This window comes from Dunckerocampus dactyliophorus, chromosome 7 (genome assembly GCF_027744805.1).
Source record: "Dunckerocampus dactyliophorus isolate RoL2022-P2 chromosome 7, RoL_Ddac_1.1, whole genome shotgun sequence".
Taxonomy (NCBI): Eukaryota; Metazoa; Chordata; class Actinopteri; order Syngnathiformes; family Syngnathidae; genus Dunckerocampus; species Dunckerocampus dactyliophorus.
The window spans coordinates 27,171,411-27,243,499 of record NC_072825.1 but is presented as its reverse complement, the minus strand read 5'-3'; the positions used below and the strand labels follow the sequence as shown (position 1 = coordinate 27,243,499).

Here is a 72,089-nt window from a genome sequence, read left to right as displayed (position 1 = left end):
CACCTTTACACTCCTAATACCCAATATAGTAGACTTAATAAGACTAAATAAGCCATTTAAAACAATTTAGACTCGTGCTCGTGTTACTGTAAATGTGTTCCCTAGGGGGGCGGAGTTCAGAGTTGAGTATCAGTTTTACGTGAGTCACAGGTGCAACCGTAGCCCGTGTTTTTATTAGGGATTTTTGTAACTTTTGTGAGACAATAAACCTGCAGTAAAAGCCTGTTGTTCCGGCAATCAAATCTGATGCTTGTGTGCCTCACCCAGCATTACAGTATCATTACTGACACCTAGTGACCAGTGTAGACTGCATATCATTCACAGCGTCTTTGAATGCGCCTTCTGAATGCCTCATAACTGTATTTTACTTCATTTTGCCATTTTTATGCTTGCAAATGATTCATTTAGGCAAACAATACATAACAATTGATTAAACATGCATTCTTTTTTACTAATAGGCCTTATTCAACTACGAAAGAGCATGATATTAATAGGGGTGTCACAAGATCTCACAAGATTAAAACATGACAAGATTTCTCGTTGAGAAAAAAAATGTCTTGTAGGCACTAGACCTGGGATGATAATACTGTAAATAAACAAATGAATTAATAAATGAAAATGAACTGGATCATTTTGCCGGCCTCCATATATTGCCATGCGCATGCGCATCTGTTTGCCTCGTCTCTCGCCTCCTAACAGGCAGGAAGAGGGTTCACTCTGCGCATCGGTTTCAGCACCTTGGCACGTTTGTTCAACAGACCAACGGCATGAACGGAGTGAGCCCTTCTGTCTGTCTGACAAATGTCTCGGTGGGTGGAGGCGAGGCCGCTAGCAAACACGCAGAGTGCACAAGAGTGTAACATAGTAGAAATTATATTAGCAAATTGCAATAAATTGTCATATATTTTTTATGTTTTTTGATTGTGCTTGTCTTAAAAGTAATGTTAAAATCTAATCTCGTCTTGTTTTCGTAGACCCAATCTCGTGTAACGTCTTGCCTTGTGAACTGTGTGTCTCGTGACACTCCTATTTATTAATATATTTTTGAAAAACCGTGATAGAGTGAAGCTGCGAAATATGAAGCTCAAAGTGGTAAGGGACGACTGTACTTCAGCAGTAAACACATATAACAAATCTTATTTATATTTTGGGAAGTTTAACCCTTTAACGGCCAGTATGTTTACATAATTACACAGTTTATTTGTCTTAAAAATATGGTGAGAAATATTACTGCATGCTTTGAATGGGAAGAGGTAGCACCATCCGGTGGACATATAGCGTAACAGTAAAGCGCACCAATAAACATTTAAAATTAAAAGTCAGGAGTCCAAATTGAAATCTGACCATAAATGATTGCATTAGTTCATGTTGAAATAAATGCGGGATCAAAATGGCATTTTTAATAGTTTTCCATGGGATATTTTTTTGTATACTGTGGTGTAAAAAAGTGTTTGCCCACTTCCTGATTTATTATTTGTTTGCGTATTTGTCACATTTAAATGTTTCAGACCATGAAACAAATTTAAATCTTAGTCAATGACAACACAACTGAACACAAAATGCAGTTTTTAAATGAAACCTTTTAAGGGAGAAAAAAATCCAAAGCTACATGGCCCTGTGTGAAAAAGTAATTGCCCCCTAAACCTAATAACTGGTTGGGCCACTCTTAGCATCCAATCAATCGTTTGCGATAACGTGCAGTGGAGGAAGTGGAGGAATTTTGGCCCACTCATCTTTGCAGAATTGTTGTCATTCCGCCACATTGGAGGGTTTTCCAGCATGAAGCGCCTTTTTAAGGTCATGCCACAGCATGTCAATAGGATTCAGGTCAGGACTTTGACTAGGCCACTCCAAAGTCTTCATTTGGTTTTTCTTCAGCCATTCAGAGGTGGACTTGCTGGTGTGTTTTGGATCATTGTCCTGCTGCAGAACCCAAGTTGGTTTCAGCTTGAGGTCACCAACAGATGGACGGACATTCTCCTTCAGGATTTTTTGGTAGACAGCAGAATTCATGGTTCCATTTATCACAGCAAGTCTTCCAGGTCCTGAAGCAGGAGAACAGCCCCAGACCATCACACTACCACCACCATATTTTACTGTTGGTATGATGTCCTTTTTCTGAAATGCTGCGTTACTTTTACATCAGATGTAATGGGACACACACCTTACAAAAAGTTCAACTTTTGTCTCGTCAGACCACAGAGTATTTTCCCAAAGGTCTTGGGTATCATAAAAAATTTTTGTGGCAAAATTGAGACGAGCCTTAATGTTCTTTTTGTTCAGCGGTGGTTTTGGTCTTGGCACTCTGCCATGCGGGCCGTTTTTGGCCCAGTGTCTTTCTTATGGTGGAGTCATGAACACTGACCTTAACTGAGGCAAGTGAGGCCTGCAGTTCTTTAGATGTTTTTGTGGGGTCTTTTGTGACCTCTTAGGGCAACTACTTTTCACACAGGGCCATGTAGGATTGGATTTTTTCCCCATTTAATAATAAAAACTTTCATTCAAAATTGCATTTTGTGTTTGGCTGTGTTGTCATTGACTAATATTTACATTTGTTTGATGATCTGAAACATTTAAGTGTGACCAAACATGCAAAAAAATAAGAAATCAGGAAGGGGACAAACACTTTTTCACACCACTGTAGCTTTGCTAATTTAGGCTAATTTAAGGAAGAGAGACAATTCTAAAAAAAACAAAAAAAAAACACGTACTGGTATATATTCTGGAAAATCTGACCTATATTCATTCAACACCTCCAAAATGGCTTGAAAATGTTCTGATGCAGGTCATGTTTAATTTTATTTTTGGCTGTGGACACCACTCTCGTGTTTTAAAGTGTTGCAAACGTCCATCTTTACTTTGTGTTGCTCAAGGACGAGAAGAACCAGATCCTGACCACCAACGCCTGGCTTCAAATGGTGAGGAATCAATGAATAGTAAAGTCTTATTGTATATTTCTATTGGCCTCCTCCCACACGCTAGCAGCACCGCTGCGGCTCACATATGCTGGAATTTCCATATTTTATGCTTCCCATGCTGCGCTGAGCACAATCAATAAAATATATGTCCTGCATCTGTGCCACCCCCCAGCAGTGGTATGATCACTACCTCCAGTGGAATCAGTCAGAATATCCTGGCGTGAAAAACCTTCGCTTCACTGCGGATCAAGTCTGGACACCTGACATATTGCTGTATAATAGGTACAGTATACACACATTCACACACACGCACACACACACACTTGTGATGTCATCACATTGCTGTCACTCCACCACAGTGCTCACAATAAGTTTGACGCCACCTTCAAGACCAACGTGCTGGTTAACTCCAGTGGCTTCTGTGAGTATCTCCCTCCAGGTGAGTTACTTTTTGTGTTACTATTAATTCTGTTTTTGTGTTCGTGTGGGAATAATCGCATGCCTTCTTTTTTGTCCTCCGAGGAATATTCATCAGTACCTGTAACGTGGATGTGCGCTGGTTTCCCTTCGACATTCAACGATGTGAGTTAAAGTTTGGCTCCTGGACGTTTGATGGCTGGCTGCTGGACATCCAGATGAAGGAGGCAGACGTGTCGGGGTACATGCCCAACGGAGAGTGGGACCTACTGGGTGAGACTGGCTGTCCTGGAATAGGTGTTTGCATTGCATTCAATTGATGCTAGGAATCACATTTGGTAACGGGCCTTTTTCCTACAGCACTCATTGCAATATTCCTAATTCGCATGAGTACACAATTTGCAGGACTACACACACAAAGAAACAAAAACATTTCACATGAAACTTTGTAGAGTGGTGGTGCACTGGTCATGAAGGAACTATCCAATTTCAGTGATTATTTCGATACAAGTGCCGATAAAAGTCAAATGAATGGACCCATTCAATTCCCAAATATGCATTTTGCCAAAATTAAATTACAAAAATTAAAATAATGGACATAAAATAATGTATTATTATTAAAATGTGAAATAATAAAATAAATGCTATTAAATCACTGTAAAGGTCACCAATCAGCCATGAAATAACATACAGGGTATATGCCATGAAATAATTAACACATGGAATATAATTTTTTAAGATGAATAAATATGAATGTTTTATATTTTTAGGAAACGAACAATTTAGGAAATACTTTCACTATCCATTCCCCAAATGGGGATTTTTTTTTGTGGGGGTGCCTAAATTAAATAAATATATAAAACAAAAAAATAAAAATATGATAATATATCATACATGTATAGAATATTATTCATTATATTAACGTGATTAAGTCATTCAATCCCAGCCATTTTTCATTACCGGGTTTTAGACAATTGACTGATTTTTCAAGGCACAAAGAATATTGTGTTCTATTGCTATATAAACATGGATCCTACCAAAAGAAACATTAGACTCCCGTCTTTCATCAGAAAAAAAAGGTTGTTTCTACCTTTTTTCGTTATTTAGTAATCAGCAGTCGAACATAGGTAAGTTTCAGGAAAATATCAGTTTCCAACTATAAAAGGGAGAAAACCAGCTTTTAGAGAAAAGATACATTTCAAGCAGAACTTTCACTCTGTGACAGTTCAAATCTCTAAACAACTATACCAACATAAACAACACAAAAAAGGAGTTGTTTTACAAAAAAATAACACATTTATTTACAAATATAACACCTTGAACTATGTACTATGTATATTTCACATTGGAGCCATCCATTTCCAAAATAATGACTTTTTTGGTGCCAAAATAAAATGAAAAAAATATTGTATTATTACATATAATACACAAAAAAATATATTGAAAAAAATCATAATGAATTAATTCATTTAAATCATGTACTACATGAAATGCCATTAAATGACTGAAACATATAAATCATTTACAAATGTATCAAATAAATGAATAAATAATAAATAAAATAATTTCAATTGAATTCATTAATGGACATTTTAATCATTCTTTTCACATTGAAATAATTGAATTCCTATTTTTTTTTCTATTTATGTATTTGATTGGCTTTTTATTTATTGCATTTTGGCACAAAGAAAAGAACTCCATACTAAAAGAGTTTGGCCTTGGTGGAGGTCTGCTCTCTGCTTAATGACATTGTAGTTATTTTAATAATGTCATGGTAGCATTGCGATACAAAGAAAAGTCTAATCAGGATCCAGCAATGTTTTAGAAGCCCATGTGGACATCTGTACTGTTATAAATACAAATGGAACCTGATCCAAATAAAAGTAAGTGTGGTTTTCGCTGTATCCATATTATTGAAGGCTTGGCTGCTTACTTCTGCACCTTTGACCCCCTTTAGAGGTGCCTGGAGGTCGCCACGAGATTTTTTACGAGTGTTGCGCAGAGCCTTACCCCGACGTCACCTTTGTGGTGACCTTGCGTCGGCGGACTTTGTACTACGCCCTCAACCTCCTCATCCCCTGCGTGCTCCTCTCGTCCATGACGCTGCTGGTCTTCCTGCTCCCGGCCAACTCCGGGGAGAAGATCAGCTTGGGTGAGGAGACGGGAAGAGTAAGAGGAGAAAGTGAAACGCACGCCATCAGTCTGCATATTTAACACTCTTGTGGGTTTCATGGCGTCTCGCTCTTGTCATAAAGACTTGGGAACTTTGTGCAGACGCTGCAAGGATTGAGATGGAGACGAAGGAAAAGCAGGAGGGAAGATGAGAGGGAGAAAACGAAGGAGCATTGTCAGAAAAAGTCAGGAAACGAGGAGCAAGTACAGCGACTCATATTACACACAACTATTTTCTCTTGCAGGCATCACCGTTCTGCTTTCTTTGACGGTCTTCATGCTGATGGTTGCTGAGATTATGCCTGCGACCTCAGATTCGATACCACTGATAGGTCAGTTTCTTCAAGGTTCCATATTTATACCAATTTAAATCAGTCTCAGATTTCCCACAAATGTGTATTGGAAGTATGTTGATGCTGGAATTTAGGCAGCATCAGGGTTGCTCTAGACTTTACTTTAAGATGTGTGGCGAAGCCTGCTTTATTTTTTATTTTATTATTTTTATTTTTTTTACAAAGTGCTTCATATAGGGTGGGCTCATCTACAACCCCTGGCAAAAATGATGGAATCACCAGTCTCGGAGGATGTTCATTCAGTTGTTTGTAGAAAAAAAGCAGATCACAGACATGACACAAAACTAAAGTCATTTCAAATGGCAACTTTCTGGCTTTAAGAAAAAAATTGTGGTAGTTAGTAACAGTTACTTTTTTACACCAAGCAGAGGGAAGAAATGTTGGCCTCATTAAAAACTTCTTCTTCTTCTTCTCCTTTCGGCTTTTCCCTTTCAGAGGTCGCCACAGCGAATCAATTGCCTCCATCTAACCCTGTCTTCTGCATCCTCTTCTCTCACACCAACTACCTTCATGTCCTCTTTCACTACATCCATAAACCTCCTCTTTGGTCTTCCTCTAGGCCTCCTGCCTGGCAGTTCCAAACTCAGCATCCTTCTACGTGTACAGTATATTCCCTATCTCTCCTCTGGACATGTCCAAACCATCTCAGTCTGGCCTCTCTGACTTTATCTCCAAAACCTCTAACATGTGTTGTCCCTCTGATGTACTCATTCCTGATCCTATCCTTCCTGGTCACTCCCAGAGAGAACCTCAGCATCTTCATCTCTGCTACCTCCAGATCTGTCTTTTCCTCATTGACACTGTCTCTAGACCAAACAACATCGCTGGTCTCACCACAGTTTTGTACACCTTTCCTTTCATTTTAGCTGAAACTCTTCTATCACACATCACACCTGACACTGTTCTCCACCCGTAGCATCCTGCCTGTACACGCTTCTTCACCTCTTTCCCATACTCTCCATTGCTCTGGACTGTTGACCCTAAGTACTTCAAATCTGCCACCTTCTTGATCTCTTCTCCCTGTAAGCTCACTCTTCCACATGGGTCCCTCTCATTCACACACATGTACTCTGTCTTACTGCAGCTAACCTTCATTCCTCTCCTTTCCAGGGCAAACCTCCACCTCTCTAGCTTCTCCTCCACCTGTTCCCTGCTCTCACTGCAGATCACAATGTCATCTGCAAACATCATAGTCCATGGAGATTCCTGTCTAACCTCGTCTGTCAGTCTGTCCATCACCATAGCGAACAAGAAAGGGCTCAGAGCTGATCCCTGATGCAGTCCCACCTCCACCTTGAACTCCTCTGTCACACCTACAGCACACCTCACCACTGTCTTCCAGTCCTCATACATGTCCTGCACCGCTCTAACATACTTCTCTGCCACTCCAGACTTCCTCATACAATACCACAGTTCCTCTCTGGGCACCCTGTCATAAGCTTTCTCCACATCTACAAAAACACAATGCAGCTCCGTCTGGTCTCTCTGTACTTCTCTATCAACATCCTCAAAGCAAATACTGCCTCTGTAGTACTCTTTTTTTGGCATGAAACCATACTGCTGCTCACAAATGCTCACTTGTGCCCTTAGACTAGCTTCAACTACTCTTTCCCATAACTTCATTGTATGGCTCATCAGCTTTATTCCTCTGTAGTTGCCACAGCTCTGCACATCTCCCTTGTTCTTCAAAATGGGCACCAGCACACTTCTCCTCCATTCCTCAGGCATCTTTTCATGATCTAAGATCCTGTTGAACAACCCAGTCAGAAACTCTACTGCCACCTCTCCTAGACACTTCCAAACCTCTACAGGTATATCATCAGGACCGACGGCCTTTCCACTCTTCATCCTCTTCAATGCCCTCCTCACTTCATCCTGACTAATCTTTGCTACTTCCTGGTCCACAAAAGTCACCTCTTCTAGTCTTTGTTCTCTCTCATTTTACACGCTCTTCAAAGTATTCTTTCCATCTTCCCATCACACTACTGGCACTTGTCAATAGACCTCCATCCCTATCCTTCATCACCCTAACCTGCTGCACGTCCTTCCCATCTCTGTGTCTCTGTCTTGCCAACCTGTATAGATCAGTCTCTCCCTCCTTACCATCCAACCTAGCATACAAGTCATCATAAGCGCCTTGTTTGGCCTTTGCTACCTCTACTTTCACCTTACGCTGCATCTCCCTGTACTCCTGTCTACTCTCCTCAGTCCTCTCAGTGTCCCACTTCTTCTTCGCTAACCTCTTTCTCTGTATACACTCCTGTACCTCCTCATTCCACCACCAAGTCTCCTTGTCTACTTTCCTTCCAGATGCCACACCAAGTACTCTCCTACCTGTCTCCCTGATCACATTAGCTGTAGTTGTCCAGTCATCTGGAAGCACCTCCTGATCACTCAGAGCCTGTCTTAACTCCTTCCTAAAAGTCATGCAACACTCTTCCTTTTTCAGCTTCCACCATTTTGTCCTCTGCTCTGTCTTTGTCCTCTTCATCTTCCTCACCACCAGAGTCATCCTCCACACCACCATCCTATGCTGTTTGGCTACACTACGGCCTACCACTACTTTACAGTCACTGATCTCCTTCAGATGACACCGTCCACACAAGATGTAGTCTACCTGTGTGCTCCTGCCTCCACTCTTATAGGTCACCCTATGTTCCTGCCTCTTCTGGAAGAAAGTATTCACTATAGCCATTTCCATCCTTTTTGCAAAGTCAACCACCATCTGTCCTTCTTCATTCCTCTCCTGGATACCAAACCTGCCCATGGCCTCCTCATCACCTCTGTTTCCTGCACTAACATGTCCATTGAAGTCTGCACCAATGACAGCTCTCTCTCTTCTAGGTATGCCCTGCATCACTTCATCCAGGTCCAACCAGAATTTCTCCTTCTCCTCCAGCTCACATCCTATCTGTGGAGCATACCCACTAACAACATTGACCATCACAACTTCCATTTCTAGCTTCAGACTCATCACTCTATCTGACACTCTTTTTACTTCCAGGACATTCCCAACAAACTCCTCCTTCAAGATAACTCCTACTCCGTTTCTCTTCCTATCTACACCATGATAGAACAACTTGAACCCTGCTCCTAAACTTCTAGCCTTGCTACCTTTCCACCTGGTGTCCCGGACACACAGTATGTCTACCTTCCTTCTCTGCATCATGTCAACCAACTCTCTACCTTTTCCTGTCATAGTTCCAACATTCAACGTCCCTACTCTCAGTCCTATACTCTTGGCGCTCCTCTTCTCTCTCTTCCTACGGACACACTTTCCTCCTCTCCTTCTTTGACCAACAGTAGTCCAATTTCCACCGGCACCCTGTAGGTCAACAGCACCGATGGCGGTCGTTGTTAACCCAGGCCATGACCAATCCGGTATGGAAGTCATAGGTTTGATTCGCATGTCTGATTTGGCAAAAGTTTTACGTCGGATGCCCTTCCTGACACAACCCTCTGTATTTATCCGGGCTTGGGACCGGCACAATAAGACACTGGCTCCTCTTGCGGCTACATTGGAATCATGAAAAACAAACAAACAAAATAACACTTCAACACACTGAGACTTGAGAGTGACAAACAGTACTCTTCATCAATCTGGCTCCAACTTTCTCTGACCATGGACCATTTTCTTCAACTTCCAACAAAGGTTTTCAATTGGATTGCGATCCGGACTATTTGCAGGCCATGACATTGACCATATGTGTCTTTCTTCAAGGAATGTTTTCAAAGTGTTTGCTCTATGGCAGATGCATTGTTATTAGGGACGCTCCGATCAGGGTTTCATGCTGCCGATTCCGATACCGATCATCCAGGACTGAAATCCGACGATACCGATCACATGGATTAATTATACATTTTTCAATTTATTTATAATGAGTGCTATTGGCCAGGGGTGCCGTATAAAGGGGAAACGTCAGGACAATTCAAGGTCCCTTGACTGCCAGGGACTCCAAAAAATAGGTAATTACTAATAAAACTTATTCTATTCAAGTAATTCTTTTCTTGGGGGGGGGGGGGGGGGGGGGGGGGGGCAATGTGATTTTTTTCATTGGACCAGAATTCTGGCTGCACCCCTGCTACTACCAGGGGTGGATTGGCCATCAGGAGTACCGGGAGGTTTCCTGGTGGGCTGACCAAAAACGGGCCAATGAACAACCATTTATTTACTTATTTATTGGTGTGCTTTACTGTTACGCTATATTAATAGGAAATTGATACGTGAACAGTCGCTCAAGTTGAAGACCACCGACAAGCTCCTCGACTGGCTCTTTACGTATCTTGCTAACCTGTGATTGCCCATCCCCGCTGTCACTCCATGAGCGCTTGGACGTTCTACACTGAGTTTTTCTACTTGGCCAGGAGTTCGCGTTCATCTCACTCTCTGTAGGCTATTAACGTGTTGGCCGTTTGTTCTGCCTGGGTCACGTGAACTAAACAGATTTTAAGATCAGACGTTTTATTTACATTAATATTTGAATCTGTGTGCATCCGTGTGTTTGGTGGAGCTACCTCTGTGAATGGTTCAGAACGCTTGCTTATAACTGTCTATGAAGTTTACTTGACATAATACGTAGCAAACATGTTCGTGCTAAATGTAGTTATCTAAAGTACTGGAAAACAATTGTTACGTGTGGGTAGGCGCTGGACCTCAGATGCAGAGGCAGGTGGCAGGTGTGCAGGTAAGTAAGTCTTTAATACCGTCTTTAAATGGAAGGGGCGCTGGAGGAGACAGGCTTGAGGAGGAAGACGTGGAATGTGGGGTGTATCTTTAGAGAGTCTGGAAGCCGTAATCGGACGGATGAGGGATTGATGACTCGCTCAATGGGATATGGTCCAATGAACCGGGGTTCAAGCTTCTTTGAGGTGGTGTGGAGCGGGAGGTCACGGGACAACATCCACACCCTTTGTCCGATTTCATAGTTGGGGGCGACCGAGCGGTGGAGGTTGGCCAGTCGTTGGTTCCGCTCGGCCGTGTGGGAAAGAGCGGCTCGGGTATTGGGTCGGGTCCACCTCTGCGGGGTCCATTACTGGCTGGATTATTCTGTTACGTGTGGGTAGGCGCTGGACCCCAGATGCAGAGGCAGCAGGCAGGTGTGCAGGTAAGTAAGTCTTTAATAACATCTTTAAATGGAACAGACAGCGATGGTGCGTGAGAAAAAGGCAGAACACAAAAGCACCATGAAGACCAGACTTGGAGGAGGCCTGGAGTTTCCTTCTGGAGAGCCAGGAGCACTGGGAGCACGCTCTGGGAGACGGCGGGATTAGTTTAGTCCACAGGAGGGAAAAAATATTTCCACTAAACTGCAAAGAAGGTGTAAGGGATAAAAAGCCAGAACACAGCAGTCCATATATGCGGCACAAACCATAAGGAATAATCCAGCGTCTCCCAGGTGCAATCCCTCGTTTTGAATGAGGTCGATGATCATCAAGAGGCAGGTGTGCCCAGTAGTCCCGCCTCCTGCCGGAGAAAGGGCTCCTGCAACAAAGAACACACCCAGGCGAAGGCAGGGAAGTGCAGAGGGCACAGACAGGGAGCGAACTGTGACAACAATAAGCATACTATACTGATCCATTGATGACTTTGCTTTTATGAAGCTCAACATTGCACGTCTCCAAGCTTACGAGTCACATGCTGCAATCTGATGTGTTTTGAGCATGTACGTCTGCTATTTTTACACTTGGTAATCATTTCTACCTATTAGACACCCCCACAATCATGTCACCTGCAGAGTTCAAGTTTTTAAAGTGTCAACATGCTCCTATTTCAGTGCCCACAGTCAAATTTGCATCATGAAAGACATAGACGTAACAACTTAAACAATATCTATGCTTTACATATATTTTCAGTCAGTGTTTATGGTTGATAGTTACAATGACAAAAACACTACTGTTACAATAATACAATCAAATCAGATGGTTATATTCTTGTTTTCCATATTTTAGTTAACTCGTCAAAGTTCTGATTGCATGCAGACTTTTTTTTTGTGCATGTGATCTTGTTCAGAACTATTTCACATTATTCCTCTGCTTTCTATGCCCAGATTTGTGATCTCCTGTGGAAATGGTCTCACCAGAGACCCCAGCAGCCCAGTGAGCCCACCAATAAATGATTTCACTCTCATTTATGTATTCACAGCTCCAGTGTATACAGTAGAGGGATATTGTTTAGTATAGTGGTGTTATTAAGGACTTGTGTGTTCGTATGTACATCAGTGGGGCGAGCTGGCACAGTATATGCGTGCGGATTGTAGTGGGCCGGTCTGGACCAAAAAGTCCAGGGCCAAATTTTTTGTTCTGGTCCATCCCTGGCTACTAGCTATATGAAATGAACAAAGGAACCACATGTTGTCCACATGGCTGCGTTAGCTGCTGTTTGACGGATGATCACACTGTGAGCCTTGAAAAGTCGCCATACTCCGTCATGCGCTTGTTCTTCAGATGTGGCATTAAATTAAAGCTTTTTAATGTGGTACCCCTGCAAGATAGTTTTTGTGGCGTGTGTTGGTAGGAGGATGATGCCCAAGCGTGAGTTAGAGCAAGACACTACACTGCACGCTTGGATCGCTGCGGGCTGCAATAGTACTCGGCACAGGTGATCGGCGTTGAAAGGCATTTATCGGCGTCTGTCAATCACGTGACATTTCACGGAAATCGGCCGATACCGATCGGTGGCCGATCCATCGGAGCATCCCTAATTGTCATCTTGAAAAATGATTTCATCAACCTTGACACATCCTGTCAATTGATGAGATAAGAAAAGTGTCCAAAATGTCAAGGTAAACTTGTGCATTTATTGAAGATGTAACGACAGCCATCTCCCCCGTGCCTTTACCTGACATGCAGCACCATATCATCAATGGCTGTGGACATTTGCACGTTTTCTTCAGGCAGTTGTCTTCATAAATCTCATTGGAACGGCACCAAACTAAAGTTCCAATGCAGATTTGCGATTCATCACTGAATATGACTTTCATCCAGTCATCCACGGTCCACGATTGCTGTTCCTTAGGCCATTGTAACCTTGTTTTTTTCTGGTGGTTTTTTCTGGTTTAGGTGTTAATGATGGTTTCGTTTAGCTTTTCTGGATGTAATTCCCATTTCCTGCAGGCGCTTTCTTACAGTTCGGTCACAAACGTTGACTGCAGTTACCTCCCGTTTGTTCCTCATTTGTTTTGCTGCGCATTTACCAGTGCTTGCCTTGAAAAGCCTTCCCAGGTTTGTACATGGTCCACATTTTAGAGACAGCTGACTGTGAACAACCGACATCTTTTGCAACATTCCGTGATGATTCACCTTCTTTAACAACTTTGATAATCCTGTCGTGTTTGGAGCCATGATTCATATCAGTCCACTTGGTGCCACAGCTCTCCGAGGTGTGACTAACCAGCAGGTCTTATCTGATGCTGGTGTTAGTCTTTAGGGTGATTCCGTAATTTTTTCCTCAGAATTGAGTGATTCCATGATTTTTGCCAGGTATCAGAGGTGGGATGATGACCATGAGAAAGGAGTTTTTCCTTCAGAAATTCAAAAGTCTCTCAAAAGTGTAGCAAACAAGTTAGGGAGATGATGGTTTTCTCCCGTGTGGTGCTCATAAACAGGCTCGAGCGACACGTTTTACTGTTCGAACATCATTAAAAAGTCCCTTTTGCATAATCAGGGATATGAAATGTGTGTGTACGGTTTGATGACGACGTTCATAGCACACACATTGTCTGTCTCAGGTCAGTACTTCGCCAGCACCATGGTGATTGTAGGCATGTCCGTAGTGGCGACAGTTATTGTCCTTCAGTTCCATCACCACAACCCCAACAACGGACAAATACCACATTGGGTGAGTATTTGACGTTTCCCATTGCTTCCCACCAAAAACAACTGGACTTTTTCGTGTTTTGGTTAGTGCAAAGCGCAAAAATATCCACCTTTTCTGGTGGATATTACTCATGCAGCCCCTTGCCATGAGGCTACCCCTATCAAGACACAAACATCTTGCTACTTGCCAGCTATTAAGAACTTTTTACTGCTATACAAGTTGTTCTCACACTCCTCTAAAGTATATAACGGGTGTCACAAGATCTCGCAAGATTAAAACGTGACAACATTTCTCTTTTGAGGGCATCCGGCCTGGGGTGACAATGAATTAATTAATCACCTAATAAATAAATGAAAATGAACTTGATCATTTTGCCGGTCTCGATATATTGCCATGTGCATGCGTGTCTGTTTTCCTTGTCTATTGCCTCTGTGCATTGGTTTCAGCGCGTTTGTTCCATAGGCATGAACGGGGCGAGCCTTTTCGTCAGTCCTACAGTCTCTTTGTCTCGGTAGGTTGAGGTGAGGATGGTAGCATACACACACAGTGCAGAAGAGCGTAGCGTCGTGAGGAGCAATGCAAGGTAATGTAATGCCTTAGAAATTAAATGAGTAGTTTGCAATATATTGAAATATATTTTTTATTGTACTTTTTTAAAAAGTAATGTTAGAATCTCATCTCGTCTCGTGCACTGAGGGTCTGTGGACACCCCTAATATGCAAGTTTACTTTATATGGTTTTGATCTTTAAGATATACAGTCGTCCCTCACCACTTTGTGCTTCATATTTCGCAGCTTCACTCTAGCACGGTTTTTCAAAAATATATGACTTAATAAATCTTGTTGTTTCGTGGTTGATTCTGGCCTATTAATAGTAAAAAAAAATGCATATTTGATCAAATGTTCTGTTTTTGTTGCCTAAATTAAGCATTTGCCAGCATAAAAAAAAAACTAGAACACAAATACAGTATAAGGCATTCAGAAGACGCATTTAAAGACGTTGTGATATGTAGTATTCTACACTTGTCACTAGGTGTCAGTAATGTTACTGTAATGGTGGGTGAAACACAGAAGCACCGGACTTGATCACCAGAACCACAGGCTTTTATTGCAGGATTGAATGCTCTCACAACAGGCACAATAATCCCTAACACGGGATACTGTTATGACCATAATCCATGCCAGACCCTCTCCCCTAGTACCGGAACACATTTACAGCAACACATACGGGTACGAGTCTTTTTTATGTCTTAAATGTCTTATTACGTCTACTCTATTGGGTAATCGGAGTGTAAAGGTGACTACAGGGGTGTTATTTCATTTCAAGAGGGCTCTAATAATGTTAAAAAACTGTATTTAGAAGGTCGTAAACAGGTTTTCTGTGCTCTAACTACAAAAATATTCCATTCATAAACAAGGAATCCTACTTTGCGGAAATTCACTTATGGTGGTTGGGTGTGACACCAATTAACTGCGATAAACGAGGGGTTAGTGTACTGTGACAAATATTTGTTGCTGAGAGGTGTACAACTAGCACTTCTGCAGCAAATTCCTGTCATATTGTCATGTGCTCCTGTCATATATAGGATCTTTGACATGCATTGACAGTGACGTGCGTGTTTTATGCTGTGGGAGTCTTATATACTGTACATTATGAGATTTCTGAAAATGTGGCCCCCCAAAACAATTCAGTTGAATTGCCGCAGTTTAGTAGATACTGTAGTAGGTGCAAAGAAAGGGTTTGTGGTAGAGTAGCGGTTCACTGGTGTACAACTTACCTTGATGGTACATCACAACTGGAGGATGACTGGTGGAATACACTACGGTAGTCTCCAGCCATTCATTCTGTCCTTGTTTGACAGGTCAACCTGGTTCTGCTGCAGTGGGTCCCTTGGTTCCTGCGAATGAAACGTCCGGGTGAGGGAGTGGATCAGACCCTCCACCACAGCCAGGCAGACACTCAAAGCAAGACCCTGTCCTCACCTGCCACTACCGCCTCCGCCATCCCCACCCCGCTGAGCCTGGCCTCCCTAAGAGCCAGCCTGGCTCAGCTCAACCGTTCGCCGCCTCACGGGTGCATCCTTCTCCCGCATCCCAATCTGCATCCCCAATCCAACGGTCATCTGACCTACATGGGCTTCCAGGCCTTTCCCTGCGCTGCAGAACTGGATGCTCCGGGTAACAGTCAGAGGAGGGGGGCTGCAGGGGAGGAAGGAGAGGGAGATACACCAAGTCATCAGCACCTTTCACCTGAGAGTTCCTTGCAGAAAACAACTGCGACTTTAAACCCAGAATCGTCCACCTTGTCTTCAGGGCCGGGTGGAGGAGAAGCGGGGACAGGGGCAGGGGCGGGGGCGGCCCCCTCGCACGCTCATATTAGAGGCAAGGCTGTGGACAACCAGCTCCAGGCTCTTCTTTCGGAGGTGCAGTTTTTGGTGGAACGAGTTCGCGAGCAGGATCGGCAGCTCGGTCTCGCCGAGCAGTGGCAGTTTGCCGCGGCTGTCATCGACCGCCTGTGTCTGGTCGGATTCAGCGTCTTCAACATCATCTGCACCATCGCCATCCTCATGGCCGCACCCAACTTTGGGGAGGCTCTGGCCAAAGACTTCCTCTGAGAGACAAGTTTGTAGAAGGAACGCTTGGAAGCACAATAAGCTGGAGTGACACCTATTGATATATTTTTTGGAAACATGCAGAAGCCGCATGCAAAGTGAACTCTGAGAGCGGCGAATCCATCGCAGGCGGCGTTTCAATTCAGGTTCAAGACTACAGACATCCGTTCATGCTCATAGCTACACTAGAGTCGTCTATCTAGCCCGATGAAGTCAGATGGCGAGGCGAGGAGAAACATCTTCAAAGACAGGGGTGTCCAAAGTGTGGCCCCGGGGCCATTTGAGGCTCGTGGCTGCTTTTGTATTGGCCTGCGGCAAATTGTAAAAATACAGTTTAACAAGAAAACTAAAACAAACAACAACAAAAATGGAAAACTCAGCAGTAGTTTCACAAGAATAAACTAAAAATATGAATACAACATTTTTTTGTCGTAATATTATGATGAAAGGTATCGTCATTTTAGTATCATAAGCTTGAAATATCAAAGAAAAAAGATGTTGTTTTTTTAAGGCTGTAATATTATGCGTAACAAACAAAACAACGAATAAAGTTGCAATTTTTGGAACAATAGGTTGCAGAAAAAGTTATAATATTATGAGAATAAAGTCAAAATGTTATGAGAATAAAGTCATACCTACAAGAAGAAAATGACCAAGAAGAAATAGTTGGAAAATTAAAAAAAACAAAACAACAACTGTAATTTTATGAAAATAAAGTCAAAATATTCGGAGGAAAAAGTTGTATTCTAACGAGAAAAAAGTTGCAATTTTACGAGAATAAACCCGTAACATCCATTCATCTTCTATGTCGCTTATCCTCACTAGGGTCGCATGGGTATGCTGGAGCCTACCCCAGCTGACTGCGGGCGAGAGGCAGGGTACACCCCGGACTGGTCGCCAGCCAATGGCAGGACACATATAGACAAACAACCATTCACACTCACATTCATACCTATGGACAATTTAGAGTCTCCAATTAACCTAACATGCATGTTTTTGGAATGTGGGAGGAAACCGGAGTACCCGGAGAAAACCCACACACGCACGGGGAGAACATGCTGTTCTGTCAAATTTGGCTTATTTGAGAATATTGTTCAAATCAAGCGTCACATGACTGTACGTGTATTCATCAAAGAGTATGACAATTCTTAGGACAAAGGCACGTGTTTCCCTTGGCACAAGCTATGTGGCAATTTCTATACTTATGTGACAGAATAATGACACAACAATAACAGAACCATGACACTTTATTACACATTATTAATGCTTGGTGGTTGTGCAAAGTAAACAAAAACGAAGACTCTTCAAGTACCATTAGAGCATCTTTGTCACGACTATTGTAATGATTGTAGTAAGAGAAGACCGGAGAGACCACTGGCATGTGATAGCTATTAGTTCCTAAGTTACAAATGGCAGAGTAATGTGTAATAATCTGATACTATTCGTCTGATTCTAAGGTTATCAACCTAACCTGTGCCCCTGTAAATAGTTCATGTGTGAAATAAAAGTCAAGGAAATCTGCTGGAGTTGAGTTGATAAAGCGTCCTCTGCAATCTTCTCGCCCTTTTTCAAGTTCAGGCTGACGCAATTCCTAAACAACTTGATGCATTCAAGCTCCACACGGAGATGCCCAATGGAGATTCTAACCCAGATCTTCCCGATCTCCTGACGAAAATTTACAAGACAAAAGTTGAAATAGTTGGAAAATAAAAATAAAAACACAATAAAAAAAAAAGATGTAATTTTATGAGAAAAGTAAAACAAACGAAGAGGGAAAAGTTGTTTATCAGGTGAAAAAAGTTGCAATTTTATGAGGATAGACTCCAACTAATATTATGAGGAAAAATAGTCATTTTATTAGCATAGAGTTTAAATACAAAAAGTTATTTTTTTTTAAGTTTTGATATTATGAGAAAGAAACAAATCAAAAATAAAGTTGGTTATATATCACTTATAATATTATGGGAATAAAGTAAGAATATTATGGGAATAAAGTAAAAAAATTATGGGAATAAATTCATAATATTATTTTTTTTTTAATGGAGATTATTTAAGAATATTTGGAATTCACCTACTGTACATCACAAAGCTGCTATGCAGGTCTTTTCTTGAAATGTGTAACTTCTTTGCATATCTACAAGTACATATCAGAGTGTAAATAAAGTAAAGTAAATAAAGTAAATATCAGAGTGGCAAAGTTGCATCCTTTCATTTTTCAGTGTGTGGCCCTCGCTGGAAAAAGTTTGGACACCCTTCTTTTAAGACAACCTGAACAGTCCAGCTGCAATCGATTCAGTGCCCTGAAAGTACAATGACCCGAATGAATGAGAATACTCACAGCCATGCAAAGTTAAATGTACACACATGCACCGTACCTGTCCTATGTAGGTCATGTTGCAGATTGCATGCATGCTCATGACATCTGAGAACTTACATTTTAAAGGTCACCTATTATAGAAAAGTGACTTTTAATGATGTTTTAACAGTAATGTGTGTCCCTAACGCCTGTTTATGAGCACCAAATGTGAGAAAAATGGATCATCTCCCTCACTTGTTTACTTTGCTTTTGAGACAAGGGCTGTTCAAACGCTGTTGAAGTTGCGGGTTTTCCTGACATGAAGGAAAAATCTCCATGACGGCCAATACAGCAATGCCTCGTCACTTTGTGCTTCGAATATTGTGGCTTCACCCTATCATGTTTTTTTCAGAAACATTAATTATGCTGTTTCATGGTTGAATACCACCGAGGATTTATTGGCCTGCATTACAAGTTTTCAAGCATAAAAATTACAGAAGACCCATTCATTGTTGTGATGATGTGTAGTATTCTACACCGGTCACTAGGTGACGGTAGTGTTACTGTAATGTTGGGTGAGACACACAAGCACCAGACTTGGGGACTGTCCACACAGAAACGGAAGTATTTTATCGTTTCAGCCTCTCATCCACACAGAAACGGCGTTCTGGGTGCCCTGAAACGGTATTTTTTGAAAATGGCTTCCAGAGTGGGTAAATCTTAAAACGCCGACTTGTCGTCTCTCTCGATGAGCAAGCCGCTCCTTTTTAAAAATGATGACGTCAGCGACCCGTCGCCATCATGTGACCAGAAGTGAGCTTTGACAACAAGCCAACATAATATCCGAATATCTTGACAGACATGACTCACACATTCTCCTGGTATTTCTTGTCTTATACTCCGAAAATGACAACACAGTATCTCTGGTGTATAAGCTGCGCCCACTAAATTTAGAGAGAAAAAAAGATTTGTACATACAGTACATAAGCCGCACCAGACTATAAACCAACACAGAAAGACATTACACAGAAAGCTTTTTTAAACTTTTAGTAAAATAAATGCTTTCTTTCCCAAACAGTGCGTGCAACACGGATATTTAAACAGTGCAGCACAGTACACGGCTAGTTAAACAGTGCCGAATAGTGCATGTAACGTACATAACAGTAGCCTGCCAGAAAAGTCATTCATCGCCATCCTCTTAGGAACTAAAACCACAAATTTCTTCCTCGTCCGTGTCAGAATTGAACAGTGTCATAATTCCTTGGTCACACACGTTGTCGGTCTCCCTCTCTCTTTTACATGTCGCATCCCTTATCCTCCTCTTCATCTGGCAGTAGTCCAGTAGTCCAGCCTTTCATCGTGTTTGATCGTGTTTTTGTTTTTTTACACTGCTCCACGCTGTAAGACAGAGTTGTGCACAAGTTGTTCTTCGCATGTGGCCGTCTGCTCTGTGTATTTACCCCGCCTCCAAACACGTTTTCTAGTGCAGGCCATCTGCTTTTCTTGCCTTTGAAAGCTTTTGTTTTGTCTTTCCTTTGCATCAGTTTTTCTCCCAAATCTCACCATACGTTCATTGATGTTAAGCTTAAGCAAAGTGTTTCCTTGTCTTGACAGCCAAATCAATCGCCTTTAAGTTGAAAGCGGCTTCATATCCTGGCGTGTTTTCTATGATGGAAGATCGTGACCAACGGGTTGTCACTGCACATGTGCAGAACGCGTCTACATGTGGGCGACCCTCCGTGATGAAGAGCGCATGTGCACAACGTGTCTACATTCCAGTACAGTAATAATCCAAATCCAACAATGTTTTACATTTGATTTTAGTATAAAATGTGCTTGTTGTTGTTCATCGTAAACTGCAGTGTGGGCATGCATACAGCTTTGTTTTACTGGGGGGGTTAGGGTTACCGCTCACCCACACGACGCCGCACACGCTGTCTGCCATCTGCCCTGAACAGTGTAAACCGGGATTCATCCGTGAAGAGAACGCCTCTCCAACGTGCCAGACGGCATCGAATGCGAGCATGTGGCCACTCAAGTCGGTTACGACGACAAACTGGAGTCAGGTCGAGACCCTGATGAGGACAACGAGCATGCAGATGAGACGGTTTCTGACAGTTTGTGCAGAAATTCTTTGGTTATGCAAACCGATTGTTTCAGCAGCTGTCCGAGTGGCTGGTCTCAGACCATCTTGGAGGTGAACATGCTGGATGTGGAGTTCCTGGGCTGGTGTGGTTACACGTGGTCTACGGCTGTGAGGCTGGTTGGATGTACTGCCAAATTCTCTGAAACGCCTTTGGAGACGGCTTATGGTAGAGAAATGAACATTCAATACACGAGCAACAGCTCTGGTTGACATTCCTGCTGTCAGCATGCCAATTGCACACTCCCTCAAATCTTGTGCTATCTGTGGCATTGTGCTGTGTGACAAAACATTTCGGAGTGGCCTTTTATTGTGGGCAGTCTAAGGCACACCAGTGCACTAATCATGGTGTCTAATCAGCATCTTGATGTGGCACACCTGTGAGGTGGGATGGATAATCTCAGCAAAGGACAAGTGCTCACTATTACAGATTTAGTGGAAAAGGTTTTATCTTTGAGTTCATCTCATAAAAAATGGGAGCAAAAACAAAAGTGTTGCATTAATATTTTTATTGAGTGTAATTCATGACTCTCGCTGTTCATTCTCATTTCCGGAAGGGACGCTATCGAAGTACTGTCATTCAGCTACACAAACATATCAGTGTACGAGACAGAGGATGTTTACAGTGATTATAGGAAAGGTTTCAGAGATTTGTCAATAGTTTTCGAGGAGAAAAGAAGGTGGAAACATTTGGAGATGAAATAGAGAACTTGGAGAACATGGACTTAAGCCTTAAGACATGGATCTGAAGATTAGTCGCCTCCAAAACACAGAATGGTAAGTGTAAATTACTCTGGAGTTGTTTATCCTTCTGTTATTGTTTTAAATTGGCTTCTTAATGAGCATGAAGGGGTCTTTTTAGCCTGATTTACGTTAGATTTTGTCGCCGTTGCAGCCGTCGCCGCCCTGTATCTGATTTTTTTCATGTCAGCGTGAACAGCACTTTTCCGATTTTTCAAATGCGACTCAGGCGTCATTCGTATGAGGATATAATTCCGATATGTATGCCATGCGACTGCAGTATGAACGGTCAGGTCGCATATTTCCCAGCTATGCGTCATTGAAAGAAATGTATTGCCGTTGTTACCGAGACTTTAAATGTAGTCATTGATGTAGGCAGTCATCGAAAGGCGTGGTTTATCGTGCAAAAACTTGGGTAAAGGTACTCAACGATGTCAGCAAAAGTTCTTCTTCTCATTTCTTCTCATCTTGAAAATTATTTGAAAAGGTGCTAACGAAGCAGCTCTCGTCGATGTCTCACCACTCCTGCCCCCAACACGCACCTTGGAACAGACGAGTTGTCCACAAACTGCCGTAGCCAAATTCTTGCCCTCTTTCTTCTTGATCTTCTACTTGGAATCATTTGGTTGAGAAAATATTGACTCCCGTTGCACAAAATCCTTCAAATTGCAACAAACACATTAAGGTGAGCACGCTAGCAATGTGCGGATCGATAATGAAAAATCAATACTTCGATACCAGCTCCTTCATGTTCTAAAGTCTAATGTTGCACATTAGCTTGGCTATATGGTAAATCACCCCACTCAATGTACCTCAGTATACTTCAGGGTTTAAAAAAATCTATAAATTATTAAGGTGTTGTATTCTTTAAGCTATGATTTGAAATACTGTACACTGCTTTTTCAAATTTACTAGACACATTAGATGAATTTGCATTTAGTATCAGATAGGTATCGCTGATACCAGCATACATTTTTAAACAGTTTGGGATTGTAAATTAAATCGATGGTATCGCACATCACTAGAGCACACAATGCCCATTCTTTACTTCCGTAAACACACGGAAATGCGAGTGATGTCGTGCTTTTTGCACATGCACCTCACTTTCCATTAACAAGTCACATTTGTTTAGTAAACCAAATGCTTTTTGTAAAAATGATCACTGCAAAAAACAGAACGTGAGGTGGGCGTCCATCTGACTCTCAGTCCATTTTTGTCTTAAACCTTCCTCTTTTGGAAAAGAAAACAAACTTACAGTATCACTCGGAGACTATGAACATCCAGCAGCAACACAATATTTTTGGAACGACTACTATGTTGATGAAAAATATACTGGACCAAGTTGACGATATACCCCGAGAAGCGCTTGTTTACTCTGTTTTAGCTGAGAGGTGTCACGCCAATGACGCTACTTCCGGAAATGAGACTGAACAGCGAGAGCTAGCTCGTCATGAGTGGCTCCATGAACTATACATGTAATTCTTGCTTTCAAAAATTGAACAACGTAGAGCACAATCACAAACAACATATAACATAATTAAGCAAAGTTGATGAATCATGTCAGGGACCCTTTAAAAATCACAAAAACTCAGCTACACTGCGTGCCGTTCTCCTTTCCTGTGGATGTGGCGCCACCAGCAGGAAGCACCATGTACCAATGAAAGCGCTCAGTCATTCAAGCCTCACAACAATGTGTACTCTATGCTGTATTATGATGCAGTTTCTTTATTTTTACCGACTTAAGCCTCGGTCACAACCGGTCGTACGGGCTCCTACGGCCGGTGCACATGCAAAAAACAGATCGGGGAGGAGAGAAAAGGTGGCAGAGAGGGAGGCCACAAATTGCACGGCCAACCCCCCCCCCAAAAAAAACCTCATGTCCGGTTGTGACCTAGGCCTTAGGGTGATGAGAAGTGTTTTCTGCGGAAAAAAAAAGCCTATTTTGGGGGAGAAAGCAGATTTTACCATCCATCCATCCATTTTCTATGCCGTTTCTCCTCATTAGGGTCGCGGGGGTATGCTGGATTACCAAAAAAAACTTTTTTAAAATCAAACATCTGTGGAGTTGTAGGGTTGCAAATGATGAAACGCAAATATTAATATGTAGGGCTCCCCTGTACAGTAGCTTCCGCTTCTATGGTTAATCATCATCATCACTGCTACAAAAAGCAACACACGCTTCATACTTGAGCCGCTCCAAAAATTAGCTTGGACTGCAAATTTGACAACTTTTGCCATTCCACTGTACAGTTGATCCCCACTTTTCACGGAGGGTTAAAAATGTCTATTTTTGACACACAGCTCACTCCTGCCCCTGATGAACATTTGCAATAAACTGCAATTATTAGCTTAGATTCAGCTCCAGGACATTCCTCTTTTCTCGTCAATTGCTTCAAAAGCCCTAAATATGCCTCATACACGTCCACCCTGGACTGGTCGCTGGCGACCAATGGCAGGGCACATATAGACAAACAAGCATTCACACTCACATTCATACCTATGGACAATTTAGAGTCTCCAGTTAACCTAACATGCATGTTTTTGGAATGTGGGAGGAAGCCGGAGTAGCCGGAGAAAACCCACGCATGGGGAGAACATGCAAACTCCACACAGAGATGCCCAATGGAGATTCAAACCCAGGTCTTCCCCATCTCCTGACTGTGTGGCCAACATGCTAACCACTCAGCCATGGTCTTATACACGTATTAAACACTTTTAAAGTATAAAGTGTATAGCTACTCACAACTAATGAATGATAATGTTGCCTGTTGTAATACCAGCATCAGCTTACGATCGCATATTAACCTTTGCTCGTCAAAGCCAGTTCTTCCGTCACCAAACAGCTATGGTGCATTCAAGAACAGTCTAACAAAAATCTCAACATTTGACCAAAAAGCATTGTCAGTGAAGCACAAAAACATATAAACATACATTAACACTTAAGGTAAATGAGATGAGTTTTCTGCAGAGGAAAAGAGCCTATAAGCTTACTAAGAGCTTTTAAAAGGAAGGTAAAGCACAAAGGCTGAAGCGTAAAACCAGCCAGAGAGAGATGGTAGGCGGTTAGTGGAGTAAAGAGATAAGTGTGGCAGAAAAAGACGGAGGGGATGATTGAAGACGGACAAGCGGGAGGGGGAGGAGGAGAAAGACTGTGCAGAGGCACAGAGATGGAGAGGATGCAGGCAAGTCAAGAAGCACAAGGCAAAAGAGGGGAAACATGCTGAGGAAGCAAACACTTTGAAATGATTGGCTGTTAAAGTGGGAGGCGGTGGTTAGAGGAATGTCCTATGTGAAGGTAAACAATCATGAAAGCGTCACTCCAAGCGGAGCATTGTTGTTTTTGCAAAGAGCTTGAACATGTGTACCTAATGTTGGGATCCAGCCTGAGCTGCAGGTGCAAACACGGTTGATGGAATCGTAAAGCTCAGCCTCTTGCTTAGTACACCGAATAAACTCCTACACTCATGGGAGACACTGCGGTGCTTTGAATGCTTGTTCTTTATGAAAAGAAGTTCAATATTATTACCTGAGAGAGTGCGAAGGCGAGAGGCACTGTACTCACCCCGACCCAAACGTAAGACAATCCCCATTTTGTCGCAGATGCATCTCTCCAGGTCACTGCTGTGTGTGTGTATGCGTGTATGTGTGTCTGTTGGGACCCACTTTGATAGAGGTAAAGGCATGCGCTTTTTTTTTTTTTTTTAAATAGCCTTCAAAATTAAACAGAAATACACAATTGTGTGAATAATTTTTTTCAGAGCACATATTTCATTAAAAAAAACAATGTGTGCAATAACAAAAGTCTTGTATGCCTGCATGGCTGAGTTCCAAGACGAAAACCACTGCTGAATAAAAAGAACATTAAGGCTCACTCAATATTGCCAGAAAACATCTTTACAGTAGTACCAGTAAAATCTGGTGGTGGTAGTGTGATGGTCTGGGGCTGTTTTGCTGCTTTGCCACAAAAAATTTTTATTATCCCCAAAGACCTTTGGGAAAATACTCTGTGGTCTGACGAGACAAAAGTTTAACTTTCTGAAAGGTGTGTGTCCCATTACATCTGATGTAAAAGTAACGCAGCATTTCAGAAAAAGGACATCATACCAACAGTAAAATATGGTGGTGGTAGTGTGATGGTCTGGGGCTGTTCTCCTGCTTCAGGACCTGGAAGACTTGCTGTGATAAATAGAACCATGAATTCTGCTGTCTACCAAAAAATCCTGAAGGAGAATGTCCGGCCATCTGTTGGTGACCTCAAGCTGAAACCAACTTGGGTTCTGCAGCAGGACAATGATCCAAAACACACCAGCAAGTCCACCTCTGAATGGCTGAAGAAAAACAAAATGAAGACTTTGGAGTGGCCTAGTCAAAGTCCTGACCTGAATCCTATTGAGATGCTGTGGCATGACCTTAAAAAGGCGCTTCATGCTGGAAAACCCTCCAATGTGGCTGAATGACAACAATTCTGCAAAGATGAGTGGGCCAAAATTCCTCCACAGCGCTGTAAGAGACTCATTGCAAGTTATCACAAACGCTTGATTGCAGTTGTTGCTGCTAAGGGTGGCCCAACCACTTATTAGGTTTAGGGGGCAATCACTTTTTCACCTTTACTTTCTTAGTTTCATTTAAAAACTGCATATTGTGTTCAGTTGTGTTGTCATTGACTAATATTTACATTTGTTTGATGATCTGAAACATTTAAATGTGACAAACATGCAAAAAAATAAGAAATCAGGAAGTAGAGAAACACTTTTTCACACCACTGTATATATATTATATGGATATAATATAATGTTATTATAATAATATATTATTACTAGACTAATATTACTATTAGATTAAGAACATTTATAATTTTTTTTTTTTAAGTTATGAGCATAAAGTCAGATTTTTTTGTCTATATCAACAAAGAAAGTAAATATATATTTTTTGAATGACTTCAGAAGATCAGACAATTAGATGAAATAATTTACTGTAATTTTCGACCTGCTGTTCCCGACCCACCCGTTGGGAAACACAGACCTCAATGACACGCATTGCCATGGCGAATTGCGGGACAATGCGCAGGCAAAGGTGTGCAAGTGTCAAGACCGCTTAAGTATTGCACTCCAGTTGTAAAGTAGGAGCTCCACAGTGCGACAAAGATCATTTGTTAAAGGAAAGAAAGTGACACACAGCACAGTAATACATCATCATATTGATCCAGACGTGTCCGCTGGAGGCTAGGACGCCCTGTAGCAGGAACTCTAAGACGGTCATCTCTCATTCGCTGACACGTTTCAAAACTCACATGTCCTGAGATCATATCGTATGCCAGCAATCAAATGCCATTAATTACACAGCTATGGGGAGCCGATGTGGGTCGATAAGCAACGACCCAACGGCTCTGTTCTCTGCCTTTTGGGTATTTTTCTCCCACATCTCATTAAAGGATGGCAATGAGAAGAGAGTGGGAAAAGACAGTTTGGCGAGAGAGTGGGAGGACTGGTGGAAAATCATCCTAACTGGATCAATCCCATTGGAGGAGCTCCAATGTGTCGCCTGCTAACTCTTCTGAATCAACAATTTTCCAAAGAAAACAAGACAGAATATAACCATTGCACCAATAAAATGGTTTATTTAAAAGAATACTTTACAATTTCATACAGTAAGCCAAACACTTCTCGTTCAACAATATGCAGAAGCCAAATATCATCCTCGAATAAATAACCAAATCTGTCTCAAGCGGCAGCGACACGCACACACACGCATCGACCACTACCAACACGGTCCGCTAAATAAACAGAAGCATCCTGCCAAAACGGCTTGGCCAAATTCAGTCCGATCAATTCAAGGCTGGCCGCTGTTCAGTTAGGCCTCCCGGCAAAGCTCATTAATCACCCGACGCCTTTTGGAGAAACATAACTTTACCACAAAGTTCTTCATAGGAACCACCAGTGTCAACTTATTTAGCGCCTATTTGCAGACAATAAAAGTTACTGTGGGATGTCATTGAAACAGGCGGTATTGACATTGTTGTTTAATGGTTTAGACCAGGGGTGCCAAACTCGTGCCATGGAGGGCCGAGACGCTGCAGGTTTTCTTTCCAGCCAGTTACTAAAGCGGGTGATTTTAATGATCAGCACCTTCAATTGGAGGGAAGGAGCTCATCAATTGAATCGCCTGCTGGAGAAACTGGTTGGAGAGAAAACCTGCAGTGTCTCGGCCCTCCAGGGCACGAGTTTGACACCCCTGGAACTTTAGAGCAATGTTTCTCAAACTTTTTACACCACGTATTTAGCTTGTGACGCATGAGGTGAGTTAGGGGGGTTCTCCTTAAAGGGGTACCAGAGAGGGTGCTGTCATTTTGAGGGGCATGATGCAAAGACTACAGTTTTTGCAGCTAGAACCAAATAAAAATATCCTGCAAACATATTGAATAAACAGGGGAAACAGTGTTGAACATTTTCTTTGGGTGTGTTGTGTATAAAACACAGTCTGATGTCAATTTCAGCATCGACATTTTGCATGCAAAAGTGTGTCACAAAAATGACAAAAGAAATAATGAACTTGTATAACATCTCACTGTGCACCAAACGCATTTTGCTGCATCCAAAACATGCACTTTGACCAAACTCCGACAAAACGTTATGCCTCGGTAACATAACCAGTGTAGTCTGCCCTCAGTGCAACAAAAATGTAATTTCCGAAGATTATATGCAAATGAGCTGACCTCTGCCTTGATAAGCAATGTCAAATTCAGAGTATTTTTGTGTTATTTCACCGGTTTTCTGTCCAAATTCAGACACTGCCACTGATTCAAAATCAGCAATATGGCGCAGTTCCCAGAATATGTGTTGAAAGATTTCTACTGATCATTTTTTTCTAATCAATACACTTTGGGGTGTGGTTGTCTCACTGCCACATCACATCGTGTCTGTGGAAACAGTAGTCTTCAATGTAGGTTAAAGTAACCTTACATGTTCATTTAGCCCTTTCAGTCCTCATTTATATGTATTTAGAATTGTTTTATGCATGTCAAACTATAATTAAAGAACTATAATAATAATGGATTAGATTTTATGTAGCGTTTTTCAAGGCACCCCAAGTGCTTCACAGTGAAGTGAACCCATTATTCATTCACTACTGGTAAATGAATGTAGATGGTAAAGTACATCTGTATCCACAGCTGCCCTGGGGTAGTCTAACGGAGCTGTGGATGCCCATTCGCGCCTACAGCCTCTCCTGCAACCTCATTCACATTCCATACACCAGTGTGGGCAGCACTGGAGTCAAGGTGGGTGAAGGTGGAAGAGAAGAGGATGGAACCACCAACTTTCCGTTTTCTGACGACCTGCTCTACCTCCTACCTATGATAATGTGTTTTGCGTTTTTGAGAGTCAACCGCTGATGACATCATAGACGGGCGATGGAGCTTCCGGTTTCAGTTGTCATTTTGTTCACTGGCTAATAGGATGCAGAAAATATATTAGGAATACAGATGGACTCACGCTCGTAACCGCGCACAAAATGGGCAAAAAATCGAAAACATGGGCGTTGTCCTAGCGATGCACCGCTGAAGCCAGCGTTGCTTTAGTGTTAGTTTAACGGTAGCAAACGTTCGTTTAGCGGTGACGCAAGCGTCGATAGAGCGGCGTTCTGCGCATGCGGGCTGGTGCCATCCTCATGAAGTGCTGGAAGGCTCGTGGATCCTCATTCCTCAGCTCCACCATCAGCTCTGTCTCTCCTTCTCTCTCCTCTCCTTCTGTTAACAGCTTGTTGCAATCTGAGGAGGTTGTGATTCTGCTGCTGGACTAGTGCACCAATCATAGCAAGTCTCTCAGCATCCATGGTAGTACAGTTTTACTGTAACTTTGAGCAAATTCAATATAACTGAGGTCTGCACTCAACAGTTATTCCAAATGGACTCCTGGTCCATTTCTTCCTGTATTTATAGCCAAATTCTGGTCCCCCTCCGACACCTCCATACCAACGCCAAACCAGAGTTCATCACCGCAATGGATCGCTGCTTCAACGCCTGACCCCGTTCCAGCAATCCCGTGTCTGCTCGTAAAACGCTTACAACCGCTCCACCAAAGTTTGTGCAACGTTTAATCACCGAAGCAGCAGTTGTCCAGCGTTCAAGATTTCTGCGTTGGCGTAGCGGACCCAAGCGTCCACGAACTTGCGTCTAGCGGCGCCAAACTTTGACTGGGCGTTGTTGGAGTGGTGATGAACTTTGCCGTGGCGGAAAATTGCCCGCTCCTCACCGCTCGCAATATTTTGTGCAGCTCAAAACTTTTGGAGTGGTAGGAGGGTCCATCAGCGGTGGCCGAGCGTATACGGCGTTGCCTTGACGGGGGCCAACTCAGTGGTTAACGGTTACGAGCGGTGATAAATTTTTTTCACCGCTCCAGGAACGCTACAGCAAAGTTCGGGCGGTGTGACTGGGCTTTAACCGGGGCGAACACTAACTGAGGTTCCACTTTGTATTAAAATGACACTTTATTTTAAAATTGCAAATGGTTGGAAAATAACTTTAACTTGCTATGTCACGTCATGTCTTTTGGTACCCCTTGCCGGAGATTGACCCTTAAAGATTCATATTTTAGCAAATGAATAAAAAAAAGAACATAAAAATGTAAACGTCAGTAAACCTCATAATTTGTACATTTATTTTATATGTGCAGTGACATCTGTTTATGTCGATCCCGTTTATGTTGACAACCCGTCTATTTCGACCAACTCATCAAGTCCCGGTCTAACATGTTCTTATTGCAAAAAAAAGGTGATGACATCATTGTGTAATTTGCATCACTGACCATGGCGCGTGCATGTCATTTTTAGGGACGCTGTAGAAGACAAAACGTGAGGTAAAAACTTGAAAAGCTGCACTACTATGGTTAGAAACACAAATGACATTTCTTCTGTCACATTTGTTTATGTCACAAGCAAGACGGACCCACCTGTGAGTGCTTTTAGATGGGGGAAGGGCTGCTCGTTGAGAAGAGCGATGCGTGCTTTCATGTTAGAGTCGCTAGTTCTTTTTTTGAAAAACAGAAATGCTAAATATAGCGACAAAGTCGCTGAATTGGCAAAACAGATCTATGTGCGTAGGAGGTGTGGTAAAAAGCAGAGCTGCGATGCCATTCACAGCCAGTCCCATTATAATGTGTTTAATAATGTCTTTATGAGCGGCGAGGGCAAACAGGTAGCAAAAACTCTATTTGTGGTGGTCCAAATGTCACAAATAAATAAATGTGTGAAAGACACTGAAAAATCCTTAATTATCAGCCATTCTCCTTACGTCTTATGTCTAAAGTGAGGGTTATCAACTTAAATGGGTTCCACTGTATACATTGCTCATATCATTGAATTATTTCTATTAAAGAAGTACCACTAGTCCAGTACCACCCAGTACTACCAGTGGCACTCGTACCATTGTTTGAGAATCCATGCTTTGCAGAATGTGAAGTGCACCAGTGTCAAAACTCATCATTACAATTTTTGTTAAGGCAGATTTTGATTGTACAACTCTGTACTGGTGCAGGTGTACCAATAAAAGTAAAAATCAGATGGTGACAATAACTAACTTCCCCATGCTAAATGTATGGATCCATATCACAATAAATATACATTCATGTTTCATGAACCAGATGGTATTGTTGTGCGTCAGGTTTGAATAATAAGATAATTTGCGATTACAACTTCGAGTGCTTATTCCATTTGTCATCATTAAACCACTGTGGGAATCAGAACAATAACAGGATATTAAATTACACAGTTCATCACATTAGACGGTGTGTTCAGCCCTTATTGAAGAAGCACATATAAAGCATCACATTTAGCAGGAATTTATTCAGTGGTTAGTAAAAGGTCTGTCTAACGACGCCTGAAATCAGAGGGCATGGAAGGTTTTACCCGCAGCGCGAGGAACCATCTGCAGCCATAAATAAGTGGTACGTTTGAATTAAAGCCTATTATAAATCCTGTGGGAGCTCAAGGAAGCAAAAAGTAATCACTGCCAGTAAGCAGGCAGGTAGGAGGAGAAGGACCCCTGTTGTTTGGTCAGGGTACTGCACACTCCTTGTGTGGCGTGTTACAAAGACTTATGAAGTTCATATAATACTGTGTACGGATGAAAGTCTTAATGTGACAGTATTAGCCACGCAGGCAGTCACAAACGCAAAGTAAAGTGCAAGCTTTTTATGTGACACACTGTATCTTATACAGTGGCTATATAGAGGAAGTCAATGCACCTTTGTTATAATACTCTAATGGGTTTGTCCAACGTTAAAATTAAATAGGGAGCGCTGTACACACGAGATGCCCCCACAATCCAACACATTTGGAGCACTTTTGCAAGAAAGAATAAAGAGTTAAAGGCCCCCTATTATGCAAAAGTGATTTCATGATGATGTTCTCAGTGTGTCTATGTGTGTCTATGTCTATGTGTCCATAGCAGGGGTGTCACGAGACGAGACGAGACAATGCAAGAGAACGAGATGCGTTTTTAACATTAATATTAACAAACTAAATTATGAAAAAATATATGACTGGACAAAAACTTTATGCAACCGTGTCACAAAACAATGCAGGTGCGTTTTGAAATGTTTATTCTCCCACAAATTGACGCTAAAAGATATGGTTAACATTTCCTTTAATTTGTGTATGTCTTTCACTCTGTTAAGTTGTTTGTGACGTATTTTCTCACAGACAGTTCGTACTGTCTGTCAAACATTTGCAGCATTTCTTGAAATGATGGCTTTTCAACTGCAGCATTTCTTTAGTGATCTTAGTGACCTTCTGTGGCCGCACACGATTTTGGCTGTTCCGTTTGTACTTACTTTGCCGACCAAACATCTCAGTAAGCGCTGACTCTCAGGATGAAGGCTCTGCATCTCAATGTGTAGTTTTTTCCCCAGATGGGAAAACTGGGTTAGGTAGATATGTTTGGCGTGGGCAAACCACTTTCAAATAAATTGGGCATACTGGCTTGTTCGTGTTGATGGGCTTATCTCACTCATTAATATACCCACACGGGGGCTGTGGCATTTGGCTTTGCAACGTCTTTTTCCCTCCTAACTTCTACCACGTTACCTTGCACTGCTCCACTCTTTTGCTCTGTGTGAGACAAAACGACTGTATGACTGACAAGAGGTCTCACTCTGTTTGCCGTTGTTCTATGAAGCGTCTAGGTGCTGAACCAATGCACAGAGTGAAACCTCTTCCTGCCTGTTTGGAGGCGAGAGACGAAGAAAAGAGACATGCATGCACATGGCAACGTATGGAAGCCGGCAAAATTATCAAGTTCATTTTCATGTATCAAGTGATCCATTCATTTATTTATTATTAGTCTTTTTTTTTCTGAAGAGCCTCTTTCTGAGCACCGTCATCACCCTCACTTGTTCGAGAGAAGAGGCGCTCAAGCGGTCGCTTTTGAGGTTTCCGCGACATCATGAAGGGAAAAACCTCTGTTCTCGGCTTTGTTACATGTCTTAAAATACAGATCTGCCAACTACCCGTCAGTCAGGTACAGATGTGGGAGCTGTAGGTTTGATCATGTTTTTTGCTTCAGCCAAGAGGCTACCTTCATGTTTTTGCTTTTAAAATGTGAGCGTAATGTTAACACTATGTTGGACAAGTGCAGAGTTACAGTGTATATGTAAAAAGGGGACAAAGTGCACACTCTGTCGGAGACAAACTAAGCTACACACACAACAGTGTGTTCCCATTAGGGCTTACTAAAAGCACTACAATACGCTATTGGTGGATCTCTGAGATTTACAATTGTTGAAATATACTATAATAGGGGACCTTTAACTTTTAATTTGTTCCTGTTTGCAGTTGGATTGTGTGGTAAAATTATGCTTGAAATATTTTTCTATACCCACTATACATGACATCTCACATATTTAGAGGTTGCGAATAATTGCATTCAAGAGGTCTGTGCACTCACAATTTCTCTCTTCCCCATCTTTCCCCTGCCACATTACAAAATGACCCTTGTACGAACAGTTCACGTTCGCCCTTACAACTGTTTGATGATCCCTGTTCTATGCTCCACATTGTCCACTGGTTCCCTTGTTTTTACCCCATCAGAACCGTCATCTTAGTCCATTAGGCTGACTTACCTCAGTTTGTTCACATTTCACCGTGAGCAAGTCCTTCCTGATGCATGATTTATGTGTTGGAGTTCTCTACGCGTTTTGTTCATTTGCAGATGTTTGCTGGTTCACATTACTCGGGAGTGTAGAAGAGCGGAAATGCTGACTCGTCGTCGAGAGTCTCTTCGGATTTACACGAGTGCCGGGCTTAGCTGAGTGGAGGAGGCCGGTGTGTGGTCAAGAGGTAATGACCTCTCTTGCTGGGTGCCTCCATCTCTTCTGTGCCTCAGCAGTTGGAAAATATTCTGCAACGGCAAGAAAGATTCAAGAAGTCTTTATTGTCGTAACGAAATTGAGTTTGGTCGGTCTTAGCTTCTGAAGGAACAAGGACACAGTAAAAAAAAAAAAAAAAAAAAACAGACATTGTAAATAGCAGCCTATAATACAGTGCTTCTCAACTGGTTTGGCTGCCACTGTCACCCCTCAGTGACAAGTGGCAACCCAAAGGGCGGAAAATCTTCAATGCAAATTTCCCAAAGGTCTGTTGTCAATGTAGGAAAATCCAGGAAATGGTCAGGGGGACTTCAGCTTGCTGAAGGAATGTGCTATTTAATTTGCAAGCAATCAACAGTTAGCTTAACAACATAGCTCAGACGGGAGGGGTCACTAAACAAGACATCAACCTCAGTCACTCATTAACAATGCAACATGTAACATGGTTAGCAAACACACATTAACAAACTAAACGTGGGTAATAAACAACGACTAAGCGCTCAAAAAACATGCAAAATTTAACTATTTATAGTGTGCCAATAGTATATTTACAACAAAAGTTATGCGTTCACTTGTAGCGGCTACTTATATCGAAAAAAAGTCAATAGTTTCATGGCTGCACTTCGAGTCATGAACTCTACTATAGAAATGTGTTTCCAAGTTTGTTTGTTAAACTACTATTTCACAATGAATTGGAAAATGTGCCAAAATGCCCATTGCTGAAAGCTTTTTAATATGTTGCCTTGACTACACTGTACTTTTACAGAATCGTCTTTTGCATAATCCTTTCCATTTCTCGTATACGTACAGTATCTGTAATGTTGTACAGCAAATGCTAACTGGACGTAATGCACGATGAACGCTACGTAGCTATTTTCACTGACATATTACTCAGTTTATGTACACAACCATTGAGGAATTATGTGTAATTATCTTTATTGCCATATTGATTTGAGTTGTGAATTACTGAAAGACATCAACTACTTTGATGACCTGTAAACTTTGAAACTGTAAATGTGAAACACTAATCATTAGTATTTAGTATACGTGTGGTAGTTGCAAAGTTTACCGCTTAGATTTTATATATGCTATATGTTTTATAGTAAAATGTAGGATCATTTTGATTGTGTACAATGTACATAAATACTCACATTTATAAATAAAGTAAATAAATATATTCTCTATGTTTATAGTCAGAGGTAGATCTTTGGGACAAAGTAGCCCCACAGGCTGAAAAAGTGTGAGCACCCCTGTGCTATATAGATACCATACATGTATAACCTATTATTTATGACCACAATTCATTTGAAATAAAATATCCACCACATATCATAAGAACATTTCACTACACTCTATTTTGAAAAACATGCACCAGAATCACCTGTCTGACCTGTTGGCACAGATAAGTAGTGGAAAAGGCAGACAGAAAGGCATTGAAAGTGAATTAATGCATTTGTTTTCAAGCCTGTGAAAACGACCCTCAAGTTACATTATTACCAACAGTAAATTTTAATATTGCAGCAGTGGCACGACACAGTAGCGACAGTCCGCCTCCCATACAGCCCACCACCACAGGTTCAAAAAAATCCCAGGGGAAACCTTGCGTCCCTGCAAGTATTTGCTGGCTAATCGGTTGCAAATTAAGAGCACTTCCTTCAAGCAAGCTGAAGTTAGTCCACCACCCCCTTCTATGACAGCAGGTCTCAAATAGCTCTACAGAGCATTGTTACCACTTGCCACCTTAAGGAGTATTAATTGACGACACAGAATAAAAGCTGAATTTTTTTTGTCCAGGCAAAAACCTGCAACACACTTTCGGGTCTCGACGCAGAAATTGAGAATCACTGCTATAATAAAACACAATAAAATAAAGTGCAGAAGTGTGATTTGCAAATTACAGTCTTTAGACTATTACACGTTAAATTGTGCGTGTGTGACTATTGGAGATGAAGAAAAATGAGAAAATAGAGTTGGTAAAGGGGACAAAGGCAGGCAGAGCTTTACCTTGCCGCACATACCGTCGTTGGTGCAGTTCTTGTTGTCTTTGTCTGTCGCCACCTGTGGAAACACACCAACTATGAGTCCAGGACGCATGGCGATGACTTTTAATGGAGCAGGTGGCTTCCAATTATGTCCCTTTTCGTATACATTTACTATCCACTGAAAATGAGTCAACACACAGCCATTATTGTCTAACAGCTGATAACACAAGCAGCAAGATAAGCAAGATAAATGGGTGTCACGTATATTCAAGCATCATGGCATTCAAGCATCACGTGTTGCACGAGTGCTGCCAGCACTGGGATGCTAAGGTTCATTGAGAATAAACATTCATAATGTGCCGTGGCTGTATCTCTCCAGCTTAGTGGTGTGTGACAAGAAAAAAACCCTCATCTGTTGATGTGCATGTATAAATCTCTCAATCCTGAATATAAGACAACCAATATGTTTCTCGGGGAATAAAATACAGTGAAAATATTTCTTTAGAGCACCACATACTGAAAGCACTGTGCAGAGGAAAAAGTGTCACAAGTGGACTGGTCTTACCTCCTTCGTCCACTTAAGTTCGCAGAAAACTCTCTCGAAGCATTCATGCATGTAATTAAACTGAAAGGACAAACAAGAGGTCGGTTCTGGACGTGGGACAAAACTAAAAAGAGGACCAATAACAAAGAGCTGTTCACTCACATAAGGTGTAAATATCTTCACCCAGCGTGGTTTCTTCTCCCCCCGCGCGTACTCAAAGCAAAAGGCCATTCCCTCTTCGTCTGTGTCCCACCGCTGCATATCTCCCCACTCAAAGGTTATCACCTGGTTCTGAAAATACAATGGACTCATTCGAGGGATGTGTTTTTTTACATTTTGCACTGTTGCATCTTAAGGAGGTTCTAAGCAGAGCTTCACAATGCAAAAAGAAGAAATGTGAGTGACACAAAAAAAAACATTTAGAGTAAGCAATTTATCACAAAAAAGAATTAAAGTGAAATAGGCTGTTCATCAGCTGAGCAAAAGTTTAAGACAGTAGCTCAAAAAAACACCAAACCCCCCTAAAATAGAAATGAAATGTTGAAAAAAGTACTCAGTAATGAGTAGCTTTGCCATTCTTGTTAATCACCTTAAATGTGGGTTGTGCATTTTTGATGCCAGTGTTTCCAGGAGGCTAGTGGGAATGTTGCTCCAGGCGGTGAAGATGGCTTCACGGAGGGCATTATTTTCTCATCAGAGAGTAAAACTTTCTTCCACCTTTCAATGTCTCATGTTTGGTGCTCTCCTGTAAATTCCAAACGGGCAATTTTGTGGCGTTGAAGACAAGGCCTTTGAAAATCTTTTTTCTTCTCAAAAGTCTTCTCTGTCAGACGGCGTCTGATTTGGGCTGAGGATGGTTTTGTGTCTTGACGGAAAGCCAATGGGATCCTCCGGCTCAGGGCCGGTGACGTTTTCTTGGGTCTACCACTTGACTTTTTTGTTCCACAACCCTCAGGATCTTTGAAGAAGTTTCAAATGACTGTCCTACTGCGTCCAACCTCAGCAGCAATGGGGGGCTGCGAGAGGCCTTGCTTATGCAGCTCAACAATCCCACCGCGTTGAAAGAAAGAAAGAAAGCTTTTTTGGTTTGCCATCATGAGATCATGACATTGTGAATACCTGACAGAAAATGAATTTAATCCACATTTTTGCCAAGATTTTGGCTCTTAAAAGCTGATAAACAGCCTATTTCACTCTAATTCTTTGCAATAAATTGCTTACTCAAATTTTTCTGTCTCACGTTTCTTCTTTTTGCATTTTGAAGCTCTACTTAGAACCTCCTTAAGATCCAAGCGCAAAATGTAAATGTTAACTGTTTAATGAACGTTTTTTTTTTTTTTTTTTTTTAAAGAGGTGAGGCCTTTACATTAAATAGATTTTATCCAGCAGCAGTCTCAGTAGGGAAGCTGAGACTTCCCGGTCCCTGGCCACCTCCTCCAGCTCCAACGGGAGAACACCAAGACGTTCCCAGGCCAGCTGTGAGACATAATCCCTCCAGCGTGTCCTAGGTCTGCCCCGGGGGCCTTCTCCCGTCTGGGCATGCCCGGAACACCTCACCAAGGAGGCGTCCAGGAGGCATCCGGACTAGATGCCCGAGCCACCTCAACTGGCTCCTCTCGATGTGAAGGAGCAGCGGCTCTACTCTGAGCTCCCCCCGGATGACCGAGCTCCTCACCCTTTCTCTTAGTGTGAGTCCAGCCACCCTACGGAGGAAACTTTTATCAGCCGCTTGTATCCGCAATCTTGTTCTTTCGGTCACAACCCAAAGATCATGACCATAGATGAGGGTGGGAACATAGATCGATCGGTAAATTGAAAGCTTTGCCTTCCGGCTCAGCTCTCTCTTCACCACGACGGTCCGGTACAGCGACCGCATTACTGCAGACACTGCGCCAATCCGCCTATTGACCTCACGCTCCAACCTTCCCTCACTCATGAACAAGACCCCGAGATACTTGAACTCCTCCACCTGGGGCAAGACCTCATTCCCAACCCGGAGGGACCAATCCACCCTTTTCCGACTGAGAACCATGGCCTCAGATTAGGAGGTGCTGAGTCTCATCCCAGAAGCTTCACACTCAATGCAAACCGTCCCAGTAAACGCTGAAGGTCACAGCCCGATGAGGCCATCAGGACCACATCGTCTGCAAATAGAAGAGACGAGATCTTAAGGCCACCGAACTGGACCCCCTCGACACCTTGGCTGCGCCTAGAAATTCTGTCCATGAAAATTACAAACGGAATAGGTGACAAAGGGCAGCCTTAGCGGAGTGCAACAGGCTTGACTTACTGCTGGCAATGCAAACCAAGCTCCTGCTTCGGCTGTACAAGGACTGAACGGCACGTAGTAGCGCCCCACCAATCCCATACTCCCAGAGTACCCCCCACAGGACACCGTGAGGGACACACTCAAATGCCTTTTCCAAGTCCACAAAGCAAATGTAGATCGGTTGGGAAAACTCCCAAGTACCCTCCAGTAACCTATCAAGGGTGTAGAGCTGGTCCAGTGTTCTGCGACCAGGACAAAAACCACATTGCACCTCCTTTAACCGAGGTTCAACTAACGGCCGTACCCTTCTCTCCAGCACCCTGGAATAGACTTTCCCAGGGAGGCTGAGTAGTGAGATCCCCCTATAGTTGGAACACCGAAAGTCGTGCTCCATGGCCTCACCAAACTCCTCCAACACCCGAGATTTTGCCTCGATCACCGCCGAAGCCGCATGCCGCTTGGCCTGGCGGTACCTATCAGCTGCTTCAGGAGTCACACAAGCTCCATGCTCGATAGGACTCCTTCTTCAGCTGGACGGCAGCCCTAACCTCTGGTGTCCACCATCGGGTTCGGGGTTTGCCGCTACGACTGGCACCGACCACCTTTGCGGTCGCAGCTCCGATCGGCTGCCTCAGCAATGAAGGCACAGAATAGAGCCCATTCGGACTCTATATCCTCGTCCTCCCCCGGGATGCAGGCGAAGCTCTGCCAGAGGTGAGAGTTGAAGACTTTACGAACAGGAGACTATGCCAAACGTTCCCAGCACATCCTCACTACACGTTTGGGTCTCGGGGGTCTGTCCGGCATCCTCCCCCGCCATCTAATCCAACTCATCACCAGGTGGTTATCAGTTGACAGCTCAGCCCCTCTCTTCACCCGCGTGTCCCGAACATGCGGACGCAGGTCTGATGATACGACTACAAAGTCGAACATAGACCTGAGGGCCTTATGTTCGAACATGGTGTTTGTGATGGACAAACTGAGGGTCACACAGAAGTCCAACAACATCACACCGCACGGGTTCAGATCGGGGATGCCGTTCCTCCCAATTACGCCCCTCCAGGTCACACTGTCATTGCCCCCATGGGCGTTGAAGTCTCCCAGCAAAAAAACCAGAGTCACCAGTTGGGGTGCTCTCCAGCACCCGTCTAATGGACTCCAAGAAGGCTGGGTACTCTGAACTGTCGTTCGGCACGTACGCTCAAACAACAGTCAGGACCCTTTCCCTAACCCGAAGGTGTAGGGAAATGACCCTCTCGTTAACCGGGGATGACTCCAACACAGAGGCACCGAGCTGGGGGGCTATTAATAAGCCCACCCCAGATTGCCGCCTCTCCCCTGCAGCAACTCCAGAGTAGAACAAGGTCCAGCCCCTCTTGGGGAGTTTGGTTCCAGAACCCAAACTGTGGGTCGAGGCAAGTCCGACTATATTTAGTCGGAATGTCTCAACCTCTCTCACTAGTTTGGGCTCCTTCCCCACCAGAGAAGTGACATTCCATGTCCCAAGAACCAGATTTGGCCGCCGAAGACCAGGTCGCCCAGGTGCCTGTCCTTGACCGCCACCCAAAGCACTATGCACCTTATGCTTGCCACTGCAGGTGCTGGGTCTACGGGGGGGTAAATAGATTTTCATAGACATTTAATAGATGTAGGAGCCACATAGACCCCTGTTTATTGGTGAGACTGAGGTGGAGAGGGTGAAAACCTTCAAGTTCCTTGGCACACACATCAGCGAGGACCTCACCTGGTCTCACAACACCCAACAAATTCTGAAGAAGTCCCAAAGGAGACTGTACTTCCTGAGAAGACTGAGGAAATTTGGCATGTCCACCACAATCCTGAGTTGCTTCTACAGATGCACCATCGAAAGTGTCCTTACCGCCTCCATCACTGTTTGGTACGGTAACTGTACAACACGTGATAGGAAGGCACTCCAGCGGGTGATCAAGACCTCACAGAACATTGTTGGGGCAGCCCTCCCCTCACTGCAAGACATTTATACATCTAGAGTCCTACGCAGAACACACAACCTCATCAAGGACAGCACACATCCACAACACTCATTATTCACACTCCTACCGTCAGGCAGACGCTACAGGAGTTTGAAGTCCAGGACCACAAGGCTGGCAAACAGCTTTTACCCACAGGCCATCAGGCTTCTCAATGAAGCACTCAGACACGCCACACGCAACACACACTCATAGCACTTTATTTATTTATTTATTTATTTGTATTATTTACTTGTATTAATGTCTCTTCTGTTGTTGTTGCTTAATTTCTTGGTATTTATGTATATGTGTTTATGTTTCTTATGTTCTTATTCTTTCTTGTGTTTTTCTTTCTTTTCTTGGGAGAATGAACAGAATAAGATTTTCATTGCATGGTATAACTGCTGTTTTACCATGCACATGACAATAAAACTCTCTTGAATCTTGAATCTTGAATCTTAAATATGTTTCCCACAAATAATGATAAAATGTATTTTCTTAAATGTTCATGCATAACAGGAGTCAAGTTTATTGATTAACGCGATGGCGCGCGTATGGCATCTATTAGAGAGGAGGCCACTACAGTATTTGAGGAAAGCGACATTTTTGTAACGCTTTGGAGTAAACATCTCATTCGACTGTGAAGATGCACCTTATCAAGGGCCTGGTGATTGTGTGTGTGTGTGTGTGTGTACATAACTAAAGAAAAAGCTGGTCTTACCTCGACCGTCCCCTCCTCGGTACAGGCATGCAGCTTAAGGTGTTGAATGCTGATAGCGGTGATGACGTGGCCTTTACGTCTGGAGTTGCAGGAGCAGTGAGGGAACAAGATTTCATTGTAGCCTTGGCAGCCTCTCAACAAATTCAGATACTAGGAGACACAAGAAAAAGTGTTATTGTGTCAAACTCCATCTGAAACACACAATGGTCTTTATTCAGCATTTAAACCCTTACTCTCACTGTAGGTCAACAAGAGGCATCATGAATATGCATGAATACACCAACCCAGTGGATTTGAAATAAAACATGACGTGGTTGAAGTACAGAATTTTAGCTGTAAAGGAAAACTGCACTTTTTGGGGGGAATTTTGCCCATGATCCACAATCCTTATGTGAAACATGAACACATACCTGTATGTATTTCCGCTTTATGTGCGCTCTAAAGAGAGAAAACGAGACAGCATGAGGGAGCTAACAATTTACACATTTATTTAGACTATAAAGCCCTAAAAAACACAAAAAAATGCCAACAATGTTCCATTTACATAACTGACCTGTATATTAACCAAGCCAAGCACTAATACTACCTACTGCGGCTGCAGCTGTGTTGTATGTAAAACCATAAAACCTTGTTGGAGGTTTTTAGAGGGTTTTACAGTTAAAAATAGGTGTGTCCCAAGACGTGCATGGTTAGCTCCCTCATGCCAACTCGTGTTCTCTCTTTAGAACGCACAGAAAAGGGAAGAAAATGTGTGTTCATGTTACACATAAGGATTGTGGATGATGGGCAATTTTTTTTTTTAAGTGCACTTTTCTTTTAAAGGTCTATTATGCAAAATTTACTTTTTAATGACATGTTGACAGAAATATGTGTCCTACTGAACACCAAATCTATCATCTACCTCACTTGTTTGTTCCACCTACGAGGGAAGAGGCACTCAAAACACTTGCTTTCAAAGTTTTGTAGAGCTCAACGGGAAAATTCACAAATGTGTGTGCACCATAATGTCCAATAAATGTCAGAATTGGTTTTTAAACATTGTCTTCATTGCGCTGTTCACATTTTGACATCATGAGACCAAAAAGACGCCTAACAATTGCTCAACAGTACCTCCCCATTGCCAGGGTTCAAACAGGATGTTTTCAGAGGGAAGTGGCCACTGAGCTTTTAGTGTCATTAAATTGAGATACAGAAAGGCTGTGAAAATGTAAAAAAATAAAATAAAATTCACACATGAAAATTTCATCCAAATCCATTCAGAACTTTTCCAGTTATTTTGAACACAAACAACCAAACAGATAAATGCATAACCTCGTGCTTTTAAATTTGTTTGATGATCTGAAACATTTAAGTGTTACAAACATGCCAAAAAATAAGAAATCAGGAATCACACCACTGTAAACTATAAAAACAGCAAGACCTTCTGTACTTCCTGCCAAGTAGTGAGCTCGGACATACAGAAGCTGTACTAACTTTGACTGTCCGAAATAGTCGGAAGAAATAGCTCAATTATCAGGGCTGAATCAGACATTTAAGCTTATAAATACGGTGGAACAGTATTTATTAGGGATGCTCCGATCAGGATTTTATGCTGCTGATACCGATCATCCATAAGTGAAATCGTCCGATACTAATACTGCTACGATCACAAAAATTAAGTGTACATTTTTCAATAAAAACATTAAAAAAACATTTATTTTCATAGCTTATTTCAACTCAAACAAAGCGAATGTTTGTTTTACCTGAACAGTAACAATGTGCTGGTATCCACAACTCACATTTTGTATTTCAGAAAGCATGTCTTTCTAGTGTTCTCACATTATTAACCAAAAACCTGAATTAAAAGAGGCTTTAAGGCGCCTGAAGTCGTTGCGGGGGGCTCCCTGGTGCCGGCGGGCACCACGTTGGTGACTCCTGGGCTATATTATATGAAAGGGGAACCATAAAGTTTAGACAAAAACATATTTGACCTACTTTTTCTAAATCACTGGTGAAACTTAGCGGATCGGACGCCTTCTTTCAGAAGACTTTGGATGCAAGAGCAGCTTGATGGCGCCCCAGCAAGACCCCCAACCAGTGTGCAAACCCTGTTTACTCCACCACCGGCGACGGCCGGCCATCCAGTCCGACATATCCAACCACTGTTTGGGCTATGACGGGGACGTTTTGGCTAATTAGCCACCGCCCGCCGAGCACATTTCGCAAAAACTCACCACACCCTGCCAAGTGCCCGCCCCACAAATGCCGCACCAAGCTAATGAGTTTTAAGGCGTGTTTTGCAATGTGCAAAACTTGTATCACGTTCACAATGACAGGAAGTCCCACACGACAGACATTGTGAAGGGAACGTGGGCGGGAGAAGGCCACTATAGGCTGGCTGCTGCAATGGAGGCGGAGCTGATCGGCGAAGGGGATCGGCGTTTGAAAGTATCGGGATATGCCGATATCGTGCTTTTCCACAGAAATCGGACGATACTGATCGGTGGCCGATTGATCGGAACACCCCTGGTATTCATACAGTATTTCATGTCTGAAGCGTTTACCACAGACATCTTCTTCTGCTCTGCCAGCTTCTGCAGCTGGTAGGATTTCTCCTCTACTTTGACGTAACCTTTCGTCACATCCTCCACAGCCTGCAAAAAGATACAGGATCCATTTAGAGAGAGAGAGAGAAATAATTATATACACACACACGCAGACACACCTGGTGGAAGAAGTAGCAGACAGCAAGTTGGTTGTCACTGAGCAAGATCTCCTCCTCTGTCGTGAAGAGCCACTTACGCAGGGTGAGGCAGGTTCCCGGGATGGCTGAGGTGTAGTTCTGCACATACAGCTTGTGGGGGAACTCATTGGGGGCAAGCTTGCGTACTGAACAAATAGCAAAAACAGACAGCAACACATGAGGGTGACTATCCTAAATACAGTACAACTTCCAAAGTGGTACAATTTTGTGTTCAAACAAACAAGCAAAAGATTTTAACAAAACGTGTAAAATAATCAGCATAAGTCATGATACTTCAGCTCAGTGGGTGTCTAAAGCAGAGGTTGTCCAAAGTTTGTTTTTTGCTTTTGTCTAAAAATATAATTTCAACAAGAAAACTAAAAAAAAAACCACACACACAAAAAATAGCAGCAGTAATTTTAGTAAAAAAAAGTAAAAATATTAAGAGGACAAATTTTAATTTTAAGACACTAATGTTGTAATATTAAGAGGAAAAATTCATTTTAGTAGCATAAAATTTATATATTAAATAAAAGAGACATTTTTTGAAGTCGTAAAATTATGAGAAACAAATTAATTATTGGAAAATTAGAACACGGAAAAAGTTTCAATTTTATGAGAATAAAGTCTAAATATTACGGGAATAAAATCATAATTATGAGGAGAAAATTTGCAAGAAGAAAGTTGAAATAGTTGGAAACAGCAGAAATGGGGAAAAAACCAGCTGTCATTTCACAAGAATAAAGTCCAAATATTAACAGAAAAAAAAAATTATCGCAATTTTACGACAATAAAATTGTAACATTATGAGGAAAAAGAATGTTATTTTAGTATCATAGGGTTGAAATATTAAAGAAAAAAATATTTTTTTTAGGTTGTAGTATTATGACAAACGAAAGCGTAAAAGCTAGGGCTGTCAAAGTTAATACGTTGATAACAAGTAAACGGGAATTCCCTTTAAGTGCATTATTTTTTTTTTACATGCGATTAATGTGCGCATGTCCTGTTTGACGCTCGGCCCACACCGTAGTTTGCGCAAAAAGCTGCGGCGCAGCAGTTGATGTGGAGCCACAAGTGGGAACAAATCTTGAGCAGAAATGGACAAAGAGAAGGGTATTTTGAATGGCGAGTTCAGCTTCAAAGCCCTGGCAGAAGGCTCTCTCCACAAGACCAAAGTTACTTATATCTACTGTTTGCTGCGAGCTGACTTGTCACGGAGTACGTCGAGTCTCAAATGCCAGAGAGAAGGTACTGGAGCACTGCGGGTATTGTCATTTATACATTGCTGCTTTTGCATACTAGTGTCCCAACTAACGAGTGTTTGTTAGACTGACGTTTTTTTGCTTTGAACTGCAAGCCACAATTTGGGTTCCAAGCGGCTAGTTACCGGCAGGCATAGCCAAGGACAGCTATTTGGTCAAGTACAGTAGAATTCTCAGTAGTATCAGCAGGATTTTTAAGGAAGGAGCGAGTTCTAAGTTGGTCTAATGCCGCATGTGCTGGGAGAAGTTCTCTTCTTGTGCTGGCTCACTTTATCAACACCTACGCTGTAGATGACAGTTTTAGCCAGGCCTCATCAGTGCGGAGTTACACAAAGTTTGTAATGGATTTTCTAGGGAGTATCCTAACATATTCATTCATGCTGGTGACGTCATGGCCGTCAACAACTGTGGTCTTCCTCTTCATTCGCCAATCTTCACGTCATCGATGCACTGCTGGAGTTACCCCAGCCGGAAGGGTCTCCTGTTCAGAGGATCCAGTTTCTTTTCTTGCCATGTGCCTTTGTTAGCGAGCACACACAGCACTCAATGATGGCAGTAAAGGCTCGCAGGTGAATTTATCAGAGTTATTATTCTCATTTATTAGAATTTGTGCTTGAACTGCTGTGTTTGTCAAAGATGACAGAATAAAAGTCGCATGCTGAAAGACCTGTGGTGTCATATTTCCACGTCATTGAAGTGGCCAGACTAAGAAAAGTGTGATAAAGTGTGTGTAAAAGAGTGTGTATGTATAGTAGTGTGTGTGTGTGTGTATATGTCTGCTTTGAAGTGAAGTATAAGCTTTATCCTGACTGTGCTACAGCATATGGGCGCAGTCTTAGTTCTGTAAACTACTGACTGTTCTTAGGCACATTTTTTGTTACTTGTCAATATTTATTTTTCTAACACCCTGTTTTCATTTCACTTAGTTGGTGGGTGTTTTTGCAAACCTTTGTAATGTTAGCCACAATTATATTTCGTGAGATTATTTGCTTGAAGAGAATGATATTTGAGTGATGGACAGTTTACTTTACAAGGTCTACTTGTTTTAAATTGTGTTTTTTTTTTAATTACATTAAGGTCCATTTTGTGTTGAGCTGTTAAAAAAAAAACAGAATGTTTAATAAACAAAAACAATCTTTTTATTATAGATGAAAGTGTCATTCTACCTGTGATTAATTTACAAGTTAGTTGTGGACAACAATTAAATATTTTCATCAATTGACAGCCCTAGTAAAAACATACACCAACAAAACAAAATAAAGTTGTACTTTTTAGAAAATTGGGTTGGGGAGAAAGTTATGCGAATAAAGTCAAAAAATGGGAATAAAGTCATATTACGAGAAGAAAATTTAAGATTTAAGATTACTGTTAGGAAGAAAGTTTAAATATTTGGAAAATTAAAAAACAACAGCAAAAATGGGGAAAAAAGAGCCAAGAGCAACGGTGATACTAATAGGCTTTTTGACCTGTATGACAAAGCTGAGATGTCGTTTTTTCCTGAAACTTGAAGCATATCTACATGTGTTGCGTTACAAAACATCAAAGTGGCCCTTGCATAGTTTCATTTTTCACTATGTGGCCCTCGCTGGAAAAAGTTTGGATAAAGGCAAGACATACTTCCTTTCCCCTGACATTTAATGTGTACTGTGTGGGAAAATTGTACCTCCCCTGGACCGAACTCAAAAATCTATCTATTACACATCTAATGTGTGTACACCATGAAAAGGTGTCCAACTCACAGAAGGTGTGGTTGATGACCTCAAACAGTGCAAAGTAGCTGGCTGTGATGCTGTCCATCCCTAGTTTCATGACCACTGCCTGAAAGATGAAGACAGGAGTTTGTAAAGTATGTCAGATGACTCTTTAAAAAAAAAAAAAAGGTGGCATGACAGGGTTCTTAGGAGAGGAGTTGGTACCTGGTAGACATGGTCGGTGGTGGAATTTTTGCACACGCGCACAGCGAGTGTGGTCTTATCAGGCATGGCTATTCTCAACTCCACATCCCACACGCCATTATAGTTCTAGTGGGAAAGACGTCATGACGAAACACACCAAGAAGCATCTAAAGTAAAGACACACACAGCGTCATTTTTCTTACCTCATCTGACTCTGACAGGAACTCCTGCATAATGTCGCTCTCACCAATCACCCTCACGGAGCACACTGCAGATCACAAACTTAGGTCAGTAAACAACAAGTTTCAGATTTTTTGTAGATGGCCCTAGGAACTGTCTCACCTCTTTCTAGATATTCTTCCAGGCCCCTACGCCGTGCATCCAGCTGCTGCTCCGACAGAGAAAAAGGCCATTTCCCGGGTAGCTTGGGGAACGTGAAGTTGGCAAACTCTCTCTTCAGGTTTTGGTGAAGAATCACAAACTCTCTGTAGCGTTTAGCACACAGCTGCCTTCCCGCCATGTACACATTATATACCTGCAGGGATGAAAATATAGTGGCTGTAAATACATACCGTATTTCCTCATTTAGAGCCGTTTATTTACTCAACTGAGGAGAGTACCTGACATCTCAGGTATGGGCTTTTTGGGGGGGAGGCCTTGATTTTTACTTGTTATTTTATTAAAAACATTTTTCATCTGCAAATTTGCGGGGCTGTGAATGCTGAATCGTGAATGTGCAGGGATCCACTCTATTCTCTAGGATGCAATTGCAATTGATGGTTTATTACACTAGTGAACAAAGCTGCTCATTTTAAAGCTATAAAAAAAAAACATCTGTTAACTGTTATCTGTGAATCTGTTACCGTAGAAAGTGTTGCACTGTTTGAGGTAGAAAGTGTACCTAAACTTTGGACTGGTAATGTAAATACAGTACAGTCGTCCCTTGTTTATCACGGATAATTGGTTCCAGACCTGACTGCGATCAGTCAATTTCCGCGAAGTAGGATTCAATATTAATAATAATAAACAGAAAATAAACTGAACATTTTTGTAGTTAGAGCATAGAAAACCTGTATAGAACTTTCTAAATACAAGTTTTAAGATTAGTAGAACCCTGTAGACATGAAACAACACCTCTATAGTCACTTTTACACTCCTGTTATTCTTTGTTTATGTCACACTGCACAGGCTATGTTATCACTGCAGGGACATAAGGGACGTCATAGCAAGCTACCGTGCTAACTTGTTAGCCTCTCCAATTTACTTCTTCTAAACTTTAGAAAGTGTTTCAAACGGACTGGGGAAGAAGGACAAAGAAGCCAAAAATTTACCACTTCCACACAGAATGAGAGGAGAACCTTTTTTTTCCCCACTCGATCTCAGCCATGGCGTGTCGGTTCAGCTCTGCTGGCTCAGTAGCCAGTCTCCACGCAGTGTGAAAGATAATGTAATCTAACATCATATCTCATAACATTAGTGATGCCGAGTGACCACAATACCACATATAACTTGTCTTTCAGTATTTTTTGACTAATAATATGCCATAGTCAACCACAAAACAGCCGTCATTTATTAATTATTTTTTGAAAAACTGCAATATAGTGAGGGAGCAATATTCCAACCACAGTATAGCGAGGGACGACTGTACATACAGTATGTACTGCACTGTCCTCCATAGCGAAAGATGCACACGCCTACCACAAACTTCTCCTGGTTGAGCTCAGTGTGTTGGTAGCTGGGCACAGAGATGGGGACAGCCTGCTTGTCCGAATAGTCGTAGCAGGATTGGGATGAGCCGTCGTCTCCTGGATCCAGGCAGTCCCCTTCCTGAGGCGGAACTGAGAGCACAACTAGAACTAGCTCCCTCTCCCCGGCCCGGATCAGGTCCACCACCTGCTTGTGCGTCGCGCCTTCAACATTTACTCCGTTACTATTTGAAAGGGGACAGAGAAGGAGTCAAAGGTAGTAAATGGTAATTAGATAACTAAATCACCATCAAACACAATGACAGACTTCATGGTGCGAACCAAAAAATAAACAGTACATCCAAAAGATAAGTTAACACAGAACAACAATAAACTACAATTTTATGACCGTTATAAGACGTAGTCTAACTTTAACTGTTATTTACAAAGTGCCCGCAAGGCATGCTGGGTACTCCAGCGGCAACTACAGTGAGATATTAGATATACAATCACGTGTACTGTCATGTGGCACCCTGCTGGTGTTTGCTGCCCTCTGCCGTCTGTTTTTGCCAGGGGTGTCCAAACTTTTTCCAGCGAGGGCCACATACTGAAAAAATGAAAGGATCCAAGGGCCCCTTTGATATTTTCTAAATAGAGAGTATATTTTTTCACCATTTTTGCTGTTGTTTTTTTCCCCCAACAATTTCCACTTTTTTCTTGTAAATTTCCTTCTGATAATTAGGACTTCCATCCATCCATCCATTTTCTATACCGCTTCTTCCTCATTAGGGTCGCGGGGGCATGCTGGAGCCTATCCCAGCTGACTTCGGGCGACAGGCGGGGTACACCCTGGACTGGTCGCCAGCCAATCGCAGGGTACATATAGACAAACAACCATTCATACCTACGGACAATTTAGAGTCGCCAATTAACCTCACCTGCATGTTTTTGGAATGTGGGAGGAAACCGGAGTACCCGGAGAAAACCCACGCGCACACGGGGAGAACATGCAAACTCTACACAGAAATGCCCAGGGGAGAATTGAACCCAGGTCTTCCCGATCTCCAAGCTGTTACTGTGTTGGCCAACGTGCTAACCACCGTGCGGCCGTAATTGGGACTTTATTCCCATAATATTTTGACTTTATTCTCATAATATTATTACTCATAATAATTTGAAAATGTAACTCCCCATAATATTACATATAAGTTAATCTTGGTAAAATTGATCCTTTTTTCTCATTAGAATAGGATTTTTTTCTCTTATTATATTTTGACTTTATTCTCATAAAATTACATTTTATTGGTTGTTTTTCTGAAGTTTTTTTAAGTTTTCAACTATTCCAACTTTCTTATTGTAAATGTTCTTCCCATAGTTATGAATTCCTTTACTTTATTGTGGAAACATTATACCTTTTGACAGATTGTTTTCCAACCTTCACCAGCGTCGAGCATGTCCTCCTTCTCATGCCAATCCTGTTGTTGATTGGTTTTTGTTTTTGTGCCTTTTCTCTTTTTGCCAACCACTACTATTTAGTAAGTGGTAAACCAACACCCTAAGTCAATAACGTCATGTTCTGTTGTTGAATCAGGTTAAAAAGCATGAGATTGTGTTGCACATGACACAAACCAAAACGTTTTTTAACCGTCTACACACAAACACAGTTTGGGTCATGTTATTGTGGAAAACACTGACAACTTTATTCATGAGTAAATGTGGCCCAAATGTTTCTACTGAAATACTAGACTGCATTGTGTCTTCATAAAAACTTTCAACAGTCAGCTGGAACACAGACAAACAGGAAATGGCTTTAAGTGGAACTTGTGACTGACACAGCATGGTGCACGTGGATTCAACCTCTGTGGAGAAGAGCAAATGAAGCCAGACCAACCCTGAGGCAGGAGAGAGGGAGTATGAGAGGCAGGCGCAGTGACAAACTTGTGGACATTGCAAAGCACAGACTTAGCACTTTGGCAGCACCTTTACGACTCTATAAGCACCTAATATAGTGACTTGTGGTCCTGCAGCTTCAGCACTTTTTGTGTTTTGCCACTGCGTCATGGACTCAGTTGTTGACTGTTGTTGGCATTTTTTCTAATTCATGGCTTTCTGCATAACTCAAAGGTCCCATTTATAGCATGTTTTACCAATTTTAAATAGGTTTCAGAGGTCCCACAATAGTATATTGGCCAAAATGTAGCCGCAAGTTTAAAAGTGCTTTTAATATGCCCTACAAGGAACACGCCCTTTTGTGTGTCTGTAGCTCTAACGCTAATGAGCTGTGTTTGTCCACACCTGTCTCAGACAGAGAGTGTCTGCAAAAATCTTCATTTTACACTGTAAATCTGCACTTGTTCAACGCAATAGATGCCATACAGTATATAAGTGGTTCTGAATTGGTCTGGTTCCAGGAGCCACCATTACCCTTCAATAAGCCTGTCACGATAACAAATTTTGCTGGCCGATAATTGTGCTAAAATTTAGACGATAATTGATAAATTGGACCCTTTTTTTCAACCATATTATCATTTTGTTTATTATTATTCAATGATCATTTTGTCATGTCACATTTGCACCACTGGATGGTACCCAAGCATCGTGTACCTGAGGCACAGAAGCCGAATTGCGGGACGCCACGACGTCACAAACCAATCCATGGTGTCAAAAGAATTACACACAGAAATGCAATAGGTGGAAAAAACCAGACAAGACAGTGAGCTAAAGTGAAATGTTCCTGATATCTCCCAGGCAGTTCCTACTGTTGGCTTTTCAACCGTATTGAAAGGTCACATTTCTTTTGCAATGTAGTGAGCGACACTGTGAACGCGCACCATTTTGCGATGTTTTGTTTAATATTTACCCCGCCGATCAAACGTTGTTTGTCAGTAAACGTTGACTGTCGGGAAGAAGGCTTTGCTTCACATCCACACTGGAACTGTGGCGTTCGGCTTAAAAACGATTACTTTTGTGCCTTCATTCATACTTGCGTTTGCTAGCTAACTGCTCACACACCGTTTACGTAGCCCCCCGCTTCAAATATCGTCTCAAATATCATATTTATCTAATAAAGTACGTGTTAATTTACATTTTACAGTTACGTGGCTGCCGAGAGGTCGCTAACATTTGAAGGTGTTGCAAGCATTATATCCCGCCATCTTCCTGCTCCGAGCATGTACGCTGCGCTCCAGGTGACACACACCTTTGCTAAGGAAAGGTCATTTGGAGCCAGTTGCAAAGACAGTCCCTTTAATGAAAAAACATTAAACTTAAGTTGGACTTTGAAGTAGTGCAAAATAACACAGTGTGCCAGGATAAAACAAGTTTCATGATCATTTCAGCGACAATACTGTGCGTTTTTATCCACAAATTCAAAAATGAGTGTATGTAAAGGTTTTCGGTACATGGTATATCTGGAGCGTTGAATCAGAGAGAGCATTTGCACGTGGGCCTGGATGAGAAGTGAAACAAGAACTTAAAAATCAACCGAGTCCTGTTGCTCTTATTCAACACGCAGTAGTTAAGTGTCATAATAATAGGAGGGTCATTTCTTCTGTAGACCACCCCTCTGCCTGCCAATAGATCAAATTAGGCATTAAATACATAGTAGTCTTCATTGTGGGGACGGAATTCCCCCACACAACACAATGTGCACGTTCGCTTTATGCCGTGTTCTTCTCCAGCAGGTATCCTAGCTGTGTGTCGGAAGGATGGATGGCTTTGTGGTGACAAGTCACGTGACAGTTTTTCATAGTTGTAGAATTGTTTTTTGTACTTAATTGATATTTTTTGTATGCTTGAACGATATTTGTTGTATACTTGACGAATATTTTTTTTCAATTGAAGAAATGTGTTCCTTTGTATGTGTAAAACATGCTGTATTTGTTTCTGAAGCGGGATGTATTTTTTTTGACGAGTACGTTGACTTGCAAAACAAAATGCATTCGTTTGCACTCGATGTCCTTATCCTCCTGCTCAAGCTTGACCAAGTCGCCCATAAACGCATATTGTTTTGAGAAGCCAAACTCTTTACTTAAATGGCCCCAGCAACTAAGAGGAACTACATTCGTCGTCACGGAAATCCGACCAGAACTGGGCTCACGGGACCCAGTTGGGGGGTAAATCACAGTTGATGAAATACACTGCTGATGGCGATGTCATGCAACTTCATGTCAAAAAATGTGTCAAATCATAGGTGGTATCATCTCCATGAGGAAGGAGGTTTTTCCTTTTTTTCCTTAATGACCTCATAAAAAAATGTTTCAACAAGTGAGGGAGATTTTTCTTATAATGTGTTATGGGGAGGCTGGACAGGTAGTGCAAAATCTATTTGTTGCCGTGCAAATGTATGGGAAACACTAAACAGTCAGCTTGTGCATGAGTAGGGTAAGGTATAGGAATGACACACACACACACATGCACACGGAAATAATGGGGTCACCAAACTGCCAGGTTACTGTGGGCCATCCATTGACAAAGCTGCATCGAGCAGCCAGCCAATGAGACGGCGTCTTACCCAGAACCGAGCCAATCACCGATGGATGGAAGCAAACAGACTTCTCTCTTTCTGCATACCTTAACTCCACCTTCTCACACAGTAAGTGCCACCGCTTTTGATGCAGATGCTGCACGCTCCTCTCCATAGCAACAGAAGCAAACAGCAGCCAGTCTCCATACATACATATGAGGTTTGTAGCAAGTCAAATGCGGTGATGCTAATGCGAGTAAAATATGCACAGATGTGAATAAGGCAGGGTGAGATGTAACAGGTTATAGTGTGACATGAATGCCTAATGATGCCTCAGTCTTTCTATGTACAAACAAGCCCTTTATCAAGCCAGCACAACCATTGCCTTTCATCCTGCTACGTACAGCTTCATCACGTGACTTTAAAAACACAACTGAAACAGAAGCAGCACTGCCCTTTTAACAGAGTATGATATTAAAGCAAATCCACTTACACTTCTAAGATCCTGTCCCCCTTCGATATACCGGCTCGGTCGGCGGCACCCCCCGGTAGAACGGCGCTGACATGCTGCAGCGGAGCGTACAGTTCCCCGTTAATGCTTCGGAGTTGCCCTCCTTCACTGACTTGGCCCCGCACGTTGAAGCCATAGCCCGAGTGTGACTTCACTATTCGGATGAGCCGCGGCCCCGAAGTCACGGTGGTGCCCGGGCTCGGGAAGCCGCCACCGGCGTCCGGTGTAACGTCGCCGCTCCCGGTGCCGTTACTAGCTGAATGTTGAGGGAGCGATGAACAAAAGCCTTGCCCCTCGACATCCGCCATTTGTTACACCATTCGTGCCATCCGCCCCGGTTGGAAAAACATTGAATGAGTGAAGGACTGATGTTCGCTGGAGAGTAGCAGCAGGCTAATCAGCTGTGCTAGCTGGTCGTAGACCGGAAAATGCCGACAGAAGCCGATGATACACGAGATCGTGCCGATACTGCAAAGTTTTGGCAACTGTGTACATACAGGTACAGGGCTAGTGCTATCAATAGCGATACTGATACTGACACATTTTCAGTTAATCATTTTGTGATTTTGCCTTTCATTTTATGATCATGATGTGCGAATAAAACAGAACAAATATTTCACGCAAACAAAACATTTTTTTTAATCAAACTTATTTAGAAACAATGTAACAATACAACACAATAATTCAATCATTCCCTTTTCTTATACACTATTATTAAATTCAAATATATAAATATAACAATATTAACAATGTAACAATATGAGCAACAAAACAAAAAAATGTGAAAATAAACTGAAACAGCTCCAATTTACCGCGTTAGTATCACTCCAAGAATGATACTGCCCTCGGTGTTCATCTGGATTGGTGCCAGTCTGTGAGTGAAGAAGTTTTAAAAGACGGAAAGTGTGGGGAATTTTTCAAAGTTCCATGTTTCTTACATTCCTCAACAAATCTGAACTGTATCATAGACAAAATGCTCAAATCCTTTACGACTCTACTTTAGTGAACAGTTTCAGGCTGCACTGTATGGTGTGGGAGGTGCCTTTGAAGAATGACTGAGATGAGACCCCTGAGCTGTAATACAGGGTGTATGCTGCAGAGGGCAGTTATGTTTACAAGCTTAGTTGGAGCCAGCCTGTGAGTGAACAGGCTTAGAGCAAGAATATATTCAGGATGTTTTTGCAGTCTATACATATGGATTGTATATTGTTCGCTATAAATGAAGAATAAATCCTGAGCTTATTTGGGACGCAGTGCTTTTGCAAATAGTTTTAGGCTGTGCAGTATGGTGTTGGAGACTTCTTTGATCCTTTGAGCGCCTCCACAAAACTCAGTGTGTTAATGCATTGGCTGCCTGCATGCTTGAATAATACACAGGTCTCTAAGCTAGGTGGTAGCAGAGCTCAAACTAATAAACAGGCTGTCTGTTCAACTCAGTAGAAGAAGGCATTCAGGAAGTGTTGGCAGTGTCTCCTGTCATTATGCAATCCGTACCGGAAACACAATCGGTTCTACGCATGTACAGAACGCGTCTACATCCGGTCGGCCCATTTGTCAGCAGTCACACGTTGGGCAAGGCGATTTGTACTACTACGCATGTGGAATCTACATCATCCTTCAATCTATTTTACAGCAGATACAGAGCGTAAACATCAGGCACCCAGATTTCTACTGCGCATGTGCAACATACGTCACCACCCCCAGTCCCAAAAAACTTTAAGATTGGAGAAATTACAACATAATCAATCTTTTTTGTGTTATATCGTATCCATGGTGCAAGTGGATAAATTATAAGCTTTTCTTGGTTCCACAAATTATTATAAGTTTTGTACACCAATGAAAAAATAGAGACAAAAGCATTTTCTAGCAAGATAGGTTTAGATGGATGCTATTTCTCTGTTTAGAAAAAAAAAACTCTAGCTGAATCCTCTAGATCAGGGGTTGGCAACCCTCGGCTCCGGAGCGGCTCTTCAGCCTCCTTGATGCGGCTCTCTTCACAGTGATTTTTTTTCAACACCGAAGTAAGGGAAATGTCCATTTTTGAAAAGAATGTGAAATACCCGACGCGCCACAAGTCTGTGAACGCAGTAGACTGCATTCTGACTGTTGATTGGATGAGCAAGAGAGGGGGACCTAGGCTCGTGTATGCGGAGAGTCACACTGCACGAGAGAGAAAAAAGGTGAGGGAGCTTTGAGCTGAGTCTGAAGGGCCGAGGCTCAAACAGGATGTGCACATGTTAAAAAATAGTGCTTTTAAGGAAAATTCAGTTATAATTCAGTTAACACACTGTATATATTTTTATCCCATGCGGTAGAGAAAATGGATGGATGGATATATGTATATACTGTATATATATGCATACTGACATACTGTATATTCTGATGTACTATTATATACTGTGTGCATGTGTGTTTATTTAATAGTATAAATAGGTAAATAAGTTATTTTAAAATGCTGTAACTGAATAAATAAATACAAGCACGCCAACATGCCAAGACATGTCCTGCCAGACTGCTACAGGAGCTTGGAGCCAGACAAGAGGGGCCACGCCTGAACCTTTTTTTTTTGTAAACGATACCATCTTACTTTCAACAATGTTCTACACTATAAGACAGGAGCGCTTTGCTTTGCTTTTTTAAAGAACGTACTGCAAATACACGAGTCAAAGATCTTCCATATGACAGTTTTTCTCTTGTACTGTGCTTTATTTCTCCAAGAACATCATAAAGGTTGCCATATGAACACAAAACTCCTGAAAGTCGATATATCCATCCCCGTCGAAATCCAGCTTGTTGAAGAAGTCAGTCTTCTGCGGACTGTCCTTGAGCTACACAAAGAAAAACAGTAAGTCAAATGCCAAAAATGGATTCACCACTTTGTGACTTTTTTTCCTACATCAATGCAGTATTCTTTGCGGAGCATCTCAGCAAATTCTGCATTGGTCAAAACAGTTCGGTCTCCCCTTTTCTTTGCATGCTCGTAAAAGGCTTGCTGGAGCAGTAGCATTCCACATATGGCCTTCGGCTGCTCCGACATGTTGACTGTAAGTAGAAGATAGTGCTTACAGCATTGTTTATCTGTTTTCCTTCAGTGTTAAAATGAAACAAACTATCTTGATTTAATCCTAGCAAACAACACACATAGCACAAGAACTAGGCATGCTAGAAAATGCTATACTTTCAATGCATTTTGAAATAAATCTCCACTTACCAAAGTAGTGTGAATTTATGTAATGTTCAAATATCGCTGGAGAGTACAAATGTCAAGGGAGGACAGCAGTGAAACCTTTTTATGTTACACATGTAGACACACCCTCTACTGAGACGCCACACCGCCTGAGAAATAATTGTGGCCTGTGGTTAAGCAATCACAAGCCAGAACTGAGCTGGCTGTTGTGTAACATTTCAGTGTAGCCCCATTCAGCTCATTTCTTCACAAATATCAACCAATGTACATGTGCAATAACTTCCTGAGGATGTACTGTATACACTTCAGAAATCTACATACATTCAGGGATCATAATAACGATACACCCTGGTCAATAAATACGTGGTGCTGAAGGTTCCAGAATGCCCTTAAAGTTGACCTGGCCAAGCCAGACTAACTTCTTGGGAGTTATCATGACTGAGAGCATTTGTAGCTGTATGAGCTCAGGTCATGCTTTCAGTAGCAGTGTTGCACTGATCAGAATAATGCTTCCTGGAGGTGTGGTGCCATAGTGGAGGTCTGCATACATGTAACCCCTAGCTGACGTCAACAGCGTCTTTGCAGGTTGCAACCAAGCAGTGCACTCCCATTTTACCTCAATTGCTTCAGAACACTATTCATCAACAATTGAACTACACACGACGAAACAGTCCTAGTTTCTTCCCTGATACTCCCTGCAGCTAAACAGATTTTAAGCAATGCATGGAAAAACTTAACCTCCTGCCACGCCCTTGCTTTGTTTTGGTAAAAATGCAGAAAGAAGTTACTCAACTCATGAGCCAGACACACTCGGGACAGGCATGATGTGTGATGTGTGTGATGTGATGTGTGTGAACAAATTCTGAAGAAGTCCCAAAGGAGACTGTACTTCCTGAGAAGACTGAGGAAATTTGGCATGTGCACCACAATCCTGAGTTGCTTCTACAGATGCACTATGGAAAGTGTCCTTACCGCCTCCATCACTGTTTGGTACGGTAACTGTACAACACGTGATAGGAAGGCACTCACTCCAGCGGGTGATCAAGACCTCACAGAACATTGTTGGGGCAGCCCTCCCCTCACTGCAAGACATTTATAAAACTAGAATCCTACGAAGAACACACAACCTCATCAAGGACAGCACACATCCACAACACTCATTATTCACACTCCTACCGTCAGGCAGACGCTACAGGAGTTTGAAGTCCAGGACCACAAGGCTGGCAAACAGCTTTTACCCACAGGCCATCAGGCTCCTCAACGAAGCACTCGCACACGCCGCACGCAACACACGCACACACTCATAGCACTTTATTTATTTATTTATTTGTATTATTTACTTGTATTAATGTCTCTTCTGTTGTTGTTGCTTAATTTATTGGTATTTATGTTTATGTGTTTATGTTTCTTATGTTCTTATTCTTTCATTTGTTTTCTTTCTTTTCTTGGGAGAATGAACAGAATCAGATTTTCATTGCATGGTATAACTGCTGTTTTACTATGCACATGACAATAAAACTCTCTTGAATCTTGAATCTTGAATGTGGTGTCATATTTAGTCTCAGACACACCTTGTCTTTTCTTTTCTGCAGCAGGTTCTCACACGCAGTCCAGGCTGGTAGTTTGGTCCTTTGCTATTGTTAAAATGAGCTTTTACACACACTAACGACACAGCACTGGGAAAAGTTAAGCACTCCTAGTCAAAATTTTAAGACCAGTTGAGAAACCAGTTTTAGTATTACCATATCTAACGTATTGTGTGGAGATATGGGGAAATAATTACAAAAGCAATCTTCACTCACTCACTGTACTGCAAAAAAGATCTGTGAGGATAATTCATAATGCCAAGTATAGAGAACATACAAACCCTTTATTTTTAAAATCACAGATATTAAAATTCGCAGATTTAGTACACTTTCAAACCGCTAGAATAATGTATAAAGTTAATAATAACTCGTTACCCAAAAATCTAATAAAGTATTTCTCAATCAGAGAGGAGAAATATGATCTTGGAGGAAAATTAAACCTAAAATATTTATATGCGAGAACAACGCTGAAAACCCACAGCATTTCCGTGTGTGGAATTAAATTATGGAACGGATTGAGTAAAGAACTCAAACAATGTACAGAGATGAGCAAATTCAAAAAACAATACAAGCAGTTGATGTTTGCTAAATACAAGGCAGAAGAGTCCTGATTGTTCTGTTTTATTTTATTTTTTATTTATTTATTTATTTTTTATTTTTTTTTATTTAATTAAATTTTATTTTTTATTTATTTATTTTTATTTATTTTTTTTACTTAATTAAATTTTATTTTTTATTTATTTATTTTTATTTATTTATTTTTTTTTATAATTTTCTTTGTTGTGTTTAAAAAAAAAAAAAAAAGAAGGAAAGGAAAAAAAAAAGAAAGGAAAAAAAAAAAGGCTTTGTTCTTATTTATTTATTTATTTAGTATTGTCATCATTATTATCATTATTATGAATGTTCTCTCTTTTTTTGGGGGGAGGGTTATCTCACCGTTATCTATTATGTGTTATCCTGACTATCACTGAAAATATGACATGGAATCCAGGAAGTGAACTACATGTACTGTACTAGATGTAGAATGGATGGGGGGTAGGATTAAATAAGCTTTGCTTCTTCCTACTCCTTTTGGACATGTGGAACTGTCAAAGAATGATTCACGAGATGTATTCCATTGTAACCTTCATGTTCAAATAAACTAAACCAAACCAAACCAAACCAAAATTGCAAGAATTTACATTTTGCACTGTTGGATCTTAGAGGGATGGTTCAGATTTTTTTACATGAAGTTGTATGACATCCCCATCAGCAGTGTAGTGCATCAACACTGACTTATCTCCCACTTTGTTCGGTGAGCGTAGTTGTGGTCTGATTTTGTAGTTCCGCTTAGTTGCTGGGGTCACTAAAGTAATGCGTTCAAAAGAGTAATAGATTAGCATCACAAAACCATTGATAACAAAAAATGTCAGACCTATAATAATAAACATAGCAGTTTTAAAAGGTCCTCCGTACTGCTATCGCTGGTGCTCGGGCCCTAATAAATGTAATATTTTCGTAGTTAGAGCACAGAAAACCTGTTTATGACTTTCTAAATACATGAACATTATTAGAGCCTAGCAGACATGAAATAACACACCTATACACCTTTATACTCCTATCACTCATAACAACACATATTGCGCAACCCTTATGCTACAGGTACTTGAGACAGCCACTTGCTAGCCAGCTAGCGAGCTAACTAGTTAGCCTCAAATTTGTTTCTTATAAACTTATGAAGCCAAAAATATACCACTTCCACACGGAACGGGAGGAGAACGTTTTCTTCATGCTATCATGTCGGACATGCCATGGCTGATTTCATGGTAAGGTAATATCTCAGTGTTTTGTGTCATTACTGCCGTCTAGTGACCAGACAACCACAAATCACTTGTATTTCATATGTGCACGGCTCAGATCAAGGGTACCCTGTGCTGTCTTCAACTTCACTTGAGTAGTATTTGAAATTGTTGTTCTAACAATGTGTACTATCCCTATCACTCTGACGTTTATAGAGTGAGGAAGCTTACCAAACCATAAATTAAGCCTGTTCATGTTTTCATTTTGCGCTAGCACGGCTATGTTGTAAAAAAGTGTCTATATTTGGACATTGAAATGTTACATGTAAAGCATGTCTACTTTTGTTGTGAAATTAACAATATTTTCTCTGATAATTTTGTCATGATTTCTACTTAGAATTAAAGAATGATGTCTGAAATTGGTTTCTAATGTGTTTTATTCAAATATTCTCAGTGTAAAAAAAAACAAACTGTCGTGTGATCATTAGTGAAACGTACATAACCTTTGTGTCTGGCTGCCGATGAAAATTTTGAAGAACATAATTCCATGGAAAAACAAACCCCATGATGATTACAATGGTATATATTCATGGAATAATTACTCAACTCTCCGACTACAGTGATTTTTTGTGTATAAAAGAGTAAAATAAGATTATTTCAACAAAAGTCTAACACACCTAAATTTCGTGTCAGGCCAGTAATGTACATACACTTCGAGCTCACAGCGTAAATTGCGTATTGCTAGTAAATATTGAATTAGAAAATAAAAAATGCCTTCTTGGGCCAAACAAAACTTTTGTCCTTCCGCCGGTTATTCGCCAAATACACATTCAGCAGGGGAATTTTTCACCGTGTCCGCCATTTTGTGTTAGTGTAATGTACGTTCAGTCACGACCTCGGCAGCATCAAGCAGCATCATTCAATTCGACGAGCAATCGGCGGTTTAACAACCATTGTCAAGTCTAAGGTAAGATTTTTTCATTTTTATATATATTGGACAAGGTCTTTATGCACTTTGAAATTATTTTTTTCGTCGGGTGAGTTGCAAATTTTGTGTTTATCGAGCAGTGTAACTATGTTTTGACAGCCATTGTTTTTACCTCTCATAGGTCGGCGTTCGTGTCCTGTGCACAAAGCGGCGAAAAAAACACGCAAAGTGGTCAAAATTATTAATCATTACTAGTCGGATTTACTTACTTTTATCCGTCGTATTATATGTCGTTGACATTTATCCGAACCAAATAAATTCTAGCGTGTTCGTTGATAAATTGCTCCGTATTTAACCCGGAAGCGATCGGCGTGTCCCTCATGGGAGGTCAAAGATCGCCTTATAATTTTAGGTCTTTACCATGATAATTCAAGAACCACTCACTCAGTGCATTTCACTGAATCCTGGCTCATGTTGCCACAGTGCTGCAATGATTATTTTGGAGTTGATAGGTCAAAGTTTATGTCATTACAGTCTTAAGAACGGCTGATGGGATTTGTAGTCTTTGCAGTGATACAACAATGGCATGGTAAGGACTGAAGGTCAATTTTTCTTTGCCATATTTTCAGAGCTTTAACTCAAGATCTAGATTTGTCACTTGTTTTTATTTACTTTATGATACTCTCTCAAATATAAGTTACTTTTCTAACAAAAGTGAAATCTATGCAGAGATAACAGCATAAAGTCGACACCGAGTTGTGTGCATCACATTTAAGAAAGAGTGAACTTCGGAGGGTTGCTATGGGAAATGGGAGAGGTCTTGAGCTCTGGTATGTTGGGTGTGTGTTTTGCAATGTTTGAAGTTGGTGTTTATAACATTACCAAGGTCTATCCACGAGTTTGAAATTTTACCCAAAATGTAACACTTGGGTACCCTTGATCTGAGCCATGCACATATGTTTTGACTAATAATAGACCATAGTCTACCATGAAACAGCGATCATTAATTCATTAATTAATTTCAAGTTTCAGGTTTCAAGTTTATTAGCCATATCAACAGTATAGGTATACAGTTGCTAGAAATGTATTTGGTGTGCTCACAGTTTGACAATACAATCACGACAATACAACTCGAGAAACAAAACTAAGGAGGGATCAAAAACAGCACGTAGAAGACAGGAATGACAGCGTACGAACATTGAAAAAGTGCATTGATAAAAGTGCATGGTTGTACAGGGCTGCTGGAGTAACAGCGTGCAAAATAAGCAGAAGAGGTAGTAGGTCAGTAGTGGAGTCCCGTAAGTGTTAGCGCATATTCAAGTGGTGGATGGCTTGTGGGTAGGTGCTGTCCCTAGAACGTGTGGTTTTGCATGTGATGCTCCGGTACCTTCTACCTGATGGTAGGAGTGTGAATAGATGGTGTGCTGGGTGAGTGGGGTCGGAGGTGATGTTCTTGGTTTTCCTGGCAATTCTGGTGTTGTAGTGTAGTGTGAGTCAACTCGCTCCACTACCTGATCATTAATGCAGATGGGAATGTGCTGGCCTGCCTTTTTCATGAAGTCCACTATGAGTTCTTTGGTTTTTGATACGTTGAGTGTAAGATTGCTGACTGCACACCACTGTACTAGGTGTTTGACCTCGTCGCGATATGATGTTTCATCCTCATCGCGTATGAGGCCTATAACTGTGGTGTCGTCTGCGAATTTTACGAGTTTGACAGATGGAGAATTGGATATGCAGTTGTTGGTGTACAGGGAAATAATAGGGGTGATAACACACAACCTTGTGGTGCGCCGGTGTTCAGGACCTTGGTTGATGAAATATTGTTTTGGATTTTAACACACTGTGTTCTGTTAGACAGGAAGTTGAGCAGCCAGTTAGAGAGTGGGGGGTTGACACCCTTGGACAGGAGAGTATTATACAGTCTGATAGGCAGGATGGTTTTAAAGGCTGAGCTAAAATCAATGAATAGGACACGGGCATAGGTGGACTTACAGTCAAGGTGTTGCAGAATGAAGTGAGTACAGAGTGAAACAGCGTCACCAACTCCCCTGTTTGCTCTGTAGGCAAATTGGTGAGGGTCTAATGTGATGTGTGACAGGAACCTGCAGACTAGGCGTTCAAATACTTTCATGACAACGGAGGTGAGAGCAACAGGCCTATAGTCGTTGAGACAGGTGATGTTGTGTTTTTTGGGCACTTGGGATGATCATAGCTGATTTAAAACATGCAGGCACAGTAGCACTGTGAAGAGACCAGTTGAAGATGTAGCTGAGAATAGCAGTAAGTTCGTTAGCACAGTTCCTGAGTGGAGCTGGTGTCACGCCATCAGGACCAGCTGCCTTGTTGGTGTTTTGACGCTGTAGCAGTCTGCGCACATCGTGTTCCGAGATGGATAGGGGAGGTTGAGTGTGCCCCGCACCTAATGGGTGAGGGGGGACACTGGTCTTGGCGCTGGTGTCATCAAAACGGCAGAAAAAGTCGTGAAGCTGCTCTGGTAGGGAGGGGTCACAGTCCAGGATGTGATTTTAGTGTTCATTTAGTTCGTGATTTCCTGTAGGCCCCGCCAGACCCCCTTGATGTTGTTGTCATGTAATTTCTTCTCAAGTTTGTTCCTGTGGTTGTGTTTTGCTGTGTTTATGGCTTTCTGTAGTCTGAAAAATTTCTGAAAAACCACAACAACAAAAAAACACAATATAGGGAGTGATAATCGAAGTGTGATATTGCGAGGAACGACTGTGTACACACTGTTATGATGTCTTGATGGCAAAGGCCAAAAAGCTTTCTCTCTTTGAACGTGGTGGGATTGTCGAGCTGCATAAGCGAGGCCTCTCACAGCGCGTCATTGCCGCTGAGGTTGGACGCAGTAAGACAGTCATTTGAAACCTCTTCAAAGATCCTGACGGCTATGGAACAAAAAAGTGAAGTGGTAGACTCAAATAAATGTCAAAAACTGAGGATCCCATTGGCTGTCTGTCAAGACACGGGACCATCCTTGGCCCAAATGAAGGTTGTTACTGGTGCAGTCCAGTAACCATCAGACGGCATCTGTGAGAGAAGGCTTTTAAGAAGAAGAAATATCTTCAAAGGCCTTGTCTCCTTAACGCCACAAAATTGTCCGTTAGGAATTTGCACAAGAGCACCAAACATGGGACATTGAAAGGTGGAAGAAAGTTATAGTCTCTGATGAGAAAAAATGTAACCTTGACGGTCCTGTTTACATTTACGCCAGAAGAACATGGTGTTCTGTCAGAACCACAAAGTTAGAAATGTATTCAACATGGTGTTACATTTACGTACTGCTATTCTCATGAAATTTACATTTTTGCATGGTGTGTCCAACACAATGTATGCCAACTCAATTAGAACACAAAAAAATGTTAGCCTAATTTGGTTTGGTTTGGTTTGGTTTGGTTTGGTTTGGTTTAGTTTATTTGAACATGAAGGTTCCAATGGAATACATCTCATGAATCATTCTTTCACAGTTCCACATGTCCAAAAGGAGTAGGAAGAAACAAAGCTTATTTAATCCTACCCCCATCTTGTACAGTACATATTATTCACTTCCTGCATTCTATGTCATGTTTCCTATGGTAATCAGAATAATAGTACATCATAAATAACAGTAAGAAGACAAAAAAAAAGAAAAAAAACAACACATATATATATATACTATAAATATATATATATATTTATTTATGTATGTATATATATATATATTCAAGATTCAAGATTCAAGAGAGTTTTATTGTCATGTGCATGGTAAAACAGCAGTTATACTATGCAATGAAAATCTGATTCTGTTCATTCTCCCAAGAAAAGAAAGAAAACACAAGAAAGAATAAGAACATAAGAAACATAAACACATAAACATAAATACCAATAAATTAAGCAACAACAACAGAAGAGACATTAATACAAGTAAATAATACAAATAAATAAATAAATAAAGTGCTATGAGTGTGTGCGTGTGTTGCGTGCGGCCTGTGCGAGTGCTTCGTTGAGAAGCCTGATGGCCTGTGGGTAAAAGCTGTTTGCCAGCCTTGCGGTCCTGGACTTCAAACTCCTGTAGCGTCTGCCTGACGGTAGGAGTGTGAATAATGAGTGTTGTGGATGTGTGCTGTCCTTGATGAGGTTGTGTGTTCTGCGTAGGACTCTAGTTTTATAAATGTCTTGCAGTGAGGGGAGGGCTGCCCCAACAATGTTCTGTGAGGTCTTGATCACCCGCTGGAGTGCCTTCCTATCACGTGTTGTACAGTTACCGTACCAAACAGTGATGGAGGCGGTAAGGACACTTTCGATAGTGCATCTGTAGAAGCAACTCAGGATTGTGGTGGGCATGCCAAATTTCCTCAGTCTTCTCAGGAAGTACAGTCTCCTTTGGGACTTCTTCATAATTCTGACATATGTGTCCTGGCCCTGTAGGTGAGAAAGGGCTGTGTGGATGGCAGTGTTGACTGCATCATCCGTGGACCGGTTCTGGCGAAATGCAACTGTAGAGGGTCCACAGTTGCCGCCGGGATACTCTTTTTGATGTGGGTCATGACTATTCTTTCAAAGCACTTCATAACAATAGGAGTGAGTGCTATAGGGCGATAGTCATTCAAGCAGGTCACGTTGCTCTTCTTGGGTACGGGCACTATGGTGGTGGACTTAAAGCAGGTCGGTACAGATGCTTGTGCAAGCGACAGGTTAAATATGTCAGCAAGCACATCAGCTAGCTCTGATGAGCAAACCCGAAGTGCACGTCCTGAGATGTTGTCTGGGCCTGCTGCTTTTCGTGGGTTTGTTTTGTTTAGAACCCTGCGCACATCAGCTGATGTCACCATGAGAGGTGAGTCCTGTGTGCTCCCCAAGTCCAGCCACCCTCTCTGCTCATCAGGAGTTTGGGTGTCAAAGCAGGCATAGAACTCATTCAGCTCATCTGGAAGTGTGGTTTGGCTGGACGTGGCTACGCTACTCTGCTGTCGATAGTCTGTGATGTGCTGGAGCCCCGCCCACATGCGCCGAGGGTCTGAGGAGGAATAGTAGCCCTCCAGCTTCTGTCTGTACTGTCTTTTGGCCTCTCGTATGGACCTCCTCAGGTCATATCTGGCCTTTTTGTAGTCATCAGCGGTGCCCATGACAAATGCAGTCGAACTAGCACGTAGCTTAGCCCTTACATCACAGTTCATCCACTGTTTTTGGTTAGGGTATTTTCTGTAATACTGTAATATATATATATATATATATATATATATATATATATAGTATATATATATATATATATACAGCATATATATATATATATATATATTTGCTAGATAACTAACTAAAACTAATCCTCTAAGTCCATACCTTTCTTATTTTGAAATTAAAATATTGTGATTAATTGTATTTTATTGAACGCTTTTGTCAGATCCATAAATACAGCAGCTGTACATCTTCTATTGTCTATAGCAGTTTCCAATTCCTCCGTAATTTCAATCAGTGCCGTAGAAGTTGAAATGTTAGCTCTGTAACCATATTGGCTGCCTTCAAGTAATTCATTCTTATTAATAAATTTGTCCAACCTATTATTAAATAGATTTTCCACAATTTTTGAAAATTGAGGTAAATTAAGTAGACTGGTCGATCATTTGTGAATTGATGTTTGTCTCCTTTTTTAAAAGTTGGAATCACCTTGGCTGTTTTCATTTTGCTTGGAAATATTCCAGTCTGAAGCGATAAGTTACTAATACAGTCAACCCTGTCTATAGCGGCCACTAAAGGGAGACGGCAAAAGTGGCCGCTATAGGCAGGTGGCCGTTATAGACAGGTTGGCGGCCATTTTGAATGTTGACCAGTAGAGGGCACTGTGGGACTGCGGATGAGAGTTGTAAAGAACTACTACTGTGGCTTTGTTTGTGTAGGCTCTCAGTCGTACAGGAGTTGTCCAACGAGGGAAAGGCTTCTTGAGACGTCATCTGTACTTCTGTGAAGAAGGTGTCGGATGTTTCGCTCCTCATCCGAAGAGCTTCGTCAGCAAACTAACAAGTGCTGGTAGCCTAGGCCTTAAATACTTCTTTTGTCAATCTCCAAATAATTACAAAAAAATCGAACATCAGGTTTATATGAAACAAATCAAAAAGTGAACAAATCAAAAAACAGTAAGAACATTCTTGTGAGCAAGTTGAACACTCTTCTAGTTTAGTTTGGTGAAGAGCTTTGCTATGGCTCGCTAAATTGCTAATGTTTGATGTGGCGGCACTCGTAACTGGGTGCTTTGCATTGATGTGGTAAGCTAAACTTGAGCTGCTTTGGTGGTAAACAAACTATACGTACACAAAAGGCATATCACGCTACTATTATCAATGGTGCACGTGGTCATATGCTCCTCCATTTTCACGTCTCCTCTCCACCACTAGCCGCTCTTCACCTTACCCTCCCAGCACAATGGGAGCCTATCAACTTATGCTAAACAAGCAGTCCACTTGAGGATGTGACTGACTTTTCCACCCCAGCTACTCAAGCAAAAGAAGCCCAACGCATAAAAACAGATTTTTATAAAAAGGCAACTTGCAGCTTTCTCTGTCCCTCCTTGGCGCCTCTGGCTTGCGTGCTTTGTGGGTGTGGCTGTGCTCCGCTCTATGTGGGGTCCGGTTCTCTTGTAGTCGCCGTGGTGCTGCTCCCTTGCCAGCCGTGGTGATGTGCGTGGGCCGTGTGGGCACGGTTCCCGCTGTTCTAGTGGCGGTCGGGTCTGCCTTGGGGCGTGTGGCTGGTCCGTGGTGTTTGGCGGTTTGGGGGTGGCGCTGTGGACGCTACCTCCGGTGGGGCTCCGGTGTCGGGGGCGTTGGGGGTATCACCTCTGGGGGGTTGGGTGGGCCGGACTGGGCATCCTGGGTAGGGCCTGTGGTGTGCCCTGCGGCCTGTGGTTCGCACGAGCCTGGGCTGTGGTGGGTGGCCAGTCGGTCATATGTCCTTGGTCCCCCCCTGCTCGGTTTGGGCGGTGTTGGGGCATGGGCATGTGGTGCCCTCGTCCTTCCTTTTCCGCTGCACCACCTCACATACATATGGGACTTTGGGGGGTGGTCTACGGTCGGGTGTGTTCGGGGGGTGGGGAGTTGCCATGCGGAGGCTCCTTTGTCCCTGCCATGCCACTGACCTGTCGCCCCCAATTTTAATCGCACAGTAGACACTTAGGGTTTGGGGGGGCTGGTCAGGTGAGGGGCCCACCGGACAGCAGCTGTCCCCCAATTTTAATTGCATCATTAGCTATCATCCACATACACTCCTATCATATACATGCACACAGACACACCCCTCAGGGACACAGAGTCCAGCTCTTCAGAGCTGTCCTCTTTTAATTTTTTAAATATTTTTAATTGCATAATAGACACAATCACACCTTATCACATACACGGGTGGAGCGGGCTGGATGGGGGTGCCTCCTGCCTGTTCCGCAGTGCCTGTCTGCCAGGGTCGGGGGTGTGGCCGTGGACCTGTCCGCTGGCCGGCGCGGCGCGGTGGCTCGCACGGGGTGGCCTGGCTTGTGGGATGCTTTTGTCTGGTTCGCCTGCCCTTCCCTGGGGTGGCGCGTTGGGGCCTGTTGATGCCGGGGCTTGTGCCGGGAGGGCGGCTTGCGGTGCCTTCCTTGGACTAACACGTGCCGCGGGCGCCTCTATGCTCTCGGGGCGGATTCGGCGGTCCCAGGGGGGTGGTGCCGGTGCTACGAATGGCCTGCATGCCACCGCGGGGGCCTGTGGTGGCTGCTGGGGCGCCGGACTCTCTGGTGGGTTGGGGCTTGGTCCTGCTCACGGGTACTGTGGGCCTGGGTGACGGGCGGGGGGGGGAGCGCGTGTGCCCTGGGGCCGGGCTTGGTGGGCGGGTGGTGCTCTGCCGGGCGCTTGGGCATTCGTCACCGCTGGTCTTTGTGCTCTGCTGGGCCGTTGTCTGTGTCTTTGCCTCCCCCGGTCTATCCGCGGGCTTGTCGGGGGCGGGGCTCCGGCACGCGGGTGGTGCGCCGTCTGCTCTGGTGGCATGTGTCCGGTCTGGCTCCCGGTGGCTGGTGGGGTCCGGCGGATAGTCTGCCGCTGGCCTCGCCTTCTCGGCTCTGGTGCTTGGCGTCCCTGCGGCTTGGAGTGCGACACTCCCTCTCCGAGGTTTGCCGCCCCGCGGGTGTCAGCTGGCGCTGTGTGGTGGTTCGCCCAGCTGCTCGCCCGTGTGCCCGCCCGCTTGCTCATTTGCGCGCTTTCCTCCTCTGTCTGCCTTGCTGGCAGCGTCCTGCCGTTGGGATGGGGTGGCCTGGGGTCTGCCTGCTCCCCGGTGGTCCACGTTCTCCCCGCCACGGGTTCTGGGTTGTGTGTCTGGGAACCCGGGGTCCCCGGCTCCGCTGCGCCCTGGGTTGCCGACGGGGGATGTCTGGGAGTGAGGCTTTTTGGCGCTTCCGGCGTAGGCGGGCTTCTTTCCGGTTGCGGGGGTGTCTCTGGACCTGCCTGTGTGTGGCCCCCGGTGTTCTTCTGCCTTTGTGGGGTGTGATCTCTCACTGGTCTCGTGGATTGGCTGTCCTCCGGCCCGCCGGCGCCCTGCCTTTGGTTGGGATTACCTCTCTGCGGCCCCTTGCTGGTCTTCCCGGGGGGGAGGGCTCTGTGGGCTGGCTCTTGGGACACTGATCTTTGGGCTGCCTGTCCCTGTGGGCCTGGCGGCTTTCTGGCGGTCGGGGCTGGGCCTGGCTATTTGGGGCAGGGATCTCTGGGTGGTGGAGGGGGGGCCCTTTCCTCTCATGCATTCTCAGTAACAATTACACGCTCACACATTCCTATGCCTTTACATATATGACGACTTCCCCACATACTGTACAGAGATACCTGTACACACGTACAGATGCACACTCACAGTACATACGTACTTCCCCACATTACTCACTGAGTTAACCAGGGTGTTATTATGTTGTTGGTTTTATTACAGCGACGGTGATTTCAGCAGTATGATTATAGTTTTTACAATGATATGCATTACAGTTATTGTCACTCTGTTGACTGTCATTGTTCATCATTTCATGACTACTATTATGTGTGACTGTTTCAATGCAGTATTGTCATTGTGATCACTATCATAGTTCATCATTTCATTACTACTATTATGTGTGACTGTTTCAATCCAGTATTGTCATTGTGATCACTATCATAGTTCATCATTTCATTACTACTATTATGTGTGACTGTTTCAATGCAGTATTGTCATTGTGGTTGTTGATATTATTTTGTTCTTTCCATCATGGTCTTTGTGGTCATCGCGGACATTTGCTGATGTAGTCCTGTATGTTTCTGTTGTTGTTGTCACAGTTGTTGTTGCTGCTGTTGTCTGTTGTCTCTGTCTTTTTTTTTGTCCCCTTCTTGTCCCCGCACAACCCCCTCTGTTTTCTTTTCTCTTCTTCTCTGTCCCCTCCTGCTCTGGTCCGGCCGTACCAAATTTGCTTAATAACAAGCATCCAAGTCAAATAAATTCTGTATAACAGGGGAAGTGTATATCACACTTCTCCTTGGCAGAGTAAATCTGTTGAGCACTTGAGGGCATTTAGATCTACAATTCTATCTGCCTTAAAGGCTGGACAGGACAGGGGTAAAAAAAAAAAAAAAAAAAAAAGCCAACTTGCATACGGAATCTTTAAAGTCTGGTGCTTGTGTGTCTCACCCAACATTACAGCAACATTACAGACACCTAGTGACAGTTTAGAATACTACATATGATCAAAAAGTTTTTTTAAATGCGTCTTTTGAATGAATATTTGTATTTTAGTTAATTTAGCCATTTTTATGCTTGAAAATGCTTAATTTAGGCAAGAAATACATAAAATTGGCATAAATACAGTATGCATATTTTTGGACTAAGAGGGTATATTCAACTACAAAACAGTATGAAATTTAAATTTATGACATTTTTGAAAAACTGTTATTCAAAACCTGAAACCTGACATTCAAAGCGCAAAGTGGCGAGGAATGACTGTATTTGAATGTTTGTTGATTTTAAAGTGCACACAGAGCTATATAAAGCTGCTGAATGCTGACCGCTCATGCTACTTCAAATGCAGCTACTGACATCTTGAGGATACTTTAATAAAAACTACACCAGGAACCACAGCTGTTAAAGGGACTGCATACAACTCCCTCCAAATCTAAATTTTTAAAAACGAAAATACACCACCACGTATATGGTACCAATAGTAGTTATAAATAAGGCTGTCAAATGATTTTAACATTTTAATCAAATTAATCGCAGTTTTAAAATTAATTAATCATGATTAATCACCAACTATATGCGAAATATGCCCTTTTTACTGTATTTTATGAACAAAAAAGATAATGACAGGACACAGTTTTATATATTTGTAATGTATGTATTAACAGCTCCAAATGAACTGAAAATGTAAATCATGCTACAAGATAGCGGCACATGTCTGAAAGTCTATTAACCTAACACAAGTCTCTTTAAAAGTAACACAACATTTGAATCACACTAACTGTGTTATTATGAGCCATGAGGGGTTGCGTTCAAAGACAACACGTCATTTTTGAAGTTGAATTCACATGTTTTGATTGTAGATTTCTGGGATTTCTGAGGATACTTAACTCATTCAATCCCAGCCATTTTTTAAAAGACAATTCCTTCAGTACAGACCATTTTAGATGATTTTGACTGATCTTTCACACAGAATATTGTGTTCTATGATTATATAAACGTAGGGCCTCATTCACGAACATCTTCTTATAAGTCTTCTTAAGA

General features: G+C 42.3%; 2 protein-coding genes and 1 long non-coding RNA gene across 4 annotated transcripts in view; 1 reads left to right on the top strand and 2 right to left on the bottom strand.

The window, feature by feature from the left end:
• Nucleotides 1-18,327, top strand: part of LOC129185580 (neuronal acetylcholine receptor subunit alpha-7-like) — a 21,695-nt gene extending 3,368 nt beyond the window's left edge. The window contains exons 3-10 of the mRNA XM_054782830.1: nt 2,874-2,918; nt 3,091-3,200; nt 3,278-3,357; nt 3,441-3,608; nt 5,293-5,487; nt 5,753-5,839; nt 13,588-13,697; nt 15,538-18,327. Of these exons, the coding sequence (XP_054638805.1) occupies nt 2,874-2,918; nt 3,091-3,200; nt 3,278-3,357; nt 3,441-3,608; nt 5,293-5,487; nt 5,753-5,839; nt 13,588-13,697; nt 15,538-16,290 (1,548 nt within the window). The 3' untranslated portion in view covers nt 16,291-18,327. The remainder of the gene's footprint in view (nt 1-2,873; nt 2,919-3,090; nt 3,201-3,277; nt 3,358-3,440; nt 3,609-5,292; nt 5,488-5,752; nt 5,840-13,587; nt 13,698-15,537) is intronic.
• A 9,311-nt stretch (nt 18,328-27,638) lies between these two features.
• Nucleotides 27,639-54,311, bottom strand: snx27b (sorting nexin 27b). 2 transcript variants are annotated; one of them, XM_054782589.1, is made up of 13 exons: nt 53,853-54,311; nt 48,908-49,139; nt 47,552-47,744; nt 47,413-47,477; nt 47,231-47,335; nt 47,054-47,132; nt 44,035-44,198; nt 43,874-43,963; nt 41,331-41,480; nt 36,515-36,643; nt 36,374-36,433; nt 35,831-35,884; nt 27,639-33,858 (listed from the first exon to the last, which is right to left on the bottom strand). In XM_054782589.1, exons 1-13 carry the CDS (start codon nt 54,176-54,178, stop codon nt 33,745-33,747), a joined length of 1,761 nt encoding a protein of 586 aa, XP_054638564.1. In that variant the 5' UTR covers nt 54,179-54,311; the 3' UTR covers nt 27,639-33,744. The 2 variants fall into 2 exon arrangements, with proteins under 2 accessions (XP_054638564.1, XP_054638565.1); XM_054782590.1 differs by having other exon boundaries at nt 35,845-35,884.
• A 2,241-nt stretch (nt 54,312-56,552) lies between these two features.
• LOC129185593 (uncharacterized) lies at nt 56,553-57,217 on the bottom strand. The gene is made up of 3 exons (XR_008572098.1): nt 57,082-57,217; nt 56,767-56,912; nt 56,553-56,698 (listed from the first exon to the last, which is right to left on the bottom strand). It is a non-coding gene; the product is annotated as an uncharacterized LOC129185593 (long non-coding RNA).
• Between the last annotated feature and the right edge of the window lie 14,872 nt (nt 57,218-72,089).

What these genes read in the sequence shown, in the direction of transcription:
- snx27b (XM_054782589.1), bottom strand. Translation starts at nt 54,178, where the DNA reads ATGGCGGATGTCGAGGGGCAAGGCTTTTGTTCATCGCTCCCTCAACAT. An exon ending in GGGGACAGGATCTTAGAAGT is followed by an intron (nt 49,140 to 53,852) that starts GTAAGTGGATTT and finishes CCTTTCAAATAG; the next exon opens with TAACGGAGTAAATGTTGAAG. An exon ending in TCTGCTACTTCTTCCACCAG is followed by an intron (nt 43,964 to 44,034) that starts GTGTGTCTGCGT and finishes ATCTTTTTGCAG; the next exon opens with GCTGTGGAGGATGTGACGAA.